The sequence below is a fragment of the Furipterus horrens genome, unplaced genomic scaffold, assembly GCF_987537825.1.
Source record: "Furipterus horrens unplaced genomic scaffold, mFurHor1.1.pri manual_scaffold_2, whole genome shotgun sequence".
NCBI lineage: Eukaryota > Metazoa > Chordata > Mammalia > Chiroptera > Furipteridae > Furipterus > Furipterus horrens.
In genome coordinates, this window is record NW_028327172.1 from 6850596 (window position 1) to 6920504 (window position 69909).

General features: G+C 51.8%; 3 protein-coding genes across 5 annotated transcripts in view; all 3 read left to right on the forward strand.

Annotated features, from left to right (window-relative positions):
- Window positions 1-15807: 15807 nt before the first annotated feature.
- Window positions 15808-36816, forward strand: SLC22A8 (solute carrier family 22 member 8). The gene is made up of 11 exons (XM_090259945.1): window positions 15808-15904; window positions 16621-16980; window positions 30087-30190; window positions 30621-30775; window positions 31226-31394; window positions 33512-33635; window positions 33814-33929; window positions 34871-35085; window positions 35795-35903; window positions 36044-36247; window positions 36336-36816. Exons 2-11 carry the CDS (start codon window positions 16645-16647, stop codon window positions 36433-36435), a joined length of 1632 nt encoding a protein of 543 aa, XP_090116071.1. The 5' UTR covers window positions 15808-15904; window positions 16621-16644; the 3' UTR covers window positions 36436-36816.
- A 6788-nt stretch (window positions 36817-43604) lies between these two features.
- On the forward strand, window positions 43605-50566 carry SLC22A6 (solute carrier family 22 member 6). Of its 3 annotated transcripts, XM_090259975.1 has the most exons (10): window positions 43611-44259; window positions 44583-44686; window positions 44923-45077; window positions 46209-46377; window positions 46851-46974; window positions 47106-47221; window positions 48182-48396; window positions 48532-48640; window positions 49811-50053; window positions 50288-50566. In XM_090259975.1, exons 1-10 carry the CDS (start codon window positions 43891-43893, stop codon window positions 50373-50375), a joined length of 1692 nt encoding a protein of 563 aa, XP_090116101.1. In that variant the 5' UTR covers window positions 43611-43890; the 3' UTR covers window positions 50376-50566. The 3 variants fall into 3 exon arrangements, with proteins under 3 accessions (XP_090116093.1, XP_090116084.1, XP_090116101.1); XM_090259967.1 differs by lacking the exons at window positions 49811-50053; window positions 50288-50566 and adding an exon at window positions 48808-49164 and having other exon boundaries at window positions 43605-44259; XM_090259958.1 differs by lacking the exon at window positions 50288-50566 and having other exon boundaries at window positions 43609-44259; window positions 49811-50241.
- Window positions 50567-56414: 5848 nt separating this feature from the next.
- The window catches only part of LOC150017601 (solute carrier family 22 member 6-like), a 15336-nt gene continuing 1841 nt past the window's right edge, over window positions 56415-69909 (forward strand). Inside the window, 6 exon segments of the mRNA XM_090267226.1 lie at window positions 56415-56781; window positions 62064-62188; window positions 64095-64248; window positions 65391-65559; window positions 65922-66042; window positions 66187-66302. Coding sequence (XP_090123352.1) covers window positions 56415-56781; window positions 62064-62188; window positions 64095-64248; window positions 65391-65559; window positions 65922-66042; window positions 66187-66302 — 1052 coding nt within the window.

Genomic DNA, 69909 nt, shown 5'->3' on the forward strand with positions numbered 1-69909 from the left:
TTTGTCTTGATGCTTTTAAGATTCTCTCTTTATCTTTAGCCTTTGGCATTTTAATTATGATGTGTCTTGGTGTGGTCCTTTTTGGGTCCAACTTGTTTGGGACTTTCTGTGCTTCCTGGATTTGTATGCTTATTTCTTTCACCAAATTTGAGAAGTTTTCTTTCATTATTCTTTCAAATAAGTTTTCAATTTCTTGCTCTTCCTCTTCCTCTGGCATCCCTATGATTCAGATGCTGATGATGACACTTTTGGAGATGTCCCAGAGGCACCTTATAGTATCCTCATTTTTTGTTTTTTGTTTTTAACTCTTTTTTTTCTTCTTACTGTTCTGGTTAAATGCTTATTTCTTCTTTATGTTCCAAATCATTGATTTGAATCCCAGCTTCTTTCCCTTCACTGTTGGTTCCCTGTGGATTTTTCTTTATTTCATTTAGTGTAACCTTCATTTCTTCCTGAGTATTTTTTATGCTGTTGCTGTATTCAGTGAGTTCTTTGAGCATCCTGATCACCAGTGTTTTGAACTCTTCATATGATAGGTTGGCTGTCTCTGTTTTGTTTAGTTCTTTTTCTGGGGTTTTGTTCTGTTCTTTCATCTGGGACATATCTCTTTGCCTCTTCAATTTGGCAGCTTCCCTGTGTTTGTTTCTGTGTATTAGGTAGAGCCGCTTTGACTCCCTGTCTTAGTAGCATGGCCTATTGTAGAAAAAGCATCTGTAAATTGTGTGGGGCAGAGCCTTAGGTAACTTCCAAGGTGGGGCAACCCATTTCACCTCTTTGTGGCTCTCTGTGGGGGGAAATCTAGGAGAGGGGACAATGCCATTGCTTGGCTTCTGGAGGTTTGCCTGGCACTCGCCCTGTTTCCAGTGACTTCACTTATTCCTCATGTACTAGTGGTGCCCTTCCAGCAATTGCCCTGGAACTGAATTCCAGAGGGGCTGGGTCTACATACATTCGCAGGTCCTTTAAGTGGAGTCTCCTGAAAATCTGGCGGTTTCTCCTGCCACCCCAACCCCCACTGGTTTTTACAGCAGAAGTTATGGGGATTTATCTTCCTGGTGCTGAAACCCTGGGCTATGCAGTCTGGCCTGGGGCTGGGATCACTTGCTCCCAGCATATCCCTCCTGATTTTTGTCCACCACACGTGAATGTGGGACTGTCTGTTTTGCCACCATCACCACCTCTGCATGCCACAATGCATCTCCACACCTCTCCGCCCATCTGGATGAATGTGACTTCTTTAAATCCTTGGTTGTCAGGCTTCCATACAGCTGATTTTCTGAGGGTTCTGGGTGTTATTTGTTTTGAGGTCTAGTTATAATTCTTTTTGTGGTTGCATGAGGGGGCGAAAGGTGTTTACTTATTCTTCCATCTTGATTGGAAGTTAAAAATAACTTCTTGAAGCTTTCTTTATTCTAATAATTTAGAGACAGTTTTTTAACTATTATTATTTGCCAAGTTTTTCTATTGTCAAAATGCAAATATTTCAGGCATTATTTTCAAAAAGTTGTATGTCTAGTTCTGGTGCCCTAAAACCTATTTAAATAATAATATAAAATAAAAATAATTGTAAATGATACTAATAATATATATTATATCCCCAGACTATTTTCAGTTTCGTCGTCGTCGTCGGCAGCCATCCGTCTCGAGAGACGATGGCGTAGCTTCCTGAGAGTCTATCTGCACCGCCGAGAATGGCTGTGCAGTCCGATTCGGGAGTGACAGTCCCTGCCACACTTGTTACAGGTGAAGGCAGATGGCCGTTGTTGCTGCTGTTGACGCTGCTTCCGCCTCGATCTTTTCTGGACCGCCTCGTCGTTGCGCGCAGCCACTGCACGTGACGTACCTTGCCTGACCGCGAGCCTCCAGGCTAGGCGGTCGTCTGCTTGAACTTCCCATGTGTTGGGATTGATGGAGCATTGTGTCATGTCCTTTTTGCAGATGTCTTTGAACCGCAGTTTTGGGCGCCCTGTCATCCTCTTGCCTTCTGCTAGCTCGCCGTAGAGGAGGTCTTTGGGGATACGGCCTGCATCCATTCTTTTGACATGGCCGAGCCACCTGAGGCATCTCTCACTAAGAACTGCATGCAAACTGCTCATGTTGGCTCGCTTCAGCACCTCGGTGTTGGGGACCTTATCCTGCCAGGCGACATGCAGGACGCGTCGCAGGCACCTCATGTGGAAGCTGTTGAGTTTCCTTTCGTGCCTTGCGTAGGTGGTCCACGTCTCGCTGCCATAGAGGAGAGTGCTGAGTACGCAGGCTTGGTAGATGCGCAGTCTGGTTTTCTCAGTTTACTTACTGAAAAAAAAATGCACTTTCACACACACACATACACACACACACACATCTGGAAGAAAAAAAAGGACTCCAATGTGTCAGAGTCATTCATAGGAAAAAGGACACAACCCTATTTGAAGAAAGCTGCCTGGCTTACATTACACTTTAAGTGAACAAAACACTTTTTATTAAGTCTCTTGGACTTGAGAGTTATTTGTTAGAACTGCTCAAGTTGACTAACCTGGTAGAGTTTTCCTTCTTTATTTTTTGTTGTTCAGAGAGTTATATTTTTACTTTTAGGCCACTCATGATATGGCAAGCCATAAAATAAGCAGAATACAGTTTATAAAACAAGATTTTATTTTTAAAAGCAAAGTTTTACTGCCAATGAATAATAGGGTTTTCTCTCCTTTAATATCTTTTTTATCAAATTCATTGGGGTGACATTTATTAATTAGGTTATATAGGTTCCAGGCGCACATTTCTATGATACATGATTGGTATATTGCATTGCGTGTCCATCACTCAAAGTCTAATCATCTTCCGTCACCATGTATTTGGCCCCCTTTGTGCCCCCACCTTCCTTCCCTCTGGTAACCGTAACCACCATACTGTGTTCTGTGTCTGAGTTTCTGTTTTATATCACACACGAGTGAGATCATATGTTTCTTAGCTTTTTCTGGCTGACTTATTTCGCAAAGCATGATATTCTCAAGGTCTGCCTGGAAAGAAATCACAAGAAGAACTTGAAAGTATAATGCAAAGAATAACAATAAGAACAAACCATATCAAAATTTGTGGGATGCTGCTAACTAATACCTAGAGAAAAATCTATAGTTATAATTGCTTATGTTATAAAAGAAGAAAGGTTTTAAAATCACTTATCTAAGCTATCGCCTTAAGAAACTAGAAAAAAATAATAATAAATTAAACCTACAGTAAGTAGAAGGAAGGAAACAATGAGTAAAAAACAATAAAATAAAATAGTGTATTGAAAACTATAAGACATTGATGAACAAAACTGAAAAAGACACAAATAAATGGAAAGATAATCCATGCTTATGGATGAAAAGAATTAATATTGTTAAAATGTGCATACTACCCAAAGCAATCTACAGATTCAATGTAATTCCTATCAAAGTTCCAATGGCATTTTTCCCAGAAATAGGACCACAAAAACCCTCAAATAATCAAAGCCATTTCGAGGAAGAAGAACAAAGCTGAGGCATCACAATTTCCGACTTCAAACTATATTACAAAGCTATAGCAATCAAAACAGGAAACTATTGGCCTTAAAAACAGACACAGAGACCTGAAGAACAGAATAGAGGGCCCAGAAATGAACCCACACATAAATGATCAATTGACCTACAACAGAGGAGGCAAGAATATACCATGGGGTAAAGACAGTCACTTCAATAAGTCGTTTTGGGAAAACTAGACAGCCGCTTTCTTACACGACACACAGTGTTTTGGGCTGTCAGTAATTAACGCACATTTTTTCCACCTGTGTAAGTAGAGACAGGTGTAAGCCAAATAACCTTGAAAGGGTAGGAAGTGCATGAAGGACCAATCAGCACTGATGGTCAGTCAGGGAATGAGAGTTTCAACAGTGAGCCAGCCTGGTGGTCACATGAAATGGCTGATTACAGGGCGTGGAGGTCAGAAAGTGTCCCAAAGTGATCAGTTAACCAAAGGTAAAAAGACGAGAGCTGACTCCTCAAGACGTCATCACTTCATTTCCTAGGAGATGAGACCCCCCATATGGCCCTGATACATATAAGATGCTGATGAGCAAACAGAAGTTTTTAATAATGCTAACAGATGAGTTCAGCATAAACACAATGGCAGGACACTGGCCAAAGAGGATTCTCAAAGAACATCACTGGGGAGGATCCAGGTTGTAGAATCCAAAAATCTACTTGATACAACAAATTGAGTTTAACTACAAACAAAGAAGGAAGCTAAGCCTAACGACCAGTGGCTGGGGTCTGAGCCGGCGTGGGAATTCCCTGCCCTGACTAGAAATTGGTCCATTTGTAACCCACATTATTTAACCTCAGCTGCTTTGAGGGTTTGTGGTCGAAATGGCTAACTAACCTCCAATATTCCGTTATCCCTTCTTCCATGATACCAGAATGTTGGCCACCCAGAAGAAAGACTACGTTTTACAGCCTCTCTTCAGAAAAGTGTGGCCATACAAATCCTCAGCAGGAGGTTTATTTGCCCAAAGACGGGATGTGAGCAGACGTTATGTGAACAACCTCTAGGTTGTGGTTTTCAAGGGAAGAGATGCGCCCTTTCCTCTGAACCTAGTCAGCCTGCCTCCAAAAACAACAAAAACAAAAAACCAACACTACTTGCTTCAGCTTGCTCTTCTGCCATCCCTAGGATGTGGCCTTCATCATCACGATCCGAAAGGAGCCATTCCCTCTTGGCATTTTTCTCGCCTGGACAGGAAGAGATGCAAATACAGGAGCTGCCCTCAGAGCCGAAACTCTTCACACCGTGCTCTCCTGCCCTCTAGTGGACGGATCCGGTACTTGGCGTGGTCTGAGTAACTGCACCGGCAAAGCCCTGGGTGAAGGGGGCCCCCAGGGCCCCCAGGGGCAGCGTGCAACACGAACAAGTCCCGGATACGCAAAAGGGTATCAGCAGAACCTGGGAGGAGAGAGATCCTGGTCGTTTTCTCCACCATCTGGCTCGGGACGCTCACCTCTTCTTTAGTGGCAAGCGCCTCAAGTCGGTGTCAGAACTGAGTACTGAACAGCCCTGACTTTCTGTGTATGTCAGTTATCCGCATGGGAAACACATCGACAGGGTGCCAGGCGCGATCCTTCTAGGACCCGGGAAGCTGTGTGGGGAGATGTGCAGACAGAGGCCGCATTGCCTGGGTGTTTATTGAGTGCCTGCTACCTCTACTAAACCCTCTGTCTGCACTTATCCAAGTTCTACATTAATCTTCTTCATCCCCTCCTCCTCCTCATTCTCCTCCATCCCTATTTTTGTCCTTTTTTAAAGAAATGCCGTTTTGGGGCCACGTTCGAATTAAAACACACACCAGATTCCCACACAAACGCCAGCTCTGGTTTGTACCATCTTTTGCAAAAACCTTTTTTTATGGAAATATTCAAACATAGGCTGAGATCACTCAGCTTCAACATTTAACATTTTGCAAACCTTGTTTCACTTATATCTTCCCCTCTTCCCGATTTCCTATCCCTTTTTTGAGACAATTACAAACGTAAGAGGGATATGACCTAAAGATAAAGAACAGTTCTGTAAATTGAAAAGTTTTAAATTAAATGGGGACTTTTAAATGTCTTATCTCATTTCACCACACTCAGGAGCAGACTTCCTCCTGAATCAGCGTTTGAGAACCACTTGTCAATCCCATTGTCCCAATGGTACAGATAGAGACCAAGGCAGCAGAGCCCAGGAGCCGCACCTGCTGCCTCTCACCCCTCCTCCCCTCCGAACCCTGAAGCGGCCAGAAGGCAGCTGCTAGCAGTGGGAAAGGAGGCAGATCAAAGAGAGCGGAAGAGACAGCCACCAAGACCACACACCCGCCAACCCCCTCTGCCTCCACCCTGCAGAAAACCAGGTCAGCCTGAACGGGAGAAGCTTCTATTGGATGGGGGATACGTATTTTTATTTAGATAGGACCAGGCTCATTTTTCAACTTGGCAAAAACAGTTTCTTTTTTGCCCAAGATTTTATAAGAATTTTCAAACACACAGACAAGTTGAAAGAATAGTGCAATAAACACCCATATACTCACCACGCAGATTCAAAAATTGTTGATGTGGTTGTGTGTGTGTGTGTGTGTGTGTGTGTGTGTGCAGGGTTGGGCTGAGCCATTTGAAAGCAAGCTTCAGACATCACCACACTTCTGTCCTAAACCTTTCGGTGCAATCTCCTAAAAGAATCTGACTTTTCAATGCCTGGAGTTGAAGTTGCTCTAATACCTGAAACAAATCGGTAAAGCTATCCTTAACGGACATATATTCAAGAAGCGGGGAATGACAAGCAGCAGAGCAAGTGTTGGGATGGTGGTGGGAGAAAAAATAAAACCATGTATCTCTTGCATCCAGCCAGTTGACTAAACCAGTTAGGTAAAGAAGATAAAACCACTTCAGATCAAGAAGGCTGCTATGAAAAAAGAAAATGGAAGAGGATGGAGGCGATAAAAGTGAACTAGGAGGAGAGGCAACGTTGGAGTGGATGGTAAGGAGTGGAATCCTCTGAAAGAAAAAAAAAACGACATTTGAGCTGAGACCTGAATGAAAGGGAGAAGTCAGCAATACAAGACAATCAAGAATACCATGTTTGCCTTGGCTGGTGTGGCTCAATGGATTGAGTGCCGACCTGCAAACTGAAGGGTCACTGGTTCGATTCCCAGTCAGGGCACATGCCTGGGTTGCAGGCCAGGCCCCCACTTGGGAGTGTGGGAGAGGTAGCCGATTGATGTATCTCTCACACATCAATGTTTCTCTCCCTTTCTCCCTCCCTTCTCCTCTCTCTAAAAATAAATAAATAAACTCTTAAAAAAACAAAAAACAAAAAACTGTGTTCTAGGATGAATAACCAGCAAGGTCAAAGCCCGGAGGCAGAAAGGAACATGGAGTGATAGCTTGGGGAGAAGAAGGGACAGAAAGTACTGAGAGAGGGCAAGAAGTCATGGGCCAGATCCTGCCAGCTAAGGGAAAGAGCTTGGGGAGAATTTTAAGCAGGAGAATAACTTGATCTGACTAGTTTTAGATACTCCAGCTGCTTAGCTGAGAAAGATTTGGGCAGGAAGGGCGAGAGTGAAGCCCAGGAACCTTGGATGAGGCTATGAGCCATCCTCCAGGCAAGAGAGGATGGTGGCTTGGGCCAGGGTGGTGGCAATGAGGTAGGATTATTGCCCCCACTTTACAGATGAGAAAACTGAGGCTCACAGAAGTTAAGTGACCTGAGTTAAGTCATGCAGCCTTTACGTCACATGTCCAGAATTTGTGGGGCACAGAGGTAAAAATATTTTTGTGGCAAAATATACATGACATAAAATTGACCATTTAACCATTTTAAGTGTAGAATTCAGTTAAGTACATTCACAATGTTATACGACCATCACCACTATTTCCAGAAATTTTTTGTCATCATACAGAAACTCTGTACCCATGAAAAAATAGCTCCCCATCCCCTTCCCCCCAAGGCCCCCATAACCTCTATTCTACTTTCCATATACATGAATTTTTCTATTCTAGATACTTCCTATAAATGCAATCTTACAATGTTTGTTGTTTTGTATCTGGCTTATTTCATTTAGAATAATGGTTTTAAGGCTCATCCATGTTGAAGCATGTATCAGAATTTCATATCTTTTAAAGGCTGAATAATATTATGCTGTGTGTGTATATCCCACTGTGTTTATCCAGTCGTCTACGGATGGTGGCTCACCGTTTTTACCAAGATGTCTGATTCCAGCCCAGTTCTGTGCAGTGTCCGCTGTGGCCACCAGAGGGCGCACAGGGAACCCCAGGTGGACGGCTGCACCCACTGGATGGTTTGTGGGAGGAAGAGGAACCTGGAGCCCAGCCTTTTGCGCACGCAATCTTACACCCAAAACATGCGGACGGGAGGGAAGCTAGCTTTGGGGACAGCAACAGGACTGTAGGATCAGCTTCAAATGGAAGAAAGGGGGGAAGGTCAGGGTGGAAGAGGCCCCCTGTCATCCTAGTCCAACGCACACAGACGCCCGCCACCCAGACCACCCCTCCCACTGTCCTCAGGCGTTAATAACCCTGGGCTGGGAGCTCAGTGCCATAGCACCGGGACTGCGTCCAGCGAGACTCCGGCTCCCTGCCCTGTCCTGCCCTTCTCTGGCAGCCGAATGACCGCCAGGCTGTGGCTTGCCATTTTATAGATGAGGAAACTGAGGCTTGAAACTGTGTACTGATTGTCCAGAGCAAGTGGGAGAGGCAAGATCTGAATGCCACCAGGTGGTCCTTGCGACCTTCCATTCTCTAAGCTCGGTGCCTGGTTTTCGTCACCCACACCTCAGGCGGTGTGGTCTTCAGGCCTCCCTCCCCACCTGGTCTTGCTGACTGGTCTCTGCCCACAGGCCCCTCGCAGGGTGGTGAGCGAGGCTGGTCTGACCACCGTGCCGCCCTCATTCTGAGCACTGGCCCTCTAAGTGACGCCACCTGAGTTTGTCCAGGCTGGTTTGGGCAGCCGCCTTCCGCCGACCAAAATTTCCATCAGCTTAAATGCCCCGACTTTTCTCGCATGTGCTGTTTGTTGCTAAGCCATCCCCCCCCTTCCCCACTGCATGCATGTGCAGCTGGGTCTTTGGATCCGAGTCCAGGAACTGACATTTATCCCTGTCAAATTTCATCTTGTTCATTCATCTGGCAAACATTTGTTTGGTGCCCACGCCATACCAGGCACTGAAAGACAAGTCCTCTGTCCTTAAGTAGCTCTCACTGTGGTTGATCAGAGCAGCAGCCGTCAGTGAGCGAGGGCCTACAACGTGCCCAGCACTGGGCTGGGTGCCGTCTCATGAACCCTCATACCATTTCAAGGTGGGTGGCATGGCCTCCATTTTGCAGACTGGAAAACTGACCCTCAAAACATTGATGTGACTTGCTGTAAGGGGCATACCTAGAAAGTGCAGGCTTGGCATTCGACCCTCTGATCACTTTGGATTTGGAGTCTGTCCTCCTACGCAGATGCCCTGTTCTCTGCAAACCCCACCGAAGCTCATCAACAGCACTGATGAAACTAAGATAAGGTCAGAGTCCTGGGGTGGGCCACCAATGTCCCCTACCCCTGTGGGTTCAGCAGATACAAATACACCTGCCTATAAACCACCTGGCCATTCTCCTACCCCCAGCTCCAGCCCCGGGCTCACTCTCCTGTCCAAGCAGCTATGTTTCTGGTTGCTGGCACCTTTGCCATCGAAGGGGGGCCCACGGCCAAGTTCTCTGCATGCAGGAGCCCTTGCCTGCATCACAGCCAACCTTCATCTGCCCATGTTCCTCCCTAGGAGGGAGACCTGAAGCCCAAGGACTAGGAGAGGGCAGTTGAATTGGGATTTCACCCCCCACTCCTCCCCATCTGTGGCTTCTTCTCTCCTGCACCGTCTGCTCCCAGAGGCTTAGCCCATCTTTTACACTCAGCTCTTCTGCCAAGTGGAGGGAGACCAACTGCAGATCAGGTCTGTGCGAAGGCCGTGGGCAGGAAGCAAGGCAGGCAGAATAAATGCACCGCTCATTGCGGGGGGCGGGGGGGGGGTGCGTTGTGAGATGGGCTCCAAGCTCCCACCAGGATCCAGGGGGACACCATACCCCGGGGACAGTTTGGGCTTAACCCCTCACAGGACCACATGCACCCACCCTCCTCACAACTTCCGAGGCTGGGACTATTATCATGACACCCATTTTGCAAATGGGGTCCCGGGCTGACCACTGCCTCTGCTAAGACTGTTTCCCACCAAGAGACCCTGCTGAGCCTGAGCTCAGCGAGCCCAGGGTAAGCCCAGCACCAGCAGCTCTGACAGGGCAGGCCTGCCCTCATGGCCTCACAGTGGCAGCAGGGGAGATAGACAATCAGCAAGTCATGGTTTCAGGCAGTGACAACTGCCACCAAGAGCACAAAGCCAGGGGTTGAGGGGGTAGGGGCTACTCTAATTCACCTGATCACAGAAGACCTGTCAGAGGAAGCGGCATTTGAGGACCTGAGAAGGAGTTGGCCTCGGGAACAGCAAGTATAAAGATGCTCAAAGAGAATCCCACCCCACCATGGACGGACAGTTGCAGACAGGACCCACGTGGCCGATAGGGCTCAGTGGAGAAGCAGGCGGGGCCATGTCCTCAGAGTGCCTGACACGTGGAGCCAGCTCCATGGTTGCCTGCCCCTTTCACTTGCCCTTTAGGGTCCCTGGTCTCCCCAAAGCAGCGCTCTGTCTTCTTCCTTTCCTTCCGTCTTCACACCTTTCTGCACAAGGCCCAGCCCAAAGCAGGTGCTGGATCAAGGTTTCCCAGACGAACAAACTCCTGCAGGCCCTGCTCCCCAAGTCCTGAAGTCCAGTAAGGAGGCAGGGCGAGGAGAAACCCAAGGGAGTTCTACCTTCTCCTACAAGGAATCAGTGGATGTGGTTCATGGCTCCTAGAGGTGGTAGAAGCAGAAAAGACGGAGGGATTCCAGAAGGTGGGAGGAGGGTCGCCTACACAATTGGAAAATTTCACAGAGTCCAGATTTCAAGCTATTTTTAAAATATCTGAAGATCTGGCAACCCCGAGCCTGCCTGTCCCCATGGCAACACCAGCTGGTGCTGAGCGGCCGCTGCCCCCTGCAGACCGGACGTGCGCCTTGCGCCTCTCCAGGGACCCGCCACTCACTGTAGCCCACACCTAGCCCACCCACCCTGCTCTTACACATCACCTGGCCCCGCGAACATCACAGTCGCCCAACCCTGCTCTGAGACATTTGATGGGCAGAAAGCCATGCCGGGGACAGGGGGACAGTGGCATCTGTCTCGTCAGCCTGCAGCTAGGAGAGTCAGACCAGGTTCTCATGGCAGTTGTCCAGAGAGCGGGGGTTCCCGGACCCACGGAAATCTGTTCACTGTGCTGAGCTCAGGTGGCCCAAGGGCTCCAAAACTCGTCCTCTCCGCCCGGGCAAGAGACGCTGTTCCCGACGTGCACCAGCAGGGGGCGACTCTCCCTGCCAGTCCCTCATTGCTGCGTGGGAGCACCGTTCCCCAGGGGCTGGGAGCTGCCCCGCTCCTGTTGCTAAAGCTCAGTCCCTCAGTCGTCCTGGATCCCAGAATGGTCCTTGTGTCCCTTTTCCACTTGGGGTGACAGGTGAGGCTCAATCTGTCCGGCCACGTGATGGGTTCGGCGGTGACCGGCTGCGCCTGGGCATAGCGGAGGAGCCCAAGGACAGCCTCGGAAGCCCGCACAAGCGCCTTGGAGCTCTTCCAGCCTGTGACCCAGGAGCCAAACAGCCCCCCTCCTGCCTGCCCTTCTGCCAGCGCCATTCTCTTCCTTTTCTTCTTTTGGGGCTCCTCAGCCTTCCCCGGGCCTGTGCCCTCAGGGCTGACCCTCCAGTTAAGTACTCTGTGCTTGGCACTGTGTTCAGGACTTTATATACTTTACTTAAAATCCCAGCAACCCTATAAGGTAGGTATTAATCCCCATGTTATAAATGGGGAAACTGAGGCTTAAACAGGCGACATCACCTGTCCAAGGCCACACAACTAGCAAGTGATGGAGTCAAGATTCAAATCCAGGCCTGCAGAACCCTCTTCCCTGGACTGCCTGCTCCCAGGGAGGGAATTGTAGAATCAGCCCAAGGAGTGGGGAGGGGTTGGTTAGGGTTTGAGGGCAAAGGGTAATCTCCTGCTCAGGTGGAGCCTAAAACCGCCCACGGAGGCCACCTATCCTATTGGACCTGCCCAAGGACAAGGGCTGAAACTGGGGTCCCTAACGCAGGGATGAAGGCTTCGGCCTTCAGCATGGCCACCAGGGAAGAAGACCTCCTGGCCATCAGGAGCTTATTGACTGCCTCACCATCCCCACCTGGGACCATGGTCTGAGCAGCAGGACAGGCCCCCACACCTGCTGCCTTGACCCCATAAGAGGGTGGTGAGCAGGTGGGCAGCAGCAGAGATACCTGGAGGGTTCAAATGGCCCACTCGGCTGGATGGGACCTTGATGAGGGTCGAGAGACCCAGACTCTGGGCAAAGTGGGTTCAGGCACCACTGAGCATGACTCAGGAGCTTCCCCACTCGCACCTGCAGGGAAACCTAGAAGCCGGGGTAGTCCCATCCCCTGAGACGTAGGTCACCACTGTGCTGGGAAGAGAAGTCCCCCCCATGCTATATCATCTGATTTACCTCCCATTTTCCCAACATGCCCTGCACTCACTCACACCCCTAGGTCGGCAGGTTCCTCCTCCAGTCCCACCTTTTCATCATCCCCCCAATCATCAGTGCCCAGTGTGTACACCATGGACTCCGATTCGGCTCCTCAAACCCGGTTGTGGCTGGAATGGCTGGAACTGTGTGGAGCTCTCCTGCGGCATTGAGGTCAGCCTCCTTTGTGCTCTAATCGTCTCGGGGCTGCTGTCTTCTCTGAAAAGCAGACCGAAGTAGGGAGGGCAGTCACCGTAGCGCTGAGCCTGAGTCCTTATACATATAAGGCATGAGACTTGTTGGATGGATGGACGGGTGGGTGGATGTAGAGAGATGAACAGATAAAGAGATGAACAGGTGAACAGATGAACAGGTGAACAGATGAGTGGGTAGGAGGGTAGATGGCCCACAGAAAGTTCAGTGTGGTCCCTGTACTTGGTCAGAACACCCAGACTCCCTCTCTGCTCCTGTGAATAAAATTTCCCTATTTCACTTGTCATAGCCCCTCAATGAATTCAAGATTTAGAAAGACTGCACCGTGCACAGGCATTGGGTTGGCCAAAAAGTTCATTTGTTTTTTTTCTGTAAGATGGCTCTAGTAGCACATGGTTGTCTTTAACTTCATTCGAAACAATTTTCTTAGACTGTATTGTGACAGCTGTTAAAAATGGTGAATCTTTGTGTAGCCATTTTAATATTGAAGATGGAAGAAGATACGCAACATTTATAGCATATTATGCTTTATTATTTCAAGAAAGGTAAAAGTGCAACTGAACCACAAAAACATATTTGTACAGGGTGTGGAAAAGGTGCTGTGACTGATGGAACATGTCAAAAATGGTTTGTGAAGTTTCATGCTGGAGGTTTCTCGCTGGACAATGCTCCATGGTCGGGTAGACCAGTTGAGGTTGACAGCAATCAAATGAAGACATTAATTGAGAACAATCAATGTTATACCACGTGGGAGATAGCCAACATACTCAAAATATCCAAATCAATAAAGTTATTGGTGAAAATGAAAAATGTGTCTTTTATTTTACGGAAAAAAACCAAATGGACTACTTGGCCAACCCAATACAAAGGAAGCTGTGAACTAAGGGGACAATTGCTGGAGAGAAGGGGGGTACAGGGTGGAGGGGGGCAAAGGGAGAAAAATTGGGACAATTGTAATAGCATAACCAAGAAAATACACTTAAAAAAACAACAACAACAAAGAACAGGAAGCTGGAAGCCAACTCTGTGTTCCTTCCTTAACTGACTCTAGTCTCCCCGTACATAAGATGAGGATACTGGGCTGGATGATTCCTTGGGCCCTTCAGCTCTCAAAACACGTCTCTTTGGGACCCAGCCAAGAACAGGGGAAACTGACAGAACCCAGGTCAGCTTAAAGGAAACTCTGGAAGAGTTTAGACAAAAGATGAAAGGAAGAGAAGAAAAAAAAGAAAGAAAGGAGGAGGGGGCGGAAGGAAAGGAGGGAGGGAGAAAGAAAATTGATCACCATGTCCCAAATTAAAAATGCATTGAGCACATAACATTTCCCAAATGCATCATTTCTTAAAAAAAAAAAAAAAAAAAAGTTCACTTCATTATATTGAGTTTGGGATCACAGCATGGAGGAAGGGGGGGGCCCTAGTATGATGGAGATGCCGCAGGCAGGGATGGCCTGGGAAGGAAGGTGCCACAGAGAAAGATAAACTGGGGGAGAGGGGGGTGTAGGGTGGGGGGAGGGCACTTGCCTCCACCCCTCCCCCACTTTAGCCAAGCCACCTCCTCTTGCATCTGCTTTATACATTGATCTTAGGAACCCAATATATTGTTTGAATAAAAGATTTCCGGTCGCTTTTTCTTTAAGCCACTTGACTAATGGAGAGAAACAAGAGGCCCAGAGGAGGGGATTGGCCCAAGGTCATACAGCAGGTGTCTGGGCCCGTCCCCATGGGCCCAGTTAATAGAATGCCTCTGTTCAGACATCATGAGTCCAAGCACATCCCCTGGGGGTGGAGGAGGGGGCACTGCCCCTAACTGGGCAGCGTGAATGCCTCCTGCCTGGCTCTCCTCCAGCAGCCTCAGTGGGAAGCCAGCAGGCACCTTTTAAACAACATTCCACTAGGACAGGAACCCACGGAAAACCCGGGCCCAATTAAGTGCCAGAAAACCAGGCAGAGGGCGAATGCCCAGGACAGGGAGTGCTTGGGGCAGCGGCCCGGCTTCCCGCAAGCCTCACAGTCCAATTCCTCCCTAAAACAACCCCTTGGCTGCCTGGGAGCATAATTTAATCTTTCTTTGATGACTCCGGATCTCGGATCTCGCTCTGCCGGGGGCCACTCAGAGGACATTGATCACCGCTGGGCCCAGGTGGGAGCCCGGAGGAGAGGCTGGACCTGGGTGACCAGCGGATCCTGCCCTGGAGTGGGGGTGGAGGGAGCTTGCGAGGAGGCTTTAGGGGAGGAGGAGCCCAGCTGGAACCCCGGGGCGCTGGATGGAGACCGGGGCTGAGGAGGAGAATGTGAAGCCCCTCCCTAACCAGGAAGGATGCCCTAGGTAGGCCCTACCCGGCTCCCAGAGCAGGTGGGATGGGGCAGCTCCTAGGAATCTCTGGAGGTAAGAAGCAGAGAGGTGGCAGGGCTGTTGAAGGCCAGGCTGGGTGACTGCTGAGGGAGAGACAGTACGCGGCGGCCAGATGTCTTAGAAGATGTTGGCTTCAAGGGACAGAAGGGAGCTTAGGGCCACACTACACCTGCCCTGCCACGTCCTGGCTGGGGGACCACGGGCAAGTTACTTGACCTCTCTGGGCCTCATTTCTGAACGTATAAGCTAGAACAGTAACGCCTCTACTGTGAGGCTCCAACGAGCCTCCTGTTGGTGGCTTGTCTCTGACGTGGAGAGGGCGGGAGGAACGTATATCAGAACACTCCAGGGTTGGCTCTGCGTGAGACTGGATGTTTTGTTTTGTTTGGCTTGTTTGTATTCCTATATTTTATGCATGAAACACATCATTATATAATTAAAATAATATTCAGAGAAAAACAAAATAAAACAAAGCAGTGGAGGCTGTGATCTGCCCCCAGCGGGAAGCAGCTGGTCAGGAGAGGAGCCTGTCCGAGGAGGAGGGTGGGCCAGGAAGGGGTGTGGGCTGAGTCTCTGGGATCTGAGACTCAGACAGGGGAGCTCTTGCTGCCCCAGGGACCCAGGGGACGACAGCATTTCTTCCCCAGCATGCCCTACCATTTCCCGGGAGGCAAGTCTCCAGGCCCCTTCTCGAGAGGTCCCGGGCAGGGAAGTCGGGACCCTGGAGAATGCTGTCTGCTCAGGACAACTCGCCTCTCTCTGGCTGTGGCCAGCTCCCTGTCCCCGGAGATGACCCTGGGCCTTCGGGACTCTGTCAGACCCCTCCTTCTGTTGGTGAGCCTGCCTGGGTCAGCCGGCAGCCCCGCCAGGCTCAGCCTCCCTGGCAGCCCAGCCTCTGCAGAGGCAGCCCTTCAAGGAAGGCTAGGCTTGACGGGTCCGCACCACTCTCCCTGCTGGGGAGGGCCGGTAATCCTCAGAGGAAGGTCAAACATTAGCCCTGGGAACGGCTTACGCCTTATATAAGCCCCCCCTGGGGAAGGCACAAACAGCTTGTTGGAGCTGAGCTGCCCAACGATAGCTGCTGCCGGACCCTGGGGCAGAGCAGGACTTCGGCCACCCCGACCACCAGCCCCGCGGAGGGAGCCAGGCCCAGCCACCAGGTGAGGAGGGATGGAGGCCCCCCAGGCCCCGCCCCGCCCCCAGGAATCCCTGGGAGACTCCCAAGGCTAGGCCCTGCCTCTCACTGACTGGCCACCTCCCTTAGGCCCTCTGGGAGGTACCTGGGCCCTTTCTGCTAGCCCAGCAGAGCGGGCCTAACCCCAGGGGACAGTCAGAAGCAAGGAGGCTCTGGGCTTGGGGGGCCTTCCCCAGCAGGCAAGCAGGGCAATCGGGGACCTCCCGGACCCACGCCCCACTATCCGTCCTGTAGGGCCAGGGTTCAAGACTGGGCCCTTAGGTCCCAACTGTGTGACCGGCACTGCCCCATGCATACAGCACGTGTGACCAGCATGGCTGAGCACACACATACTCATGCCTCCAAATCCATACACACACACACACACACACGCACACACGCCCAAGGTCACACAGCTGTGCCCTCAAGCTCCAGCCTAAATATACACATCCCTGTAGACCCCCTGTGGACACACACCTGAGACCCCACATTATACACTCAATTGGGTACATGCTCATGCAGCCACTCGTAAATCTGTGGACACACACACAGCTGAGCCCCCACATCCTTACACACTGATATACATACACTGTCCCACACACGTGCGCAAACACGCACACCTGGGCACACCTTTCCACCTGCATTCCCACATCCATCGCACGCCCACGCATGCCTCTCGCCGGCCTGGTACCTTGCCCGCAGCTCTGGCTCATCTTGCTCAGCGCCATGACCTTCTCCAAGATCGTGGACAGCGTGAACGGCAAGGGCCCCTTCCAGTTCCTCATCATGGTCCTGCTGGGCTTCCCAATCCTTGGCATGGCAAACCACAACCTGCTACAGATCTTCACCGCGGCCACCCCCGCCCACCACTGCCGCCCACCCCCCAACGCCTCCGCAGGGCCCTGGGTGCTCCCCACGGGCCTGAACGGGAAGCCTGAGCCGTGCCTCCGTTTCATACATCGGCCCAACGCCAGCCTGCCCAACGACACCCAGGGGGCCACCGAGCCGTGCCTGGACGGCTGGGCCTATGACGTTGGCATCCAGAACTCCATCGTGACTGAGGTATGCCCAGAGGCAGCTCTGTGCGCCACTTAGAGCAGATGCCCACGCCCATGGACAGGGGGCAGGCCGGGCCCAGAGTCCCTAGGCCATGGGGACAGGGCGCAGGGCAGGCAGAGAGGAAGGACCAGGGTACAGATGTGTACCCACCACGAGGCTGGGTTTTTCACCCTTGGAGCACAAGCGTTTCTCCAACAAGCAGCCCATTCGGCGCCGGGCACAGTGCTAAGCTCTGGGGATCCACAGCAGAGTCGGGGTCCCCACAGAGAAACGTAACATTGCTTATTTCAGAGAACATTGGACCGTGACCTTAGACTACGGACTACCCCTGGGCTGGGAGTGGGGGCAGTGGGGGCAGGGGTCGCACTGAAGGAGGATTCACTGAAGAAGTGACTCTGGATCTGAGATAAGAAGGTCCAGCCCGAGTGAGCTAGGCAGGGCAGGGAAGAAGGAAAATTCTGTCTTGCTGTCTTGCTCGTGCAAAGGTCCCAAGGTGGGAGGTGAAGGGAGGAGACAGTGAACAGAATGGAGGGTGGAAACCCACCTGAGCAGACCCACAAAACGTCTCATCCACCATGCCCCCCGCCCCCGCCCAGGCACTGCTGGGTCTGCCCCCTTCATTCCTGCCTTCATTAGTCACTGGCCCTTCCACCTGCATCTCTGGGGGTTACGGAGTTAAATTAGACTCTCGAATGGACCGGCAGGCCAGTGGCCACGGCAGGAACTGGCCTTTACTGAGGATCTGCTCACTGCCTGGCACATTTTGGTGCCCTGCAAACATCGTCTCCCACTTTGATCCCCACAGGGATATTCTACTGAAGATGATTTATCTCCTGTTACAGGTCAAAAAAACTAAGAGAAGGGAAGGGAAGGAAAGGTCTGGTGCCATGCGGCCAGCCAGTTTCAGGAACTGGAATTTAAAGCTAAAGCCCATTAGAGGCACAAGGCGGGGACAAGTGTCTGGCAGTTCAAAGAAAGAGGAGCCATGGAATGCCAGGGAGACTTCCTAGAGGAGGTGACACCTGAGTAGTGAGCAGAGGCCAATGTTTTCATTTCCCCTAGGGGGACCATGAGCTCCTCAAGGGCAGGATCTTGCTTTTGCCTCATCAGAAGAGGTGTGTCTACTCAGTGCCAGTCCTGAGCTGGGCATGCTGTGGGGTTGGGTTGGGGGTGGGGGCTCCTGGGGTCTCAGGAGATGGCATCTCAGTGAGAAAAGTGTGATTAGTATCTCCAGTTCACAAACCAGGAAACTCAGGCTCAGTCTGCTTCCACAGCTTTCCCAGGATTACACATGGTGAGGACCTGGCAGAGGAAAGATCTGAATCCAGGACTCCCTGTGTTCAGAATGAATCGTTGCTTTTCATTTGTTTCATGACTATTTCTTGGTATATAAAGTATTTACTGTGGGAGAGTGAAGGTCTCAGACCACCGGCGAAGGATGGTCGCCTCTGACCGCAGGGGCGGGGCTTTCAGTCCGGCAGCAGGGAGACCAGTTAGCAGGCTGCCACCGGGCTCTGGGGCAAAGGTGATGGGTAGAAAAGGCCCCAGAGAAATTAGGGAGTAGAACCTATGGCCCTTGGGGCCTGAATAGATTTGGGGGGTGAAGTGCAGGGAGGGAGTCGAAGATGCCTCACTTCCTGTCAAAAAGTTTCCAGATGTTTGGGTGACTAGCTGCACATCAGGTCCCTGGGAAGACAGAGGAATAAAAGCCACCCTCCAGGTCCTCCAAAAACACAGAAAGGACCGAGTCAAAGGAACAAAACTTACGCAACTGTTTAACTGCTTAAAAAATAACAATTAACTAATAGTCATGGCCCCCACTCACACCCGCTTACCCTGTTCCAGGTCGTCCTAAAACTTTGCACACGACTAACCCATTGTGCCCTCACGACAACCCTTCGAGGACAGCCTCTGCGTGATCCTAGTTTTACAGATGAGGAAACCAAGGGACAGGCCCAGGCAGTCAGGTTCCAGAGCCGCCCCACCCCACACCCTGCACGTTAAGATCGCCTAACCCTGACCCCTGATCCGTGAGACTGGCCGCACCTGCAACCCCAAGGAGGCTGTTGTTCTTGGATTACTAGCCAGGGGTCCCCCAGGGCAGAGAAGGTGTCCCTCCCACCCTTCTGTGTCATCACTGGGTTAGGTGCATAGTAAGTGCTCAGTTAACGCTGAATGAAGGCCATGCCCCCCCTCAGAGCCCAGCAGGAGAGAAGCTGTGAAGTGGTTTCCCCTCCAGGTTGCACCTTGGGCTCCAGAGAGCCCAGCCAAGAGCAGAGGTTGCAGGTCTTGGACGCAATCGGGGGTCAATTCACATCCAGGCCAGCCAAGTTCTAGCCGTCCGGGCCGAGTGGATCTGCCTCCCAGGGAATGCAGGGGCTCACGGGTCTCAGGGTCCTTCCTGCACCCTGCTCAGGTCAGGTCTGGGTTGACCTGGCTGGAGGACTCTAAGCCCATAGGAGGGGTCCCTGCCCAGCTGGGGAAGCGGCAGGCGCAGGACCCAGCCAGGCGCTGATACCGGCACAGGAAGGGTGAACCCCCCTGATTTTTCTGTTTGTGGTTCAGTCTGCGGCAAATCCGTGCTCCATTTGCTCAGGTTGGGTGGAGTGGGGTTCCGATCCCCTCTCATGTGGCACAGGCAGAGCAGTGAGTGGGTCTCTAAGGAGGAGGTAGGGCGCTGCCTCTGCCGCCCAGGTGGGGAGGGCGGTAACAAGGGAAACAGCATCTGGCCACCACTCCGTCCTGGTGACCCTGGTTCGTAGGAGCAAGGGGTTGTCCCCCAGAGGGACAGTGTGAGGTTGTGAGGCAGGTCAGGCAGCAGAGTTCACATCCTGACTCTGCCATTTCCTAGGGACATCACAACCCCGGGAGGTCTGTTGGCTCGTCCTTGAAGTGGAGCAGAGAGCAAGTGGCACCCCCAGGGAGGCTCTGCAGGGAAGACAGTAACACGGGCCGGGCCCCAGGGCGCCGGGCGGAGGCCGGTGTTGTTGTCACCTTGTGGTTGTTGTCATTGCTGTTGTCGATATGGCCTGAGAACTGGGCTGCGGGGGCGGGGGTGGCGGGACACCCCCGGCAAAAGAGAATTCAGCTGTCACCGCTCTTCCCAGGCCCCGGGGCTCTGCCTCCTCCTGTGGCCCCTTGTAGCCACCCTGCCCTGGGAACAGCACAGGCCTGGGCGCCAGCTCCCACCGCAGCCCGTGGCCTGGTGAGTCACCTCCCCTCTCCGCTCTCGTCCCCTCGCCTGCAGATGGGATAACAGGGTGAGGGGCCAGGCGGGAGGGGGGAGGGCTGTGCTGGTCGTTTGAGTGTGAGCGGCACCGACTCCCCCCCCCCCCCCGCTCCACCCGGGTCCCCTGAGCTTTCCTGGCAGACGTGACCGCGCATTCCTTCCTCTGGGTTTAGCAGAGACAGGGGTGGAATTTCTCAGAAGGAGCTTTACTAAGACGTTAAGAGGAAATAAAGGCCTTTCTTTTAAGTCTGGAGCGTGTGAGGAGCCCGGGTTGTGAGTGAAGGTCTTGCCCCCTCCGAGCCCGCAGGGCACATGTGACCAATGCCAGCCGTTCAGAAGCGGGTTACCCTCCGGGGTGCGGAGCCTGGCCAGCAGCAGGGGTTGCAGGTCCTTACCCCATCATGCGTCAGTTGAGGTCCTTCCCAGCCTTACCCGGGCTCCCTGCGGGCTCTGGATTCCCTGGAGAGGAGCCATGGCCCACAGCTCCCACCCACCAAACCTCAGCTCTGGGGGTGCCCAGCGGGGTCTGAGCGTCCTGAAACCCAACCTTGCAGCCCTCAGAGGCCTGGGTCTGACCTTGCATGAGCTAGCTGGTCCCCTCTAAATTCCCTGCGATTCTTGTCCTGTCTCCAGGGCCACAAGAATCCTGTCTCCACACAGAGTCCTGGGGCCCCAAGTCACCTGCTGCAGAAGCAGAGAGCCTGCCTGCCCAGTGGATCCCCTGGGAAGCAGGTCTCTACCCTGGGGAGGTTCCCCTGCCAAGTATCTGGCCTTCCTCCATCCTTAGCCCTAAATCTCCGGCTGCCCAACCCCCAGACCACCATCGATCTCCTGTGTCCGGCTCTACTCCAGCTGCGCAGGCCCCCTTGCTCACCTCAACCCTGCCCTGGGTCCTCCCATCATCTCCCTCCCTGGTCTCCAAACTGCCCCCTGGGTAAGGACCGACAGCCCCACCTCAGCCATGTCCTGGCCCAGCCTGAGCCCAGCTATAACCAGCACCTAGAAAGCCTTGATCATGTCTTCAGAGGGGCCTGGGGCTGTCCTCTGGGTCCTCAAAGGTCAGGAACTCACTCTGTGAGCACCTACTGTGTGCGCTGCCCTGAGTTGGTATTTTGCACCATCCTGCGAATCAGGCATTGAAAATATTGTCCTCGTTTTACACCGGGCTCAGACCCAGAAGGTGGCCCTCTCAGCCATGACGGTGAAGTCAAACTTCACTAGGAGGAGGGGCAGTGGCCCTGACTCCCAAATCCATGCCCTTTCTCCTGCCTCTCACGTATATCCCTGAGGGCACAGGCCTTAACATACACATGACAACAATAATAAAACAGCCATCATGGAGCAATGCTGATTGTTTGCCAGGTGTAGTGCTGGGTGCTTTTGATTCCTTATGCTTACAATCCTGAGAAGAAGGTACTACTATTACCCCCAGGGTACAGATGAGGAGACTGAGTCACAGAGAGGTTAAGAACCAGCCCAGGAACACACCACTACTAAGTGGCAGAGTTGGAAATGCATGTGCTACTGACTCCCCTCAGGTACCTGGCCTGTCCTCGCCGGCCCTTGTGCCCCAGCACGGGCTCCAGCAGGAGTCTGAGAGTTGTCAGGGGCTACTGCCCAAGGTCTGACGTGGTTCGAAAAGGCCCCAAAGCAGCCCTGGCCAGGTAGCTCAGTTGGTTAGAGCATTGTCCAGATACACCAAGGTTACAGGTTCAATCCCTGGTCAGGGTACACACAAGAATCAACCAATGAGTGCATCAGTAAGTGGAACCACAGATCAGTCTCTTTCTCTCTCTCCCTTCTTCCCTGTCTAAAATCAATAAATTAAAAAAAGAAAATAATTAAAAGAATCCAAAACTAGAGAAGGTTGTTTCCCTTGTCCGTGATCTGGGACACATGGGCCATGTATGGGGTCTCCTAGCAGAGTCAGCCCCCCACCACACAGAGCAGGGCCCATCCTGCTGATCATGGTCTTGATCATGAATGTCTCACCCTGACCTTTTCATAAAACATTTTTTAAATTTTTCTGTTCATTGATTTTAGGGAGAAAGGGGAAGGGGAGGATTGATTTGTTGTTTCACTTAGTGATGCACTCATTAGTTTCTTCTTGTATGACCCCCAACCTTGGCATATCAGGACGACGCTCTAACCAACTGAGCCACTCAGCCAGGGCTCATCTTGACCTTTGATGCCTGCCTTCTGCTTTCCCTCTGAGGGGCCTCCCGGCCTCTTATCTGGCTGAGCTCCAGCTCCTAAGTCTGTCCCTCACCCTCTGCGCCCAATAGCAGACCAGCCCATCTGGCTCTGACCCCAGCTGCCTCCTCAACCACGATTCCAGCCCATCCTGGGCTGCGCATCTGACAGTGGCTCACGGCAACAGCTCTCACATCCTGAGCCTTCCCTCCTGCAGCCCGGAGCTCAGAGCTGAGCGTAAGTGAGGCCTCAGGAAGCCGTGGTCAAGGGCAGTCGTTGGGGAACCCGCTGACCTGTGCTTGAGTCTCTGCCTTGAAATGAACCAAGCTATGCCTAGGCAGCTTATTCACTCTCTGAGCCTCAGTTTCTTTGCCTGACAATGGGGGTAGCAGTAATGCCTACTTCATAAGGTTATTAGAGCATCATTGGCAAAGCTTGCTCCTGAGCGTCATAGACCCTCCCTTCCTCTCCGGCCCCTTCCTGGTGCAGCAGCTCACTCAGGAAGCTATGGCAGGGGGCTTCCTCTCCTTCCCTTCTAGAACCAGCTTCCTAGGGGCTCAGTAAACACTCCAAGAAAGGAAAGGGAAGGCCAAGAATATTGGACTAGGATATTGGGAGCAAGAGCTTTATGTGGACCAAAAGTCAATGTGGAAGAGGTCAGCCCAGGCTATGCCAGAGGCGACATGGAAGTACCAGGAAGCTCCCTCCAACCAGCAAGTTAATTTTTCCTCCCTGGGCATCGTCAGGAAAATATGAATAGAATAGTAACCCTGGACCTGTTCACTCATTAATTATTCATTGAACAAACATTAACATTGACCATGTCCCAACCATTCTGTCAGCTGTTAGGGAGAAAGAGTCAAGGAGACATCTCTGCCCTCAGAGAGGTTCCAGAATCCCAGAGAGAGACAAGTAACTCAGCAGCTAGAATGCTACGTGTCCTCTTGGAGGTAAGAAGAGGGCACTGACGGTGACAGGAGCGATGGGGAGTGACATGATCTCGGCCACTTATCCATTTCACAAATATTCACCGACCCCCTGCTTGTGCCAGGCACCCGGGAAAGGTAATCCTGGCGCTCAGCACAGATCACCTTGGTGTGAGTTTGGGAGGGCTGGCCACGCTACTAGAATAAGGAAATGATGACAAGCGCAGCAGCCAAGAGAAGTGTCATGGTGTGAGGCTTTCCTACCATCCCTAGTTTAGCCTGATTAACCCAATTAAAAGCACACGCCCATGTGGCTCCGCCTGCGCATGCAGCCAAAGGGAGCAGATCACACCATCAACACCTGGAACAATCGTTGAGCCTTCAGCTACAGGTTTTGTTACCAGGGCCTTCTTAAGACTTTTACACAGCTAACCACGTTGAAAGCACGCCAAAAAATTCTTTGGATATCTTTCCCTCCCCACCCCTGCCCAGAATTGAAGGATGCCTTTTAAAATCTCTCCAGTTCTCTCTGTATCATGTTCCCTCATTGCCACATTCCTCTACTCCCGATTCCTTCCGTCACCACCTACCAAGGCAGCAGGTACCGTATTCCCTCACTTATTGCAGGCATTAAGGTCCAGACTGCCCCCCACCCACCGCGAAGTAGGAACCTTACATTTATTCTACACTCTTAAACCTACGTAACTTTAACAACATACATAGACAGTACTGCAAAATCCCACAATATAGGGAAAAATCCACGGTAAATAATTAAATACAATATTTTTTAAAATCCCACGATACAGCGAGGCCGCAATAAGTGAACCGTGATACAGCAAGGGACCACTGCATTTCAAACATTCAGGAACTGCACAGTGTGTTGGTTTCCTAGGGCTTCTATTACAAAGCACCATGAACTGGGTGGCTTTTAACAACACATATATTTACTCACTGCCCTGGAGGCCAGAAGCCCAGCATCAAGGTGTAGGCCCGCTCTCTCACGGGCTCTCGGGAAACATCCTTGCTTCCCTCTCCCAGGTTCCGGCGGTGGTTTGCGACGCTCGGCGTCCTTGGCTTACAGATACATCCCTCCGGCCTCTGCCTCCGTTGTCACGTGGGGTTCTCCCCCGGTGTCTGCCTCTTCTCGTCTTACAAGAACACCAGTCATGTTAGATTAGGGGTCCATACCTACCCCAGTGTGATCTCATCTTAGCTAATTGCATCCGCAACAACCCTATTTTCAACTAAGGCCGCATTCTGAGGTACTGGGAGTTAGGACTTCAACCTGTCTTCTGGGGCACACACTGCAGCCCATCACATCCAGGCGTGAGCCCCATGGATCTGTGTTGATCTGGGCAACTGTGCCATATTTTTACCATCAGCCTGATGAGCTTCATTAACCGTGAAGTCTCTTAAAAGCGACTCAGAGTGCAATGAATGCCAAGACTCTTAATATTGAGCCACAAAGTATTCCATCTGAGCTTCAAAACCTCATTTTATCATTCCCAGTAGACAATGTTCTATAGAAATTGTTCGCATCTGATTCGAGGTTTCTCCAGTTCTTCTTGCTCACGTGTGGTGATGAATTTTTTTTAAATAATTTATTTATTTGTTTGTTTGTTTATTTACTTTTAGAGAGAGGGGAAAGGATAAAGAGAGGGAGAGAAACATCACTGTGTGGTTGCCTCTCACTCATGCCCCCAACTGGGGACCTGATGTGCAACCTAGTCATGTGCCCTGACTGGGAATCGAACCAGCGACACTTGGCTTGCAGGTCGATGCTCAATCCATTGAGCCACAGCAGCCGGGGCTGTGGTGATGAATTTGACATAATAGCCCACACACTCTCCATCCTGACACACACCCATCCTGGTGACACGAGGCAGCCCTCCCCAAAGCACTTAGAGTGTGGACCCTGTGATCTCTCGGTTAGACATCAGCACACCTCCAGACCTCTAAAGGCTTCCCATCCCTCTGTTCTTTCTGGGGAATCTTCACTCATTCAAGTGCACACGTATGTATTGAGTGGCTACTAGGTGCTGGGCACTGTTCTAGGCAATAGAAGTCCCAGAGTGAACAAAACAGACCAAAAGCCTCGCCTTCATCCAGATAACATTCTTGGGAGGAAAATTGTAAACGCTGAAGACTCTGCAATATGTCTGATAGTGCAGGTGCTGTTGAGGAAGTAAAGTAGGGTAGAGGGGAATACACTGCTGGGGGGTTACCATGTTCAGTGGGGTGGTCAAGGGAGTTCTCATTGAGAATCACATTTGAGCGAAGATTTAAAGGAGGTGAAGGAGCAAGCCAAGTGGCCATCTAGGGGAAGAACATTCCAGGCCAAGAGGCTACCACACGCCAAGACTCTGGGGTGCCTGACATGTTTAAGGAAACCAATGCACCGGAGGAGGGTATGTGGGAGACAGAAGTAGAAGTGGGAGCAGAGAGGTAAGGAGGGTAATGGCTTGAGCAGATTCTGCAGGGACTTGTAAGGGTTGTGGCATGTTTTAAACATGATTTGAATCCCAACCAAGACTTCCCAATTGTATGGAAGAAACTGGCTTGCAACAGGTATTCTAAAGCCTGTAGCCTCACCAGTGCCATGGTAGAAACCAAGGCTAGTAGATCTGGTCTCTGACAGTGGAGCAGGACAACAGCCTAAACTGATTCAAGCATGCCTGCCCTTGACCTTCTCATGATCCAAACAGACTGATTCCTTAAGGCACTAAATAACATGGGAGGTAGGGGGAATCAAATTTCCATTTGCATATTTCCATCTTGTGGGGTGTATCAGGATAGGCTAGGTTGCTATAACAGAACAATTCAGTGGCTGAAGGGATATAGAAGTGTTTCTCTTTCTCGTGCAGTAGATCTAAGATGAGCATTTCAGATTAATGGGTGACTCTGCTCCACAAGGTCATTTGGGGGCCCAGAGTGACAGCTGTTCTGCCATCTTCAGCACATAACTTCCAGAGTTGCTCTAGCTGTCCCTGTTCCCACCAATAGGAAAGGAGGAAGCCTGCTCTACCCAGAATTCCACAAAGTGCCAGCAGTTTCTCTAGACACACACTGGCGCACTTTTCTTATACCCCCTCCCTTCCTCACCTTCCTTCCTCCCCGATCCCACACACGTAGCACTCAGGTACCCTTTCCAGCCAGAAGAGCCTAGTGGGCTCGCTGGCCACACTGGGCCACTCTGAGACGGCCGGCGGACCTGGCGTCTTATCCACGTGTCCCCATCATTCCTGACTTCCATCAGAGGAAAGTATGGTTCTCCCCCTACACTGTCTGACTTCCAAAACATTCCTGCAAGGCACTGCTAGTGAGTAAAATTCTCCACTTCATTACACAAGTAATTCAGGGTAGCTGGACAAAGGGTGATGTTGAGGATTAGCAGGAGATTAGGCCAGACAGGTAGGCAGGGGCCAGAGCATGAGGGCTGTAGAAATCTGTGTTAACAGAGCTTTCTCTTTACCCAAAGGGACAAGAGGAAGCCAGTGAGTACATGAGGCAAGACAGGAAGCCAACCTGAGAGGTGTTTTAGAAAGTCATTGAGATTACCCAGGAGAGAATGGGTAGGAGGGACAGAGATGAAAGGCTGGGAGACCTGTCAGGAGACAATTGTGATAATCGTCTCAGCATCTGTTTCCTCATCTGCAAATTGGGGTGATAGTGCCCCATCCTAAAGTTGTTGCGAGGATTGAAGGGGTGGAGGTCTGGAAAGTGCCCCATGTGTAGTAAACCCTCAATAAATATCAACTGTTCTTTTTTTTTAATATGCTTTATTGATTATGCTGTTACAGTTGTCCCAATTTCTTTCCCCCTGCTCCCCTACTCCCAGTGACCCCCCCTCCCTCCAGTTGCCCCCCACTTAGTCCATGCCCATTGGTTGTACATATAGTTCTTCTCAACCTCTTCCTGTCTATTCCACCCTCTCCTACTTTGCTTCCTAATTCCTGTACCATCTCCCTCCCTTTCCTCCCTCCCCCCTTCCCACTGACCTCCCCCCATAATGTTCCCCATACCTATAATTCCTTTCCCACTCTCGTTGCCTACTTAGTTTGCCTTTGTTTCAATTCCCTAGCTTCTGTTGTTGGTTCTTGTGATACAGTTTTTATTCTAATGTTCACAGTTTTGATCCTCCTTCTCCTAAACAAGTCCCTTTTACATTTCATATAACAGTGGTTTGGATCTGATGAGCTCCTTCAGTTTTACTTTGTCCTGGAAGCACTTTCTCTGCCCTTCTATTCTGAATGACAGCTTCGCTGGATAGAGTATTCGTGGCTGTAGGTTTCTGCTTTTCATTACTTTGAATATTTCTTGCCAGTCCCTTCTTGCCTGTAGAGTCTCCTTTGAGAAATAAGCTGATAGTCTATTGGGACCCCTCTGTACATAATTATCTTATTCTCTCTTGCTGCTTTTAAGATTCTCTCTTTATCTTTAATTTTTGACATTTTGATTATAATGTGTCTTGGTGTGGTTCTCCCTGGGTCCAGCCTATCCGGAACTCTCTGTGCTTCCTGGACCTGTAAGTCTATTTCCTTCCCAAGTTAGGGAAGTTCTGCTTCATTATTTTTTCACATAATTTTTCAATTTCTAGTTCTTCTTCTTCACCTTCTGACAACCCTATGATTTGGACAATGGCCCGCTTATAGCTGTCCCAGAGGTTTCTGAGCCTCTCCTCATTTTCCTCACTTCTCGTTTCCTCTTTCTGCAGATTGATGGTTTGTTCCTTCCCTATGTTCCGATTTGTTGATTTGATCCCTGGTTTTCCTTCCCTCACCACTTGTTTCATATGTGTTTTTGTTCATTTCAGCAGGACTAGCCTTCATTCCTTCCCCATCTTAAGTCCTACTGTTACTTCTGTAAGCTGTCTTATAACTATAGCTCTGAATTGAGCCTCAGAACGGTTATCTATCTGTTTGTCCATTAATTCATGTATTTGCTTTCTGGTAAGCTGTGTGATTGGGATCTCTATCATTATCCCTGCCATCATGGCAGTTTTTTGCCTCCTGGGTGGGGCTGTCACACCTCCTATGCTATAGGGGGCAGAGCCCCATGCACTCATCACTACCGGGTGACCCGTCTCACCACACTGTGGCCTTTTCTGCGGGGCTGGGGGTTCAAGATGGATTCCTGCCATTCACTCTCCGCTGAGAGACCGGGAGCCTCCTCCTCTGTCCCCACACCCTCCGGGCCTCACAGTCCGAGGCAATGGGGGTCTGCCTTCCCTGGCGTTGGAATTGTAAACTGACGGGTCTGATCTACAGCCAGGGGTGCTCCCCAGGTGCTTCTCACCTCCCCTTAAACACGGGTGTCTGTGCTTACCGCCATCCCACCGCCGTTCGCCGCCACCAGTACAGCCTGACCTCTCCGCCCCGGCTTCGTCCCTCCTACCCGTCCGGATGAGCACCACTTGCTTATAACTTCATAGTTGGACTTCCATGTAGCTTTATTTTCTGGAACTTCGGGTTATTTCTGGTTTTGCAGTAGCTGTATTCCTTCTTAGTTGTGGAGGGAGACTGAGCGTGTCAGTCTAGGCCTCCATCTTGGCCGGAAGTCCTCAACTGTAGTTCTTAATCCAAGTGCAAGGCAGTGGGACCCACACTAAGATAGCAGTCAAGGAAGTAGAAAAAAAAATGCAGATTCTAGAAATGTTAAGAAGTTAGAAACTGGAGAGTTGAGTGATTGTAAAGCGGGCAAAGAAGGAATGAAAAGAGAGCCACCAGTCACTGAGACTCTGAGACCCTCAGGCAGGGGCGTGACAGGCGGACTCAGAGAGGCCTGCAGGGCTCGCATCGCCCGGGTGGAAATGTCAAGCTGGCAGCTGAGTCTCCTGGTCTCAAGGCCAGAAGGAAGGCTGGGCTGAAGGTATGGATTTGGAGTCGTCATCATAAAAAAGTCATTGAAGCCCCAGAAGCCAACGGCGTTTCCTGGGGTGTGGGGGTGGGGTGGGGGGAGTGGATAAAAAGAGAAGACGATCCAAGAAGAGCCTGGGGAGACCCCCTCGGAGCCCACAGAGGAAAAGGGGAGAAGGCAGGCAGAGGGAGAGGTCAGCAGTGTCACGGGCAGGTCAGGACACAGGCAGTGCCGTTGATTTGGGGGGAAAGACATTGGCTTTGGGGAACACAGTTTCTGTGGAGTGGCAACGGCAGAGCTGAGGAAGAAGTGGGGGTGAGGATGGGGTGACAGCAAGTGTAGCGCCTCTTAGAAGACATGTGGCCTTAAAGGGAAGGGGGAACTGGCCCGAACGTGGAGGGCAAAGAGGGGGCAAGCGGGAGAGATGTGAGCACATGCAGATGCTGATGAGGAGGGGTCAGGATAGAGTGAGAGAGTGTGTGAGCGTGTGGGATGGAGTGAGGGGGCCTCAGTGGGGGCCTGTCCCCATGGGGGAGAGAGGGTGAGGTCAAGGGGACAACAGAGGGGCCGACCTTGGACGTGCGAGGTGACAAGCGGGGAGCTACGGGGATGCAGACAAGCTCGGAGGGGTGGAGGGCAGACCTGGGTGGGACAGCTGAGCAGACTCAGAGTCATACGACAGGCCACACATGCTAGAGGGACATTGTCATCACAAAGCCACAGGCCAGGGACCCAAAGAGCCACAGGAGTCCGGGGCCAGGCTGAAAAGGGGACATGGTGCCTGGGAGGCTGGGGGCCAAGTGGGGGTGATGGAGAGGGAGCATGCACGTGGGGGCGCAGACCAAGCACGGCAGAGAGGGCTGGTCTGCACTGAGCCCCGCTGGTGTCCCCTTTCTCTCGTGCAGTGGGACCTCGTATGCAACTCTAACAAACTGAAGGAGATGGCCCAGTCTATGTTCATGGCGGGCACCCTGGTCGGGGGCATCCTGCTGGGAGGCCTGTCTGACAGGTGAGACGCTGGGGCCTCCCAAGAGGGGGCACAACCCGTGGCGACAACCCTGCCCCTCTTCCAGCCTCCCCAGACCCGGTGGGAAAAGCCTCCAGGGTTCGGACACAGCGCAGTGGCTGGGTGGCACGGCGGGCAGGGTGGGTGAACAGCTTCAAGATGGGTTGCCCCTTGGACCCCTGCTCAGGCCACTAACCTGGAGGTGGAGGAGGTGACTCGTTAACTATAAAACCTCTAACTGCAAACTTGTCCAAAAAGAAAAAAGAAAAAAAAATGCAATTACAAGCAAGACTCTGTCTGCAGAGGAAGTTACATGTCCTGCCTGGCACTCGGGGCAGCGGGAGGTCCAGCCCTTTGCTCCAGGCCTGCAGAGTCGCTGGCCTTGGCTGGCCCACTCTGGCTAACCCGGCCCCTCCTGTCCTTTGCGCTGCAGGTTTGGCCGGAAGCCCATCCTGTCCGGCAGCTACCTGCTGTTGGCGGCCAGCGGCTCAGGTGCGGCCTTCAGCCCCACCCTTCCCGTCTACATGGCCTTGCGCTTCCTGTGTGGCTTCAGCATCGCAGGTGTTACCCTGAGCACCGTGATCTTGAGTGAGCCACAGGGGGAAGGGGCAGGGGAGCCCCAGCCTGAAGCCAAGAGAGTCGGGTCTGGGCCTGGCTCACCCACGGGCCCGCTGTGGCCTTGGCGACAACACGTAGAAGAGCAGCAACTGTCTTTCGATACTGAACCCTTACCTCTGCTAGGTGCATGACCTCGTTCAGTCTGCACACATCAGTAGGTGATACTCCTGTCCCCATTCTACAGATAAGGAAACTGAGGCAAAACAAGGGAAGTCACCGGCCGCTTGGGAGCCAGACAGACCTAAGTTTGAGTCCTACCTTCTTGAGCCTCAGTCACAGCATCTGTAAAGTGGGGTCAATGCACCCTTGGGATCAGAGTCAGATCAAGCAGCCAGTGGGGGGCAGGAGCTGATGCCCCTTCACAGGGAGGTGCCCAGGGTTCAGAAGGACCCTAATCTGGTCCGGGGGCCTCTCCTGCAGACGTGGAGTGGATGTCCACCCGGCTGCGAGCCATCATGACCGTCGGGATCGGCTACTTCTACACCGCAGGCCAGTTCATCCTGCCCGGCCTGGCCTACATCATCCCCCAGTGGCGCTGGCTGCAGTTAACTGTGTCCGTCCCCTTCTTCGCCTTCTTCCTGCTGTCCTGGTAGGTGGCTCTCCCTTTCGCCTCCCTCCTTAGGTCCAGCAGAGCCAAACGGAAAGTCCAGGCCTGGCCACGTTGGCCAGCTCTGTCTGTCCTGGGACTTCCCTGTCCCAGAATCAGGAAGGGGACTCCAGGGAGAAGGAATTACCTACACAAAGGCAAGGTGCAGGGTGGAGCAGGGATTTGGGGTGCCCTATGGGGCTGCTTGCAGCAGCAGAAGAGCTGATTTGAGACAGACAGGAAGGAGACAGGCTGTGGGGAGCACAGAGAAGCCAGGAGGCCTGAGCTTTGTGTGGAGGGCCGGGGTCCAGCCCAGAGGTGTCTGTGGTACTGAGAAGCCTGGCCAAGCTTCCATTTGTGAAATAATAACCCTGAAAGACAGACTCAAGAGCGAGGAAACAGAGAGAGAAGGGAGGTAACTTTATGGGCAGGAGGATCAGGGGACAAATGTGAGAGGCGTTTTGAAGGAAAATTCCACACCATTTGGGGAGTTCTGGATTTAAGGTATGAAGGAAAATAAAGCTCAAAGCCTAAGAGCCTGGCAAATGTAGGTGCCTGGGTCAGAGGTCCCCAATAGATCAAGGGTTCATTATTAACAAGTCAAACCTGAGGGCACATTGAGGACAAGAAATGAATCTCCAGAAGGCAGTTGGAGCCAATGAACTAAGTAATAAAGGAACTCAGGAAAAGAAACAGTCTTGGAGTGACCCTTTACTGAGAACTTACTATGTGCAAGATCCTGTTCTGGGCATCGCCCTAGATTGTCTCCAATCTTCACAGCATCTCTGTGCAAAGGGGGCATGGTTGTTCCCATTTCACAGATGAGGAAACCGAGGCCCCGAGAAGTGAAGCAATACCCCAAGGTTACACAAAAAGATTCAGAACGGGGATGAGAGCTCCCATTTGGAAATGAGAAATAGAATCTTCTAGAAGGGATGGGTAGTCTTGGGGTGAGAGAGGGGGCCAGAGGGTTCAGGATGGAGCCAGAAAATGTCTGCAGCCTGGGATGGGAGCAGAGAAAGAGCAGTGTTGAAATAGTAGCAGGACCAATAGGGTACCATCAAGAGCCCAGGGCCCCTTCCTTATGTGACCTGGGTGGAACAAGCCCCAGCCACTCCAATCCTCAAGGCTTTTCTAAGCAACATGAAGATAATAATGTATGTCACCCCCACATACATGTGCCTGGCCCACAGGGAGGCTCACTAATTGAAGTCATTGTTAACATTATTCTCAGAGAGAGGAAGATGGAGTTCAGGCCCTGAGGGTGGTGCCTGGGGGTCACTGATAATCTTTGTGCGAGCAGGCTGACAAAACTTTCTGGGCAGAAACAGACACCAAAAGGCCAGGACCGGGGGTAGCAATGGGCCCTGGAAGCCACCACTATCCGCTGAGCCCAGCGGTCTGAGGCCAGGAGACCAACACCCACGGCCCCAAGGGCCTTGCTGGAGCCAAGGTCACAGCTGGAGTTGATTTCAACTCAGACCAGACTTTTTCAAACATCACTCCTTTCTCCCCACACCTAGTGACCCTCAGGAACTGCTCAGGATGAACCGACCCCAAAAGTACAGCCGGGGGTGAGGGAGAGTGAGGTTGGCTACCTACATGCCCCCACCCCAGCAGGGGTGGTCCTTTGTAGGGAGAATCCGAGGATCTTCAACCCCATTCCCTAGACCGCAACCCTCCCCTTAGCCTCCTTTCCAAGTTGTCCCTTCATCCAGGACCTGGAATGCAGCCCAGGGAAGGCTGGGGAGGTGAGCGTGCGCACCCCTCCAGCTGCCCAGCCCCAAACACGCCATCCCCTCCCCAGGCCCCACCTGCCTTGGCCTAGGGCCCAAGGGTCCTAGCTAAGAAAGACACCCAATGATAACAAGCAGCCCAGGGAGGGGGCAGAGAGAAGGCTCTTGTGGAAGGGGAAGAAGAGAAGACTGGAATTTGGGCTGGCTGCAGGCAGCCAAGGTGCAAATCTTGGCCAACTTTCAATTCCATGAAACCTGCAGTAAGGCAGCTCGGGTTTCTGGGCCTCCTACCCCCTGGCCTGGGTTGTACACCTTCTTCTTCCAGCCTCTCAAAGGGGCTTCCGGCAGGGGGGCGAGCCACTGTGATTTGATTCTGGCCCCCAGGTGGATACCAGAGTCCATCCGCTGGATGGTCCTGTCTGGAAAGTCTTTGAAGGCCCTGAAGATCCTCCAGTGGGTAGCCGCCTTCAATGGCAGGAAGGAGGAGGCAGAAAAAATCAGCCTGGAGGTAGGGGCCGAGGGACTGTCGTCTGGGCCAGGGAACTGGACTCTGCTCCTGGGCTGTGCCCTCTGCTTGCCTGTTCCCCTGCCCGCAAGCCCGCCTCCCATCTGACACCAAGCACCTTCCTGCCTTCCTCCTGCCTGCCAGCTACTGCTAACGCCCCCTCCCCTTCCTCTGCCCCAAGGAGCTAAGACGCAACCTGCAGAAGGAGATCTCCTTGGCCAAGGCCAAGCACAGCATAGCGGACCTGTTCCGGACACCCATCCTGCGCCGGGTGACCTTCTGCCTTTCCCTGGCCTGGTAACCCCCGACCCCTCCCTGTCCACTCCCTAGCAGTTCTGCCAAGGCAGGGTGATGAACAAGGCCTCCAGCAGGTGAGCAAAGCCCAGAGCACCTGCAAGGGGAGTCAAGAGATCCCCTCCCCTGGGCTGCCCCAGCCCAGCCCTAACCACAGACAACCCCCCATGTCCCTGCCCCACGCCCAGGTCCGGCCGTCAGGGTCTGCTTTCCACTGGGGTCACACCCCTCCCCCCACCCACAGGACAAATGTTCCAAACCCCCTCACCGGCTCACGTCCCAGCCACAGCCCTTTCCCCACGCTGTGCTTCCCTGGGACTGTTCCCCGCTGGTCTGGCTCTGCCCTCTGAGACCCCCCTGAGTGCGGCCAGCCTTCAGGGCTTCAGACTCAGGGACAGAAGCCATGTTTGCCCTGCGTCTTCCTTTCTGTCTGCCAGTCCACCGCACCTTCAAAGCCCTGCCTGTGGCCTGGTCCTGAGGCCCTTCTCCATGCTGGCCACCCCTAAACGAGATCCGATTTGTTCAGGAACCCTTCAAAAGCGACCCCACACTTGTAGGAAGGGAAGGGGAGGCCCCTGGCCCATGTGCACAGCTCGGCTTTCACCTTCCCATTCTGGATGTTAAACTATGACCCACCCAAGAGAGACCACTTACTGCCCGCTTTGGTCTCCAAGAGTCCCTCCAGCCCTGATATTCTCCAGAGTCAGTTATGTAGCATCTTTGTCACCACACCCTAGGCCATGCCTGTGTTTGACATAACCAATCGATCCAGCACTTTCTCACTGAGCGTAGACACAACCTCAGAGACCTCTAGTGGCCCTCAAGCAGCCCTCCCGATCAGTTGCTGTTGGGACAAAAAATGAAACTGGTCATCATCCTGGTGACCCAGGGACCAGCATGGGCTGGGGTAGCAGGTGCTAACTGACCCGTCCCCCGCCCCTCAGGTTTTCCACCGGTTTTGCCTACTACAGTTTGGCTATGGGTGTGGAAGAATTTGGGGTCAACCTCTACCTCCTCCAGCTCATCTTCGGTGGGGTCGACATCCCAGCCAAGCTCCTTGCCATCCTCTCCATGAGCTATCTGGGCCGGCACACCACCGAGGTCATAGCCCTGCTCCTGGCAGGCGGCGCCATCCTGGCTCTCATCTTCGTGCCCGCAGGTGAGCAGCCGGCACTGCCCGGAACCCTCTGAAAGAGGCCAGTGCATCCGTGGGCATTGCGGGCTGCCACCCACCTGGGAAGTGGGTGCCACGGACTCCAGTTCTGCTGGTTCTGTCACTGATTCACTGTGTCACCTGGAGTAGCTACGTTCCTGTGCTCACTGGGGCTCAGTCTCTCATTCAGAAAATAACTTCATCGGGCTGGATGATTCCAAAGGCCCTTTCCAGATCTCACTCTGGAAAGTATGGTGCTGTTTAGAGGGTGTGCAGAAGTTCTCAAGGGTTGGGCATGCCCTGGGGGGCATCGTGGGAGAAAACGAGCTGGGATGGAGGCACAACAGAGCCCAGTGCTCATGGAAGACCCCAAGACCTACTCCACCATGACCTTGGAAAACCCGGTTTTATATTGTGTAGATGTTTGTGTGCTGATGTACCTCTATCCTTCCAAAGGAACTTGAGATATTTTAGGACAAGAACACATACAACATAATATAAATGAGAATAGGGAATCAGAGCCAGGGAAAAACACAAATACAGCAGGACACAGATCCATCAAGCCTTAGGAGTAGCAGAGTGGCTATTACTCAGCTTTAGGTTTGGGTCTGAGCTTCCCGGCAGCCAAAGCAAAAAGGGAGACAAGGTCTGCTGAAGAATAAGAATATCCGGTGCAACTGACCTCAAGGCTCACCACCCAGTCTCCCCTCTACAGACTTGCAGATCCTGAGGACTGTGCTGGCTGTGTTTGGGAAGGGGTGCCTGTCCAGCTCCTTTAGCTGCCTCTTCCTCTACACGAGCGAGCTGTACCCCACGGTCATCCGGTAGGTGCTCGGCCTGGGGCTGGCCCAGCCGAAGGACACAGGCCCAGGTGGCAGCCCCCTGCACCCTGCCCGGGGGTCCCGGGGCTGTCCTTTAAGAACCCCACATACAGGTGGCCAATCCCTGCTCTGAACTCCCGCAGGCAAACAGGGATGGGCGTAAGTAACCTGTTGACTCGCATGGGAAGCATGACGGCCCCGCTGGTGAAAATCACGGCGGAGTTGCATCCCTTCGTCCCCAACATCATTTTCGGGACCATCGCCCTCCTGGGAGGCGGTGCTTCCCTCTTCCTGCCTGAGACCCTCAATCAACCCTTGCCAGAGACTCTCGAAGACGTGGAGAAATGGTCAGTCCCCCGCCTCCGGCCTTACCAGTGCAGCCCCTCGGGGCAGCAGGCCTAGGCCCAGGGCTTTCCCTCAGCTCTCTTTCCCCAGGTCCTCACTGGCAAAGGAGCCAAAGCAGGAGCCAGAAGCAAAGAAAGAGTCCCAGAGGATCCCTCTGCAGTCTTGCCGACCGGACCTGGACCCCAGTTGAGGGCAACAGATCCGCCTTTCCCTGCCTCCAGAGACGAGTCCCAGCCTGGTCCCTGTCTGCCCCTGGGGTTCACGGGCATCTTACGTGGGGCAGGGGGGCTGGGTGAGTCTATGCTCTTAGAACAAAGTCTTCCAAGAGCTTAGTGACACCATCTCCACCACCACCCTGTCTCCCAGCCCCGACCAGTTCAAAGATTCAACCACTGGCCTTCCCATGCCTCCCTGCAACTCAGGCCCTGCCACTTTCCCTACTGTCCCAGCTCCCTGTCCCCAACGCCCCCTGGAGCCTCTGGCTCAATCTTAACTAAGACAGCCTCCCTCACCTGCTCGCCCTCCACCCCCTTCTTTAATGGGAGGTTCCAATAAATGACGATGAAAAGCTCCTGCTGCTCAGAAAGGGGGAAGGAGAGGGCACATGCATCATCTGCACTTGCATGTTACAGGAAGGTATGGGCACACAGGTACATGCAAGCTGGACTGGTGGAACACATACATGCATGTGTGAGTACGCTGAGGTACATACACGCCAAGCCTTACCTATTAGTCTGCTCGAGCTACTATCACAACATGCCACAGACCGGGTCCCTTAAACCACAACCATTGCTTTCTCACAGTTCTGGAAGCCGGCAGGTCCAAGATCAAGGTGCTGGCAGCCTCAGTTCCTGGGTAGCGCTCTCTGCCAGGTTTGCAGCTGGCCACCTTCTCACTGTATCCTCACAGGGAGGAGGGAGAGAGGAAGCAAGTTTCCTGGTGTCTCTTCTAGAAGGACACTAACCCCATCATGAGGGCCCCACCCTCGTGACCTCATCTGACCCTAATTATCTCCCAAAGGCCCGCCATCAACTACCAATGCATTAGAGGTTAGGGCTTCCCATGGGCAGGGGCACAAGGTAGTCTGTCCATAGTAAGTCCTGCGCCCCGCAGTGCATGTGAGCTGGAGACGGGTCATATCCCGAGTGGCCACAGACAAACGGGGCTCCTCCGATCCCGATCTTCCTGCCCCGCTTGCCCCAAGCCTCTGAGACATGTCCCAGACCCATGCCCCCACACAGCTTTGGCTCCTGTGTAACTGAGGAAGTTTTAGCCAAAGCTGATGGCCTTCCATGTCTGCTGCCATGTTTCCTGAGTTCCCTTCTCAGTCCTCCCTGGGGGTCCTGCACCCAGCCTCTCCCACCAGCAACTACCTGCTCCCCGCCTTAGGTCTCCTCTCCACCCATTCCCTCCCTCCGAGTTCCCTCTCTCACCAGTTACCCTCAAGCCTCTCCTGGCTTAACAGAAACCAAACACACCAGCAAGCCTCCTCGGGGGCCCTACCTCCTTCCAGAGACCACGCTGTCTCTTTCCCCGGTTCACAGTCAAACTTTCTAGAAGAGCCGGTTTCCCCCACTGTCGAACCTCATCCATCTCCGCACTGCACACGGGCTCCCACCCCTTCCCTGAAACTGTTTGCACCAAGGACACGCATTGCTGCCGTGCTGAACTCACAGGTCACTTCCGTCCCTTGTCTTACGAGGACTCTTGGCAGACTTGGCTTTGTTGGCTGTGCCCGGTTCCCTTGGTTAGCGAGAGGCCAAGTGCTTGCAGCGCCCTCCCGCACTCCGGCTGCTCCTTCTCAGGCTCTTCCGGGGTTTCCCCAAGGGTCTGTGTTCCAGAACCTGCTAACTAAGCAGTGACATGACCCGCCCTACACCTCCGGTCATGACGGAGGGGACCAGGGGCCACTGCGGATCCAAATCTCATTAGTCACGTGTTCCATCCTGGGCTGGGATCTGAGCGTGAAGAGTCTAGTCCATCTCTCGGCCCTTGTCCTGGGAGAACACGTTGTCATGAGGGTGGGCCGGCCTGGGGGCAAGTCGAGTGGAGAAAGGACAAAGGGGCACAGAGAAAAGGAGGACGAGAGACGACTGGGCCCAGGTGACGGAGCTGGTGAGGCCATGTGCACTGATTCCTCACGGGCTCCAGGTCCCAGAGCCTGATGGGCCCTGGATGCCCTTTATGACCCTGGGATCTGGTAAATACCCCTGAATTCTCCAAATAAATTCCCCTTTTCGTTTAAGCGAAGCTCGAGGATTTCCAGTCCTACACCTCTGCACCTCTTCAACGCTCTCACTCCTCAGAGCCCTTTCCTGGGACTTGCCCTGTAACAGGCTTCTCGGCACAGCCCAGTGGGAACAGAGCATGAGCCACCTGTGCAATTAAAAGTTCCTGGTAGCGACTTCTTTAAAGTTAAAAAAGTGAAATCAGTTTTAATAGGAGTCTATTAGATATAATAACAGTACATTGTGCTTAACCCCTGGCTGGTTTGGCTCAGTGGATTGAGCGTCGGCCTGCGAGCTAAGTGTCGCTGGTTCGATCTTCCAGTCAGGGCACATCAGAGAAGGAAAACTCTGACTCCAAAAAACCTCCGCTGCCTTGCGGCATACCTCTTCAGGGGAAAGGCTAAGGGAGTAAACCCCGACAGAAAATCCGGAGCCGGAGTCCCTAAGGCGGTTTGACGTTGTAGTCAACACCGGCAACTCCTGCGGCGCACCTGAAGCCAAGCTGTATTGACTCCGTCTTTCCCTTGGACCCTTCAGCTGCGAAGAGAGGGGGGGTCTGCTGCATGGGCAACAGCAGACCCTCCATATCACCCTGCCCAGGCTCTGTAGCTTTAGCTCCACTGGAGAGGACACTCCAGCGTCATCGCAAGATGTCGATTCAACACGGGAGGAGACAGATACCGTGTCACTCCCAAGTCGGACTGCACAGCCATTCTCGGCGGTGCAGATAGACCCTTAAGAAGCTACACCATCGTCTCTCGAGACAGACGGCTGCCGACAACATTGTGCTTAGCCCAGTTTATCCATCATTACCATTTCTATGCGTAACCAATATCAAAGTTATCAATGAGATATTTTATAGCCTTTCATTCATACTAAGTCTTCGGAATCTGGTGTGTGTTTTCTCATAACGGTTGGAGCGCAAATGTCAGACCAGCTCAACTCAGGCACTCAGTAGTGGCTAGTGGCTGCGATATTGGACCACGCAGACACATTCCACAGAGCTGATTACTCTCGAATTTATATTGAAATATTTGAGAGAGAGCTTACTAAGCATGAAAGAGACCATATTGCCCCCCTGCTTCCACCTTCCTGTGACTTCCCTTTGGGAAGAAGTTTCAACTCCGTTACAGGGCCTATCATGATCAGGCCCCACCCTGCTCCAGCACCCTGGACCTTGCCCCCTGAAATCCAGCCTCATCCTACTTCCTTCAGCTCCTTCCCTTAGCCTCGCCCTTCATACAAGCCCAGCACGTCGCTTCTCCGCATCGCAGCCCCACCGCATTTGGCTTGGGATCAGATGACAAAGGGGCCACCAAGGCCTCCCCTTGGCTAGACTGGGTCGCAACCTGGAGGGAGAATAATGGGCTCAAGGAGAAACACCAGCCACCTCCCTCTACTGCCACCTTTTAGCTGTCAGAATTCAGGGTGGCTCCCAGGGTCCCCTGGCCATGGCCATCCTCATCCTGTTTCAGGCTGTTGATTGCAAACACACAGGAAAGGAAAGGACATGCCCAGGAAAACACTTCCCTATCACATGATCAGGACTCTTGGTGACCTGGGATGCTCATCAGGATGCACTCACCCGTTCTTCTTGCCATTCCCACTCTGGGTGCCACCTCTCCGGCTCAGCTTCTTCCTGCCTCCCCTACTCCCTCCTCTCTGCTCCCGAGCTGGGCCTCCAAATGGCTCAGGGAATTGCCAATGAACATGGAGCGCCTCTCTGAGGCAGAGTCCTCACACTGAGCCACCTCACCGATTGCTGGCCCCATGTCCAGCCTTTAAATGGCAGTCTTTGCATGAACTTTTAATTTCTGCAGCATCCACCGGCCAGGGCAGCCAGGCCATGGGCATAAAGCTCCCAGTTCGGCTCCTTGCTCAGAAGGTTACTATGGGCCTGGCAGACACTCCAAGCCTGCCAGACTTCTCTCCAGGCCGTGCCTTTGCAAACTCACACTTGGTGCATGTGATATGAGCAAGTGTGTTTTCTTTGATCTGTAAATTACTTACTTGAAAGGTGTCACAAGATAATCAAAATCAAAATCACATGTAGTCACACTTCTTAAATCCCATTTATTTAACAGAATAAGTTATACGAAATCCAGATGTCTCAGAAAATCCGGGGTATGGAATGGCTGCTAGCATGATAGAAAGCAGTGGAATCAAGAGGCCTGCTCGCCGTGTGATCAGGAACAAACCCTTTGCATGCCCTGAGCCTCCACCTCCTGACCTGCTCAATGGGATATTTTCACCTGTGTGGTGGGATCCATCTTGGATGGCCTGTGGTTCTGTGGCTCTTGGCCAGTCAGAAGTCCCCAGATTTGACCGCTTTGTCCCTAGAGGATAGCCCCTGGCCCTGAAAATCATTTGCTATGTGACCATTTCCATCTAGAAGCTCCCCATGAGCTGGGAGGCAGGTGGGGAATCCCTTGCTAACCAAATGCTCCCAGGAGCCAACCACAGTTCAGTCCCTGGCGTCTCCAGTTGCGCTTTTTCCAAACCCAACCTGGCTGGAAGCTGGTCAGGCACTAGGGAGGGACCTCTTCTCCAAGGCGGGGTTAGGCATAGCTTCAGAGAGGGAGGGACCCACATCTCCCCCACTGCCCTCAGCCCTCCGCCCACTCCCCCATGAAGACACCAAGCTCTGGCAGGAGACTGGCCCCAGAGCCCCCATCTGTTTGTCCAGCTGTCCTCACATCCCCAGGGCACACAGCTCTTGTTTATATACCTTGGCCTGGAGAATGTAGTCAGGCATCTGGACACCCACTGGGTCCCACCTCCGAACCAACACTGGGCAGAAGGAGGGAGGCTGGGTTGAACCACATCCCTCTCTGGGCCTCCCCTCTTCTCTCTGGACAAATGAGACTGAGTGATGTCTGAGACCACGTTAGCTGGGCAGTCCACACCTCTAGTGCAGCAGTTAAGAACCTGGCCTTGAAGTTAAAGAGAATAGATTTGAACCCATCTAAGACCTTGTGTATCCCAGGGCCTTGATAGACAATAAGCACCCTCACAGCTTAATACCCAAAAGTGCAGTCTGCGTAAATGCACAATGACAACAGGGCATCTTGATTCCTTACCAGAGAAGCTGGAAACCAAACTGCTTCTTCTCAGCAACAAGAGGGAGATCTGTGCCCGAAGAACTGAGAAGTCCTTCTTCCCTTCACAATCCTTTGCATCAGCTCATTTGCACAGGGTCTGGTGTGCCTCCTGGGAAATCAATTGAACCCTAACCCGCCATCGCGTTCAGACACATGCCAATACACGGGATGAAGAGCGGGGAGGGCCAGTCGACACGAACCAGGTGGCAGAGAGGGAGAGCCAGAGACCCCCAGTGGAAACCCACCAGGCAAAGGGTAGTCCCACCTGACAATGGAATCGGAGCGCGGCGGGGAAGAATGTGGGACACACACAGGAAGATCAGGGTCCCAGTTTGGCCCCTCCAGGGAAGGCCTGGCCAGGGAAAGAGAGAGGGCACTTGGGAGCCCAGGCTATTCTGCAGTTTCAAGCAAAACACGGAGGTGAATTCTTTTCCTCGTCCTGCAAACAGGTTTCCCACTCAAATGAGAGTGTGGGCGAACTTAGAAATACCTGGGTAGGAGTCCTCTGTATGACTGGAATACCCTTAGCAAAGCAGGTACGGGATCGATTACCTTTCAGCCTGGGGTCTCTCAGCCTCAGCACTATTGACATTTTGGGTCCAGACAATTCCTGGTTGTGTGGGGGCTGTCCCATGCATTGCAGGGCATCCAGCAGCGTCCCTGGATGTTACCTGCTAGCAGCCAGTAGCACCACCAACCACAGGGTAACAACCAAAAATGTCTCCAGACATGGCCAAATGTCCCCTGGGGGCAGGGAGCAAAATCGCCCTCCACGGAGAATCACCGTTCTTGGGATAAGATGTCCTTAGGCATATTTTCTCTCTAAAATCAATGTGATCTTCTTTTTTTTTTTTTTCCCACCAGGAATAAACAATAAATACAGCTTGTAATCACTGAGCTATGAGGCAGGGGCTCCTTTAAGGTCTTTACCCCCTACTGGCTCATTTAACCCGCTAACAACACAGGAGGCCGGCACGCAGGACTGTCCTCTCCACCTTGCAAACAAGAACACTGAGGCACAGACGGGTTCAACAGCTTGTCCTGGCTACACAGCCAGGGAATGCGGAATGAGGATTTGGATCCGAGTAGGCTGACTCCAGAGTCCATGTTTTACAATATATCACATGCAAATTAAAAGCAAGAAGATGTAACCTGCTTTCTTGGCATATCCAACCCTTGATCCAACCAATCGGATCCCAACCAATCACAGCTCAGCACTGCCCTGATCATGAGTGATCAGAACTCAGGAGCCAAGTGTTGGAGGAAATCAAGTGACCGTCTTAGAATTTTGGCTAAAAATAAACTAAGTTTAGGCTCATTGCAAAAAAAAAAAAAAAAAGAGGGGCGGTTTAAATCAGGATAAGCTAGAAGGCTAAAGCTGAGGCCCTGGAAGAATCGACATACATCATGTATGATGCCAGTCCCAGGCCCCACTCCTTCAAAAGCAGCCTCTGACCTCTGTGGTTGAACAAAGCCATGGTCCTTCCTATAAGATGTGAGCTGCCCCCAGAAGACCAAAGAGCAGGGTTGCCTATTTTAGCAAATGAGAAAACAGGGTGCTCAGTTAAATTTGAATTTCAGATCAATGAATAATTTTTTAGTATAAGTATGTCCCATGTGACTTTAGAGACATGGTTACAAAGTTAAAATTATGTGTTGCTCTACAATTCAGATTAACTGGGTGTCCTGTATTCTGGCAACTCTTCCCAAAGACAGAGTGTTTGGAGCCTGTCAACAGAAAACAAGAGGTCCTCAAGAGGCCAACGCACTTCGCAGAACCCCGTGTTCTCACTAAAAGGAAGACAAAAAGGTCCTGGACTGTCCCCTCTTGCCCCCAGCTTCCCAGATGGGCCCCCCCCCCCCCAGTCCATGACCTCCCACCACCCCTGCCTCAGGCCACCCTCTCCTGTCCTTTATACCCACGTGGAGAAATTCCACTGACCCCAGAATACTTGGAGGGTTAATCCTTCTGAAACTAAGTCACACTTTAACTCCATCCCTCCAGGCCAAGAAGTAAATGCTGCCCTGTAGGGGTCAGGACTACAGCAGACCCTGAAAGCCGAGCCCCCACCAAGTGAGAGGAGGCTGCAAGGGAAAGGGAGGGACAGACCAGGGAGAGAGCAGGAAGGAGGGGCACTGACCAGGCTGCTGTCCCCCCCACCGGGCCAGCTCCGATTCAGCTCTCGGAGCAACTGGGCTGCGGAAGCCACGGCAGCCCCTCTCCTCCAGCCAAGGACAGCGGCAGACAGACGCGCAGACGGAGGCCCTGGGACTGGAAGTCCTCAGCCCTCAGCCACCTGGCTGGGCCTGTCCCCCATGGCCTTCAATGACCTCCTGAAGCAGCTGGGGGGTGTTGGCCGCTTCCAGCAGATCCAGGTCACTCTGGTGGTCCTCCCCCTGCTCCTGCTGTCTTCCCACAACACCCTCCAGAACTTCACCGCCGCCGTCCCCACCCACTACTGCCGCCCGCCTGCCAGCGCCAACCTCAGCAAGGACGGGGAGCTGGAGGCCTGGCTGCCCCGGGACAGGCAGGGGCGGCCCGCATCCTGCCTCCGCTTCACCTCCCCGCAGCGGGGACCGTCCTTGCCCAACGGCACAGAGGCCAACGGCAGCGCAGCCACGGAGCCCTGCGCCGATGGCTGGATCTACGACAACAGCACCTTCCCTTCCACCATCGTGACCGAGGTGAGCAGGCCTGGGCCCCCCTGCGCACCATGCAGACTGCGCCTTCCCCTCTGAAACAGACAGACGGACAGAAACACGCACATGCACATACACAGACTGTCTCAACGGGAAGACAGAGAAAGTTCAGGATGCAGCCCTTTGTAGACGAGGTGGCTGTGGGAGTCAAGGACATCTCAGCTCCTGGGATCAGAGGGACAAACAGCGAAGAGAAGTGTCAGGAGGAGAGGGTGACAGACTTCAAAGATCCAGCCGCCGGGAGAGAGGGACTGCCACCCTGCAGCTCGGGCTCACCTCTGCCTGACCCTTGTCCCCTCTCCCCACAGTGGGACCTCGTGTGCTCTCACAGGGCCTTACGCCATCTGGCTCAGTCCCTGTACATGGTAGGGGTGCTTCTCGGAGCCATGGTGTTCGGGTACCTGGCAGACAGGTCAGTCCTGGGCAGGACCAAGGGGCCGGGCTGGGACTGGGGGCTCCTCGGCTGGGCTTTGGGCCCTCAGTGGGAGGTTGGCATTCCTAGCTGAGGCTGCTTTGAGGAGCAGCAGCTTCATGACACTTCACAGGTCCTCCCCCAAGGACCTCCCCGAGGGCAGGCACTCCTCTCCCTGCCCAGCCCGGCCCCCTTGGTCCTCAGGACCCCTGCCACAGGTCCTCCCTTCCCCACAGGCTGGGACGCCGGAAGGTGCTGATCTTGAACCACCTGCAGACAGCTGTGTCAGCAACCTGTGCAGCCTTTGCTCCCAACTACCCCGTCTACTGTGCCTTCCGGCTCCTCTCGGGCATGTCACTGGCCGGCATCGCCCTCAACAGCATGACCCTGAGTGAGGGATGCCAGGAAGGCAGGGCGGGTCCCTACCCACTTTCCTCTCACCGCGCAGCCCAGCACCCGCCTTCCAGCCTCCCCTCCCAGCCTGTCTCTCCTGAGCTCTGCCTGCCTTTGGCCTGTCCCTTGGGTCTGTCCTTCCAACCAAAAGAACAGCCTTTTGGGGGAGCTTACACCATCCTGACCCCTCATTTAGATATGGGCTTGCAAACAACATTGTTAGAGACAATGGGGCCCCATAAATGACTGAAGCAGACCAGGTACAAGAGGCACTGGGGGCGGGGAGAACTGTACCAGAGGGGCTCTAGCCAGGTCTCAGGGGTGACAGGTCTCCCCCCTTCCTTATTAGTAACGTAAACCATCCCAGTTTCTTAATGTTGGTGATTCACTGTAATATTTTTAACACAGGGCAAGCTGGCATCATGGAAATGGAACACACATGGCCTGAGCGTGGCTTGTCCATAAGCTGTTTCCCATTCCCCGAGTTTCCCAGATGAGAAACCTGAGGCTAGGGAGAAGGGAAGGGATTTATCCAAGGTCATCCCTCAATCCCAGAAGGGAATCTAAGGATTTGGGGTTCTCTGAACTAATGGAATTGACCCGGCCCAGGCTGGGGCTGGGGCAGGACACCCAGGGAACGCTGCCTCAAAGCCCAGTCTAAGCTTCCAAGTCACTGCCCCAGGGGCCACCAGGAACGGGGCTGGGCCTCTTCAGATCACGGCAGAGAGGTGCCGCCCCCCTGACCTCCACTGTCCAGGATGGGGGAAAGCTGAAGCCTCCTTGAAGCTGCTCTGGCCAGAGGGTGAAATCCAGCCTCGGCTGAGGAAAACCAGAGGGGCGGCTGCTGCTGAGGACGGACTGAGGAGTCAGAGACACGCTGCAGGGAAAGGCCAGGAGTAGCGCAGGGAGGAGCAAGCACGCAGCAGAGGAGCAGAGGGGACGATTCCTGGGGATCCCACACCCACCTCCCCTTTCCCTGCCTGGCACACACCCTCACTCTCTGTATCTCCCTCCGAGCCTTGGGACAGACCGAGGGCTGGATGCACGGAGGGGCCTTTGCCTGCCCCAGGGCCCCCACCCACCTGGCAGTCCAGGAGGTTGCACCGCTCTGTTCTAACCCTCTTTCCAGATGTGGAGTGGATGCCCATCCACACGCGGGCTTTCGTGGGCACCCTCATGGGCTATGTCTACAGCCTGGGCCAGTTTCTGCAGGCCGGCATGGCCTACGCCCTGCCCCACTGGCGCCACCTGCAGCTGCTGGTCTCTGTGCCTTTTTTCGTCTTCTTCATCTACTCCTGGTTCGTGGGGCCCAGGGTGGGCAGGGGTGCCACAAAAGCCCAGGGGGCTGCAAGGGACAAGACATCCCCCCAGTTCTTGCCAAACGCCCCACCCACTGAATCAGAGAAGGTCAATGCCAGAAGGTCAAACCCAGGCCACTGCCTCAGTCTGACAGAGGGGGACACAGGCTGTGGGGGGAAGGATTTTCCCCAAGGGGTCCAGTCCTCTGGCTTTCCCCAGCTTCCCCCAGGCCTCCAGCCTGCCTGTCCTGCGCCCTTTGTCCAGCCCCCGAGGGCTGAGTTCCTGGGTTGCACAATGAGATGTCCCCAAGCTAGGCACTGCCTTGTGGTCCTAGAGAGACAGATTTGACAAAGCCCCTGGGTTCCTACACTTAAGTGAAATCCCACTGCAGGCCCCTAGAAAGCCCACCCCTCCCCCCCGCCCAGCGGACTGGAACCGAAGCCATGCCGACACCCGCCCCCACCCACTCCAGCTTCTTCGTGGAGTCTGCCCGCTGGTACTCCACCTCCGGGAGGCTGGACCTCACCCTGAGGGCCCTGCAGAAAGTGGCCCGCATCAACGGGAAGCGGGACGAGGGGGCCAAGCTGAGTATGGAGGTGAGAGCCCCAACGCTTGCCATGACACCCCCAGGGCTCTCAGGACCCAGACGGGCCTTCCCTGCGTAAGGGGCCAGGCTGAGAGGAGCTCCTGGGGGAGCCCAGGCCCTGAGCCCTGCGCATCCCGGCAGGTCCTCCGGTCCAGCCTGCAGAAGGAGCTGACCATGGGCAAAGGCCAGGCCTCGGCCTTGGAGCTGCTGCGCTGCCCCGCCCTGCGCCACCTCTTCCTCTGCCTCTCCATGCTGTGGTAGGCCCAGGCAGGCAGACCAAGGGGCAGAGAGTGCACGTACTGGTGGTGGGGGGTCAGGTGGGAGAGAGGAAAGGAGCAGATCTGCCATGAGGGCGGAAGTCCTGCACCAGGCAGAGTGTTGAAGGACCAGATAACCTCCATCCTCAGTTCAGCTCAAGTCCAGACTGGGCATCGATGTCTCCCTCTTCTCCTTTTATCAACTCTGTTCCAATACACAACAGGAAAACGTCATTAGGATCAGTGGCCCCCGGAGTCAACAGAATGACATCAAGGCAGAGACCAGTCAGGCTTGCAAAACATTCGGGGACTTCCCTGGCCTTGGCCAGAAGCGTAGGCACAGGCAATAAGAAGCCTGAAGCTTATCTCCAGATGCACATTTTGGCCAAGGCTGATCGGAGCCAAATGTCTTGCTTTCCCATTGCCACCCACCCAGTTACCCTTCTTACGGCGACCTTCACGAACCCCTCGCCGCAGCGGTCCCGTGACTGTCAAGGGAAGCACGGTCAAAAGGAACGATCCCACCAATGAATGCTTTGTTTCCAGTTCTGGATCTACCCTCGGTTGTGGGTTTCATCCAACAACCTGAGCTTCATTGCGTGGGCTTTTGACACCCGCCCAGCACCACGGACAGGTCCTGGGAGGCTATTGCTGCCCCCAGCACCTTGGCCCTAACAACAGGGCTTGGATATCCACCTATCTTTCCTCAGCCCCGTTTCAATAGATAAGAGAAGGACTAAAACTATGTAAATCCTACATAGCAACCCAGTGACAAAATTATAGGTATAGCAGGACTACCCCAATATTTAAACTGGATACTAATAATGTACGATTAGCCCCGGAGGTAGATTCCAGCCCTTTATTAAACAGGGTGCTCAGCACGGCTCACTCCTGTTTTAAATGAACATCTACCTTTTATGCCTTCCTAACAACTGCATGCCTTTCATCTCTCCCCACGAGGTTTGCCACTAGCTTTGCCTACTATGGGCTGGCCATGGACCTGCAAGGCTTTGGGGTCAGCATCTACCTGATCCAGATCATCTTTGGAGCTGTGGACCTGCCTGCCAAGCTCGTGTGCTTCCTCGTCATCAACTCCCTGGGCCGCCGACCTGCCCAGATGGCCTCCCTGCTTCTGGCCGGCATCTGCATCCTGGTCAATGGGGTGGTACCCCAGGGTGAGCACGCGCAAGCACGCTGGTCCTTCCTTGTCCTCATCCCCAGACGTGACTCCACTTCTCACAAGGGAGAGGGGCCAATTCCTCCCAGTCCGCACTCCCAAGATCCTGCATACACCCCTCCTTTCTCTCTAGATCAGTCCATTGTTCGAACCTCCCTCGCTGTGCTGGGGAAGGGCTGTCTGGCTGCCTCCTTCAACTGCATCTTTCTGTACACTGGGGAGCTGTACCCCACAATGATCCGGTGAGTGGGAGCCTCATGAGGAGTCTTGGGGTAGAACATTCCTCCAACACAGGTCAGACCCCAGAGAGTGGCCCAGGATGCCCCAACCCAAAGCCCCTTCCCAGCACCCAGCAGGACAAGGTACACTGCAGCCACTCAATACACACTTGGTGGCTTGGTTAACACAGGTGTGACTACAAACTAAGACCTTTCCTGACCCTAGAAGAAGACCTGAGAAGGTGGCGCAACTGAGACAGAGTAGGGAGCCAAGAGGACACATCTCAGAAGCAACAAATTGAAATTCCCCCTTGATCTGACACCAAATCTAAATGCCACCTATAAACCAAATGGTATGTCTGAAACCAAAGGCCACAAACATGGAAGTACTTTCCCATCACTTGATGGCAGGACTTGATGGTACGCCAGCAGTGTGAATAAACCCAGCAGTGCTTTTCTGAGTGTCAAGATTTGGCAGAGGGAGGGTTTTTGAGTTAAGAAACAGGAAACATGTCTGTATTAAGAATGGGGTATAAAATTAACATGAGACATCCAAGAACTGCCCTGAGCCACTTGGCATGAGAACCCTGAGGGGTCATGGTTATTGTACTGGGCCCTCATGAGATGTCAGGGGATCAGGTAGGTGTTAGGATAATTCCCATTTTACAAATGAAAAAAACTGAGCCACAGAGAAGTTAAGTGACTTACCCAAGGTCACACAGCTTACAAGTGAAAAAGCTTGGATTTGAATCCAAGCAGTCTGTCTCCTGAGTCAGTGTTTTTAACCTCTGCCCTCGTAGAGAATGTTCTTAACTTATTCTTAACTTGCACACCCCAGACCCTTCCCCTGGGGATTCTAATGCAGTAGGCCTGTCTGTGTGGGGCTGGGGCAACTGTAACTCAAAAATCCCCCAGGTGATCTGAGAACAATTGGCCTAACTCAGCTGTTTGAACTGACTGCAAAGGAAACTTAGGCCCAGAAGGGAAAAGGGACGTGCCTGAGGTCTCACAGCAAGTTAAGGGCAGAGGCAAGATGTCTCCTGATTCTCTGGCCAGAGACCTCCCCAACCTGTGTTGTTCTCCCCCTCCTCCTCCTTCTTCTTCTGTTAATCTCTAAAACAAATGCCAAATTGGTTTGCTAATCAAATGGGGAACAGAACACTAACCAGCACCTACCCCCTGTGGGCCCCACAGACAGACAGGCCTGGGGATGGGCAGCACCATGGCCCGAGTGGGCAGCATCGTGAGCCCACTGGTGAGCATGACGGCCGAGTTCTACCGCCCCATGCCTCTTTTTATCTACGGCACCGTCCCCGTGGTTGCCAGCGCTGTCACTGCCTTCCTGCCGGAGACCCTGGGCCATCCGCTGCCGGACACAGTGCAAGATGTGGAAAACAGGTGGGCCCCCACCCAGAGAGGAGCAGGGACTTACCCCAGGTCACCCATCCTGGCTGTGGTGTCATTGGGACTCAACCCCAGGCCTCCTTCTCCAGGCCAGGGCTCTTTGTCCCTGATCCCCCAATTGGCCGAGCCTCCTAGAGTCCATCCAGGGGTTCCCTGCTCCAGGGAGGGGTAGGTGTTTGAAGCAGAGAGCCTGCCCGAAGGCTGCTCACCTAAGGCACCACTCTCCCTCCTGCCCGCCCCTGCCCCCCACCCCTCCACCACCAGGAGGAGAGGGAAACCTCAGCCGCGGCAGCAAGAGCAACAAAAGCAGATGGTCCCACTCCAGGCCTCGGCACAAGAGAAGAGCGGCCTCTGAGCACTGAGAACGGGCCTTACAGAGCCCTAAGGGGAGCCCGGGTCCTACAGGTCCTGGGCGACCCACACAAGCAGGGAGAAGGGGAATGGCTGCCCACGTGTCAGGGGCTATGGTTTCGGGATGCACCTCCCCAGGGGTTGTCCTCTCTGAATAGATTCCACCAAGACCACGGCATTAAACGGTGCAGCGTCTGTCTGTCTGTCTTGTCTCAAAGGTAACAGCCACTCCACATCAACCCAGCCCCTGCCCTCAGCCCCCAGGGCGTTACAAACCACCCCAGACCTCACCCCCACCCTCCCCTGCCCCTCCCTCTTCCCTCGGGCCTTCTCTAACCTATTCAAGCGTCTCTGCGAGTTTTAGAAACCTTACGCCCCGCCCCGTCCCTGCCAGAATGGAAACTGAACAGGGACCGAAATGAAAGCAGCCAATCAGAGGCTCTGTTTCAGGCTCCGCCCCCTCTGTGAGAGCAGACGGGACCTCTGGCGGCCCAGGGGGAGCAAAAGGACCACAGCCGCTGGGACATCAGCGTGCGGGCCCCTGCTCCTCTGGACTCCCGCAGGGTCGGGACTCAAAACCGGTTTGCCACTTCCAGTTCTGCGGCTGGAGCGTCAGCCCGCTCTCCACCCTAATCCTTCCACCAAGCCTGCTGGCCTTCTTCACCACTCTGCCTCCGCTGGGCCCCGGGCCGGTGATAGGCAGAAGAGAGGGAGAGAGGAGGGTGGAACCCAGCCAGAGAGCCAGCACTGAGTGCTGATTGGGTGTCAGGCCCTGTCCTACACTCCTTGCATATACCGCCTCCTTTAGTCCTCCCAGGAACTTTCTAGAAATAGGTGCTATTAGTATCGCCCATTTTACAGGTCAGGAAAGCAAGGCACAGACGGTTAAATCACTTGCCCAGGTTCACACAGCTGGCGAATTGTGGCGTCAGGATTAGAAGGCAGACATCTGGCCAACTCTGCGTGCCTGACCCTCCACTGCCCAGGGCTGGGAGGCGCTGAGACTTTGGCCTCTTCCACCCTCAAGATCTGGCTCCTTCTGCTCTTCTCTCCTGGGCTGAAGAGAGGGAGAGAGAAGGTTGAGGGGGGGGAGAGAAGGGATCATGGCAGAACCATACAGAAGGAGATATGGAAGGCAGGTTGGTGGTCACAGTCAGGAAAAGAAAGGGACATCCAATCACCTGTGTGAGCAAGGGAGCTTCCTCCAGGGCCGCTGACCTGGTACCCCAGCCCCTTACCCTCAGGGAGAGCCCACACCCCTCCAGCTGTACGTACCACCTTCCAAGTGGGACCCTGGGGAGGGAAGGAGGCCCTGCACTGCCCTGCAGAAACCACAAAGTCCTTGGGGCAGGACAGCCTGGGCAGACCTAAAATTAGCATAACCCACCCCTCCTCCTGTGACATCAGGAGCCCTGGTGTCCCCTATGGTCTGACACTCCCCGTGCCCCCCAAGAATTTCTTGGCCCTCATGGGGCCCAATAGATACTTGAAGGCCACCCGCCCCACCTTTGCTGCTGTTTCACAGGCAGCACTGCCCTTGTAGCTGACAAGGGGCCTCGAGGATGGCGTCTTCCGCAGCCTGGAGCAGGGAGACAGGACGGGGACAGGAGGTGGGACACCGAGATCTAGCCCTGCTTCTGTAGATCTGGGGGTCTTGGGAACAGTGGCCCGCCCGACCCCTGCCTCAAAAACCTGCCAGCAGCTCTGAAACACCCAGACCGCTGTGGGTCCCTCCCTGCTGTGCTTAGATCACCTGGTGCCTGTAGCTGCCTCAACCAGAGCCAGCCCCGGCCTGTCCTAGTGGCACGCGCGCCCTGCTGGTCTGCTGCTGACTCAGGCAGCTCACGCCGTCCTCTGCAGGGAATCCACCTCCCCAGTTCCTGGCCTGGGACTTGGGGCCCTCCTCTCATGCCCTTGAGCCAATGGAACCTCACCTTCCTCACACTTTGAAGTCATGAGCAGGTGACTTTTTTTAACCAAGGTTAATTCACTTTATTTTTCTTGTATTAAATTATGGGGTGGCCACAGCTGGAATCCAGGTCCTCTGCAGAGAATTTCTGATAGGGAGGCTTGGTGAACACAGTCTCTTTGCAGAGGTCGGGGGTGGGGGGGATGACCGTAGGTCTTAGAGATGGCATCGAAGGTGGCCTTGGTGAGGTGGCCTAGGGTGGCAGTGCAGCCCCTGACTGCAGTGTAGCAGTCGTCGATACTGTCATCAGCAGCAGCTTCTTGGGCACAGGGGATGAGACGATGCCAGTGCCCCTGGGGATAGGGACGAGGCTCACCAGCACAGAGCCACAGTGGCCAACCACCGTGTAAGGGACAGTGTGGGGCTTGCTTATCTTGTTCCCTCAGTAGCTTCACTGCACAGGGACAACTGAGAGCTTGGCCAGGATGATGGCCTCATGGATGGCAGTGGCTACTTCCTTTGAGCATTTAACACCCAGACCAACATGTCCATGGTAGTCCCCAGTGGTGACAAATGCCTTGAACCGGGTCCTCTGGCCTGCACGTGTCTGTTACACCCCCATCTTACTTTCATATGTTTTTTAAGTTATGAGAATTTTTTATCATAGGTATAGGGAGCAAAAGAAAAGCACTAGGTGGACCCCATGGCCCATTGTTCCTCTTCGTCCAAGAAAACCATCAAATGATGTTGCTTCAGCTGCGTTTCACGCTGCAGCCATAGAACAGTAGCTGCCTCCGTTGCCAGAAGCTGGAGTAATAAGCTAGAGGAACTTGAGACTCAGTTTCCCTGACCAGCTCAAATGAAGTCTGCTGCTGGTTCTCCTAAACTCCTCCCCCAAGAGAAGCCCACACCCAAGTAACAAGTTCCTCGTGAGGTACATCCAGAGAAGAAACCAGGCAGCCTGTGAGGGCCTGAATTGGTCAGGGTCTTTTTGTTTGTTTTTATTTTTTGTTTTTTGTTTTTGTTTTTTCTGGTTCTGCAAACTGTTTTCTTTTTAACTTTATAATGCACCATAAACATTATTCACGCAACAGATGAAAACCTGCTATAAAACACAGAGGGGCTGCCACTGGATAATGACAGTGACAACCAAAGCAAAGCATTAGCACCCTGACTGGTGTGGCTCAGAGGGTTGGGCGTCATCCCACAAACCAAAAGGTCACCAGGCCTGGGTTGCGGACCAGGTGCTCAGTTGGGAGCGTGCAAGAGGCACTGATCGATCGATGTTTCTCTCCCTCTCTTTCTCCCTCCCTTCCCCTCTCTCTAAAAATAATGAAATAACATTTTTAAAAATAAATAAAGTAAAGTATTAGCATAAGGTGTAAGCCTGGGCCTGGCAGGCACCTGCCAGGGGCACTACACAAAAGGCTGTCTTCAAAGCCCTTGTCTGGGGCCTAACAGCTACCCCTGAGTTCCCTTGGGCCCCTCGGATGGAAAGGGTCCTGTAAACATTTTTGCATCCACATAAACCACAACACCCCCCTCCCCGATTTTTGTCTGGTTTTCTCCACTCATCCTCTATGCCTAGCCGTCTCGTCAAATTCTCTTACCATCTCCCCTTGCTCAAGGGCACATCGTGGCTGCCTCTCTGGGATCCTCTCTGGAATGCTTTTATTTCTTTTACTTACATGGTTATACTGCTTAGACCCTCCAATATAATGTTGAATAAAAGCGGTGAGAGTGAGTATCCTTGTTTCATTCCTGAACTTAAGGAAGAAAGCATTTACATCTTTCACAAGTAAGTATAATGTAGCTATTATTCTCCCATAGATGTTTCTTTTAATTTGAAAAAGTTCCCTTTTATTCTTCATTTGCTGAGAAATTTTGTGATAGATATTATAGATGCTGAATTTTGTCAAATCCTTTTTCTGCAGCTATTGGGATGATTATATAATTTTTCTTTTTTAGTCTATTACTACGGTAAATTACATTAATTGGTTTTTAATGTTAAATCAATCTTATATTCCTGGGATAGATGCATTAAACTTTTTATATATTGTTGGCTTAAATTTGATTAAATTATGTCAAGAATTTTGCACTTATGTTTATAAGGGATATTGGTCTCTAGTTTTCTTTTACTATCATGTTTTTGTCTAGTTTTAGTAGCAGAGTGTTATGGACTGAAAGTTTTTGTGTCTATGTTGAAATCCAGGCCCCAATGTGATGATACGTGGAAGTAGGGCCCCTGTGAGGTACTTAAGTCACAGAGTGGAGCCCCCATGAATGGGATCAGTGCCCTTATAAGAAGAGGGCAGAGAGCTAGCTCTCTCTTTCCCATATATGAGGATATAATGAGAAGTTAGCCTAGCCCTCTGGCCCCGGCCGGGTAGCTCAGCTGGTTAGAGCATCATCCAGATACACCAAGGTTGCATGTTCAGTACCCAGTCAGGGCACATACAAGAATCAATGAATGCCTACATAAGTGGAACAATAAATCTCTGTCTGTCTGTCTCTCTCTCTCTCTCTTTCAAATAAATAAGTAAATAAATAGAAGTTGGCCATCTGTAACCAGAAGAAGGCTCTCCCCAGACCTTGATCATGCTGGCACCATGATCTCAGACTTCTAGGCTCCAGAACTGTGAGAAATACATTTCTGTTATTGCTAAGACACCCCGCTTATGGTATTTTGTTATAGCAACCTGAGCTTACTGAGGCACAAGGTAATATTGTCAAAAAAATTTTTACAGACTTCTATGTCTCAGGCACCCAACATCATCATGAATCTAGATTCCTTCCAACCTCCTCCCCTCCCATCCTCAGCAAGTCAACTACCTCCCTGCCCCAGATGGCAAAAAGGTCACAGGTATTACCTCCTCACACAGCAGCACCCAAAGGCAGAAAAGGGCAGTTACTCTTCACACATCTCTTTGAAAAGCAAGACTACTTTTCCCAAAAGTCTCCTCTCCCACAATGGGCCCTCTGCCATATTTCTTGCTGGAATTGTGTCACAGGATAGATATAAGTGACACCCTTCGGGACCATATTAGTTTACTTGAACCACCATATAAAAACATGACAGACTGGTGGCTTACACAACAGACATTTCTGGAGGCCGAAGCCCACAATCACAGCATTGGCAGGTGTGGTTTTTCATGAGTCCTTGCTCCTTGTCTTGCAGACGGCCGCCTTCTCACTATGTCCTCACATGGTCTCTCTCTGAGCACACACATCTCTGGTGTCCCCTTGTGTGTCTAAATGTCCTCTTCTTCTAAAGACAGCAGACATATTGGATTAGACCCCTACCCTTATGACAGCCCTTAACATTCATTAACCTCCCTAAAGACCCTATTTCCAAATGCAGTCACATTGTGGGTTAAGGCTTCAACAAATGAATTTGGGGGCACACAATTCAGTATATAATGGGGACCAAGCTGTCAGAACACCTGGATTTGCCTGGACTCCACTGATGGTGTAAGCCCCCACACACTCAGACTCCTAACGAAGAACGTGAAAGCCAGATGGCTGCTTATTGTGACCTGCATGCCATTGCCATTCTGGGAAGGAGAGGAACAGGGAGCAAATATTATCATGAGAAAAGAGCCCCAGGCTCTGGGATTCATGCGGATGCAGTGCTCACAGGCTAGAGGATGCTACAGTGGCATTTTGGGGTGGGCCCTTCACAGTCCTTCCCCAACTCTGAGTGTCACTGAGAAAAGGGAGCTCAGCCCAGGCTTCATGCTCACACCCGCTGGGGCCTCCCTTCCTGACCTTAGCATTTTCTCTTCTTCTCCAAGGAGGAGGTCACCTGTTCTGGCCTAGTGAGGAGACTCAAACTACCAAACCATGGGGCATCAGGCATGACCCTCCTTCAACTTGACCTGCCCTTTAGGTCCCCTTGAACAAACCATTAACCCGGCGAGTCTTAATAATTGAATGTCTTACTATCAAGTCATAGTTTAACTTGATTCCTTTAAAAATATATATATTTATAAAAACTACTGCTGGCCATCAGGAGGCCCAGGGCTACAGCAGACCAGGAACTGAAGGGCAGTCCTTCGCTTCTCCTCACCCCAGCACCCAGAGACAGAAACAGTTTGTGGGAGCAGGTGGCCTCGGCTCCCGCGGTCCTGCCCCATGGCCTTCAGTGACCTCCTGCAGCAGTCGGCGGGCATCGGTGGCTTCCAGCAGACCCAGGTGACTTTGCTGTTCCTCCCCCTGCTCCTGCTGTCTTCCCACAACACCCTCCAGAACTTCACCGCTGCCGTCCCCACCCACCACTGCCGCGCGACTTCCAGCGCCAACCTCAGCAAGGACGGGGAGCTGGAGGCCTGGCTGTTCCGGGACAGGCAGGGGCGGCCCGCGTCCTGACTCCGCTTCACCTCCCCGCAGCAGGGACCGTCCTCGCCCAACGGCACAGAGGCCAACGGCACCGCAGCCACGGAGCCCTGCGCCGATGGCTGGATCCATGACAACAGCACCTTCCCTTCCACCTTCCACCATCGTTACCAAAGTGGGAGGCCTGGGCCTCCTGCCCTGCCCGCTTCCGGTCCCTCCCTCCCCCACTTACCATCCCCAAACACAGACCAGACCCTGGCCTGCGTTTGTCTGAATGTGGGAAGACCCTGGATCTGCGATGAGCTTTGCCCGGAATATAACAAAACAGTGGCTGGAGTTTGGAGGCTCCTGGCAGAAGAGAAGTGGAAGTCCTTGCAGAAAGGTGCCCTCTGCCCTTTGGCCCCCACCAGAGAGAGACACTGTTCCAGGAGTTTAATATTGACCTTTGGTTTCCCTGGGGTAGGGGGAGAGGAGACGCGCAGGTGACTGGGAGTTACAGGGGTATTCCTGAGCAGGGGATTCTGGGCTCAGTGTCCTGGAGAAAAAAACGGTCTTCTGACTTCATCTAGAAATAGCTCTCAGCAGCTGGGGCCAGGAGATGGCGCGCAGCCAAGGGGGAAAAAAAACGGGAAGGAGAACAGGGGGTCCTTTCATCTCTAGTGATTGAACACTCCTTCCCCAAAACACATACACACACACACGCACATTTTGTAGAGTCACGCCGGCCTGCCAGAGTGGTTCATCCAGCTGAATTCTGCACTTTGTAGCTGTCACATTAATCATGTTCTTAGCATCTGTTAACTGTCTTTTGGTTGCAAGAAAAAGAAGCTCTCTCTAATCAGCTCATGGGAAAAGGGGGTGTTACTGCAAGGCTACAGAGTTTCAGGGAATCCAAGGACAGGAAATGGAGTGTGTCCAGGCCTCATGGAAGCTGGAACCAGAAACTGAAGCACAAGAGGCATCTCTATGCACTTACTCCGTTCCTGTCCCCTCTCAGCCCATCTCATCTGTGTGCTCACCTTGCCAGAGGACCACTGGCCCAGCTCTGATCCATTAGCTCTCCTATTTAGGGTCCGCCAACGACCAGAACGTTTCTGTGTATCGTAAATCAAATTCTTAGAGTAAGTCTCAGACTGGCACAGCACCACCCACTGATGGGCTCAGCCCCTCCCGCAACTGGCTCAGATGTCCACGCCTCATGTACCCATCATGCCAAGGGGCAGTAGAGCGGGATCATGTGGCCGCCTTGCCCTTTAGTCAGGGCTGTACAGAGAAGATGCCCCGAGTAGGGGCTGTGGTCAGGCACCGCCCCAAAACTTGCCTGATGCAGCATCTGTCTGAAACTGATCAAAGTCAAGCCATCTCCCCAGCAGAGACACCCAAGGTGGAAGCAGAAGGTGACTCAATACGGTTAGTCCTCCTCCTTCAGAGGCATGCACCTACCAAATGCTACCCCTTCCATGCCTTGCGGGGGAACTTTCCTCATTACTCTCCAGCCTCAACTCAACTTCTGAGACATCCACATCCACACATCTGAACTTGGATCTTATCAGTCCTTCCAAATCTGCATCCCTGTTTCCCTTCTTAAAATTTTACACTCTGCTTTCCAAGGTCATTAGCATTCCAGGACATATCAGCCTGGGTGTTGCTCTTCTGTTCAATAGCAGGCAGTTTGACCCAAAAGGTCAGATTTCTTGCCATCTAGAGCAAAGAATCTGGGTAAGCAAACACCTTGGATTTTCTTATAAATAAAGCCTTGGTAGTACACTCCTCCTCACTTCTGGTTTCAATCACTGACCAGGCCACATTCACAATTAGGCCATCCTTTGAGCTGTATGGAGATGCCAAGAATAACCCAAACTTCTAGTAGGCACCGTGGATGCGACTGTCATCCACCGCCACACACGGGCACGGGACACTAGAAGGCCTGTTTTGTAAGCACAGCCAGGGCACCTCTTCCTTGGACCAGTAATGCCAAAGTCTACAGCCGCTCTCGAGAACATTGCATCAGGGTAGCAGGCAGCCTATCTGCACACCCCAATGTGAGGCCGGACCTTCTGAGTTGTGGAGCAAGTGACACAGCTCACAAGTTAACAGGGGCTGCTTAAGCAAGACACTTAATCACAATGAAGACACTCCACCCAGGCACAAAAGCTCAGGTCACCTGAGAAAGAAAAGTCCCAGCTTACCCCTTGGAAGGAAAATGGCCCAATAGCCGACAGGATTACTTCAGCACTCCGATTGCAAAGGAAAACATCAATAAATATAACAAGACAAAGAGGCTGGCTGTGGGTTATAATAAAAACCCTGGCTGAGCGCTTCTTATTTTTTTCTGAATTAAAATAGCCTGAGCAACAAAGCTAGCAGCTCCCATCTGTACTATATTAGTCAGGACTCTTATTGGCTTGTGACTCAAGCTAATTTGAGCATCAGAAGAGTGTATAAAGGCTTCCATATCCAAACCATAAGATGGGCAGAGGCAGCAATGGCTCTAGGGACAGTGGGAACCAGGGCCGTGGCTGTCATCGGGACCCTTGCTGGGTCTCGTCTCTGCTTTTCTTTGTGCGCTAAGCATGGCTACCACACACACAATCCTTCACGAGGTGCCACTGACCATTCTGGGCTTACTCCCAATAATTCCCTCACCAGAAAGAAAGGTTTCTGCCGCCCATCTCCAAATTTGAAAAATTCTAGGAAAGACTGATTGGCCGGCTTGGGTCACATGCCAACCCATCAGTCCAATGACTACAGGGCAGGGTGGGCATGGGTTATTATGAACGACCCAGACTGAGTCTCCTTCCTTCCTGTTCTGCAGATGAATAAGAGCTACCATTTCACCTCTCTGCTTTCTGTGCTTTTTTTCTTTTTCTTTCCCCTGAGGCTGGTCTCATGACATCTGTCATTTATCGTCGCCTTCATCAAATTAGCTGTGCAGAGCTGTCTTAGGCAGTGATTCTCTGAGTCTCTCTCAAGTCCTATTCCTACGCTTTGCTTCCTGTTAGTAATAAAGTAATTCTCTATGCAAGAGGCCCAGGAGCACCCTGGCCAGTGTGACTCAGTTGGTTGGAGCATTGTCCCATAACCAAAAGGTTGTGGGTTTGATTCCTGGTCAGGAAATCATACGTAGGCTGCGGGTTCAGTCCCCAGCCTGGGTGCGTACAGGAGGCAATAAAGCAATGCCTCTCCCACGTCTGTGTTCCTCTCTCTCCCTTCCTCTCTCTCTAAAAAGCAATGAAAGAATGTCCCCAGGTAAGGATTTTTTAAAAAAGAGGCCGAGGAGCACACAGAAACAGTGGATCCTCGGGGGTTTCAGATGCACATGAAGAGAACACAGATGGTGCTAGAAGCCCCGTGCAACCTTTGCTTCGCGGATGATAGGACCTTAAAGCAGGCCACAGGCAGAGAGACTCTGAGTGTTCTGTACTCACTGATCAATTTCTTTTTTTTTTTAAGACTACCTTTCTGGCATCGACCTGCGAGCCAAGTGTCGCTGGTTCGATTCCCAGTCAGGGCACATGACTAGGTTGCACGTTAGGTCTCCAGTTGGGGGCGCGAGTGAGAGGCAACCACACAGCAATGTTTCTCTCCCTCTCTTTCTCCTTTCCCCTCTCTCTAAAAATAAACAAAGAAATAAACAAAACTAAGTAAATAAATTATTTTTTTAAAAGATTACCTTTCTGTATGTGTGTGTGTTTTTTAAGATTTTATTTATTTATTTTTAGAGAGAAGGGAAGGGAGGGAGAAAGAGAGGAAGAGATACATCAATGTGTGGTTACCTCTCCCACACCCCCAAACTGGGGACCTGGCCCTCAACCCAGGCATGTGCCCTGACTGGGAATCGAACCAGCAACCTTTCGGTTCCCTGAGCCACACCACTTAGGGCTGTATTCATTGATCAATTTCTAATCTGGACTACATACAGATTTCACCACGAGATTGCACAGACTGTGTTCTCTTTGCACCCCTCTGACTTCTTACCTCTTTCCCACATCCTCTTGCTTCGTACCTTTTCATTTCTTCATTCCTGTTTGCAAGATCCCTAACCCACTCACCACAGTTTCCCACATACATCCCCACATTCCCTTCCCATGTTTCCATCAAAGTACTATGAACATTAACTCTCAGTCTGACACAGCCCCAGAACCGTTTCCAAATAAAAGCTGTACTAGACAGCACGTAGGATTACAGAAGAACAGCTATTTCAGTAAAACAGCAAAAAAGGTCCATCGCTCTTTGGAAAAAAGTGTTCAAATGCCAACATCCCAAATTTTACACCGTGTGGTACATGCATCCACAGGGCATTAAAAGTCCTACAGTAATAAGTTTATTCAAAACTAAGGATTTCTGTCCAACCAAATCAAGACCATCAAGTAACTACATTGAAAGATGAATTAATTCACGTGGGTGTATATTAACACATGTCGGGGGCAGTCCCTAGTCACCTTGGTCATTACAGCCCCTTTGTCTTTCTGTGATTAACAAAAGAAATGACAGTTTAAAAATCTACTCGAACATATAAAAATATTGCTCGTAACTGTAAAGGAAATGCCATATCTATTTATCGTTCTGACCTCATGGCACGTCCGTCAGCAGTGTGGCTTTCCTACAGGCGGTGGAGCTATTTTACACCATCTAGACAGAAAGTACTTTCAAAATAACAGGACTATTTTTTTTCTTATATTAATTATAAGAGGAACAAAATATAAACTATTAGTTATACTAACCAATTGCTGCTTATTTCAAAGTTGCAAATAACCACAACACTCAAATTTGCTTATGGAAAGTTAATGGAAGGGTGGAAGAGTATTTCACAGAATCCAAGGTCAAGAACTTGGGCCCAGCCTCATGAGGGTCAGGGATCAAGTAGCTGAAGGGGACGGCAGGCCGAACTCTCCATCTCTCCTTCTCTGGTGCTGATCACTGAGCCCTCACCCTGACTCCTCTCTGACTGGATTACTTCCTTCTTCCTCCTCCTCCTCCCCCCTCTTTCTCCCATGTTTCTCGTTCTCTAGCTCTGTCTCTGCCTCTACCTCTTTCTCTCATGTTTTCTCAGCTCCACTTCTATACTTTTCCAAAGCTTGCCCATCCCATCCCAACTTTAGGTGTCCTGACAAACCCTGCTTCTCTGAGTCACATTTCCAAATGTATAATAAAAAGATTCTGGTCAGCACAAGCCAGCTCCAAAGTTGGGTTTCTTCAGGTGTGCCAGAGAGGGGTGGCTTCGGGAGCCCTGAAGGAGGGAGAGGGGTTAGTGCTCAGAGAAGGAGGAATAGTGTAAGCCTGTACCGCGAAAGGCACTGCTTATATGTTTTGAAATAACCTGATGAGAAAGGTGGTCTGGCAGGGGGAGAGAGGCACTCCTTACATGCTGGTCTCAAATCAAGACCCTCAGCCCCACAGGGAGAGAGGGAGCTTGCCGGGCACCAGCCAAGCTCTTCTTGACCCCAGCCCTTTCTTCCTCACAGTGGGACCTCATGTGCACACACTCTAACTTGCCCCAGCTGAGTCCATTCATTTTCATGGCAGGGATGCTATGTGGGGGCTTGATAATTGGGAACTTGACAGACAGGCCAGTGGTGGACAACGCTGGATCAAAGAGCAAAGGCATGGGCCCTCCAGGCTGGGCACAGAGGGGAGACTGGCCTCCATGAAAATCCAGGGAGGGACACAGGACTGATCCACTCGAGCCTGAGCACATCTGGAAAGTCTAGAGGAGTCAAGCAACCGTCCATCTGCACTCTCCACACCTCACTTCCTTCCAAAGACTCCTCGCAACACCCTTGTGAAGCCGGCGTGGGTGCTACTACCCGCATTGTACCAGTAAGGACACTGAGGCTGAAGGGCGTTAGATGACTTGCCCAAATTGTCTAGAAAGATCCAAAATAAAAAGAGTTGTCAGTTGTCAATTCTGAAGTGTGGAATTAGAAAGAAGAGAACTTGTCACTTTGCCTTATTATATGTTTCAACTTTTATAATAATTTATTGCCTTTATCATTTTAAAAAGTAAACAATGTTTTTAAAAAGTAAAACCACACAATTAATAAGTGGCAAACGCAGAGAGGAGAGTTGCACCACCCCTATCTGACTGATTTTCCTTCCGTAAAATGGGGGTGATGATCCTAACCCCATAGAGTTATGGTGAAGGTTAAATTAGTTCCTGGAACTCAGTAGTGACTACTCTAACCTTGATGATCTTGCAGGCCAAAGACCACAAACACATCATAGGGTGGATAATAGAAGGCCATTTTCTAGAGAATAAAATTTGCAAATATTAGAAACGTCATAGCAGATCAAAGGTACACAAAATCAGCTTTATTCTTCATAAAATGTAAGCCACGGTCCTTATCCATTTTGCAAAAGCATCAACTTTGCATAGGTTTCTCAAAGCAAATCTATACACCAAACTCACAGATACAGAGAACAGATAGGCAGTTGCCAGCGGCAGGGGGCTGAGGGCAGACAAAATGGGTGAAGGGGTCAAAAGGTACAAACTCCCAGTTATAGACTGAACAGGTCATGAGACGTAGTGAACAGCATGGTGACTACAGTTATTAATGCCATATTGCATATTTGAAAGTTGCTAACAAAGTCGATCTTAAAAGGTCCCTTATCACAAGAAAAAAATGTGTGACTATGCAAGGTAACAGATATCAAGTACACCTATTGTGGTGATCATTTCTCAATGTATACAATTATTGAATCACTATGGTGTACACCTGAAAATAATATAAGATTACATATCAATTATGCCTCAATTTTTTAAAAATTACAAAAGACTGTCTCCTAGGAGAGGTCTGTCAGGAATCATCATCAACCAACCGTCAAAGAATCAACCACATCCCAGAGCAGCAGTTCCCAAATCTTAGGAGCTTGTAAATAGTCATGTTCTAGCCCTGGCTGGTGTGGCTCAGTGGGTTGTGCGCCGGACTGCGAACTGGAGGATCACCAGTTCGATTCCTGGTTGGGGCACATGCCTGGGTTGCGAGCCAGGTCCCCGGTGCAGGGGGGGTTGGTGAGAGGCAACTACACATTGATGTTTCTCTCTCTCTTCTCTCTCCCTTCCCCTTGCTCTACAGGTAAGTAAAGAAATAAAAAAAAATTTTTTAAAATCATGTTCTAGCTTACCTTCCAGATAGTCAACAGGCCTTGAGTAGGATTCTGGCATCGGAGTTGTTTCAACACACCCCTGTGATTCTGATGAGAGTGCTTGGGTCTCTCCACCAGCGTGCTGATGCGTCAGGACCCTGGACAGCGGCAACCCCACGGCTGTGTCACCAAGGGCCCCCAGATGCCAGCCCTGACCGTATTATTCCCCACTTCCCATCTCAGCACCTACCTCATGGTCACACATGAGCAGTGCGCAGCCTTGCAAAAAAAACTATTACATTGCCTGGGGCACTAAGGGCAAGGCAGCCAAGGACACTGGGCAGGGAGGAAGCCATATGCTGTATGAACCCAGGTTTCCCCTCTCCCCACAAGGTCGACCTCTGGAAGGTGTTGATCCAGAGCTACTTGAAGTTAATGGTGTCAGGACCTGGCACGTCCTTCACACCCAACTTCACAGCCTACTGCATTTGCTGCTTCCTTTCAAGCATGGCTATGAGTGGCATCATCCCCAACTCCCTGACATTTAGTGAGAGGGGTCCTGGGAGGGCGGGGATCATGGGGCCTCCAGAGTCACAGGGGCTCAGTGGGCCAGCGGACCAGACACATTCAGACTTCAGCTCCTTCTCTGAATGCAAAGCTGGGTCCACCGATCCCAGCATCTCTACTTATCGAGGCCTCCCTTGGGGTAGGCAGTGCCCAAGGCAGAAAGAAATGGAGATGATGACCTCTTTGGTGGCTCTGATCATCTGAGGCTGGACTGCCTTGCAGATATTTAGGGACCACTGAAAGAGTGAACTGAGTAAAGACTTGATAGAGATTACGTGGGCTTACATAGAGAGGTCAATCAAACGGTGAGCCTTTAATTCATCATTCATTGGTTTAACATAATTTTAAGAGGTACCTAGTTTGTGTTGGCCCCTGCATGGGGATACAGAAGGGAACAAGTGGATGCTACCTATGAACTCTGAGTTAGCAGCCTACTGGGGAAGGCTGTCAAGGAGTTACAGATTGATGTTCTCAAGGCCGGGATGGGAGCCTAGATGATGTGGGAGTTCAGAAGTGGGGTGTTCAACTGGGACTTGAGGAGCCAGGACATCTCCCCAGAAGTGACATCTAAGCTCAGAAATTAATGATAAGTGAGGCAGAGGGGGTGAAAGCTCTGGGGTAGAGTTCTTGACGAAAAGAATGGACCTGCTGGAAGCAATGAAAGTGGTGCAAGATAGCCTGAGGGCAGGAATCATGACTCTTTATTCCCCAGGCCAAGCAAAGGGCATGGCACAGAGTTGCCATGCCAACCCTACATGTTTGTTGAATTAAAATGAGTGGGAAGTGCAGGTGGAGTGGCTGAAGGCATAGCAAAGGATGTTTGAGAGAAGCCAGGCCATATGAACGTTGGGGTTGGATTCTGGGAAATGGGAGTATACCTGGGAATTCAGAGCCTTCCAGCCTACTTCTTGCTCCACATACACACTGGACATTGCTAGTGAACAAATCACCCTTGCCTTACCCTCTGAGGGGCGTAGAGATGCAGAGAAGGACTGAGCTTGAAAGAGGAGCCCTTCTGCTCTGACAAGAGGGTCCTTGTCCACCTGGAAATGACTACTAACCGTCACATACGCATCTCTTCACACACCCCTGACTTTGACCTGAGCTCTGCTTTCTCCCCAGGCTTGGAGTGGCTGCCCATACATACCTGGCCAGTTCTGAGCCTCTTATTTGGGTCACTCTTCAGCCTCTGCCAGTTCTCCCTGGCCGACACGGCTTATTCTGTGTTCTGCTGGTGCCACCTGCAGCTGTTGGTCTCTCTGCCCTTCTTCGTTGCCTTCATCTACTCCAGGTGTGTGAAGCCTGAGGGTAGAGCAGAGGGATCACAGTAAGTCACAGGTGGGCAGAGCATCTTCTAGACCACCCCCTACTGTCCCTCCTAGTATCCAAAGCAGGTCAAAGCAAAGAGGGCCAAGGCCCAATTTGGTATATGGGAAATACCATAGCCCAGAGAAGGGCAGGACTTGTCATCCCAGGTCTCCCATGAAGACAACATCAGTCCTTGGAGTAGAACCCAGGAGTCCCAACTCCCAGCCCAGAATTCTTTCCATCCCTCCAAGGTGTCTTCCTTCCCTGGTCTGTGCCCTTCTTGGGCAGCCACAACTCTATCAACCCAGGCTGAAGTCACCCCCTTCCCCTCCCCTCCACCCACAGGTCCTTTATTGAGTCTGCCCTCTGGTACTCCTCGGGGAGGCTGGACCTCACCTTGAAGGCCCTGCAGAGAGTGGCCCGGAACGACGGGAAGCAGGAAGAGGGAGCCAAGCTGAGTATGGAGGTGAGAGTCCTGGGACCTTGTATGACACGCTCCCCACAGGGCTCTGCCTGCCCTGACCCTCCCCCTAGAGCCTGTGCTTCCCAGGGAGGGGGTTGGGAGGAGTTGCTAGGGAAACCCAGGCCTAAGCCCTATGTAGCCAAGCAGCTGAGTCAGATGCATCTGCAGAAACACCTGTCCGTGAACCTGGCCCAGCCCTCCATGTTGCAGCTGCTACGCGCCCCTGCTATTCGCCACCTCCTCCTCTGCCTCGTGCCACTGTGGTAGGTCCATCTTCACTCAGGTAGGGGACAAACTGACCGAGAGAAGCAGACTGGGAAGATAAGAGGCTGAGGGAGGACCCACAGCAATTGGCAAAACACACAGGCGCTCTGGAGGCTGAGGGCTGTCCACCTCTCTGGGGAAAACCCAGCTGTCCCCTAAACAGCCAAGTTCTCCCCTCCCCTCCCAAGAGTCCTGAGCTCCGCTACCCCAGGAGCCCCGAGCTTCTGGCCCCAGAACTGTATCACAGGTGTCTCCTATTGCCATGTAACACACGACTGCATCTTTAGCAGCTTACAACAGCACACGTTTATTATCTCAGTTGCTGTTGGTCACGAGTCCAGCAGAGCTCACAGGAGTCCTCTATTTAGGGCCTCATCAGGCTGAAGCCAAAGTGTCAGATGAGCTACATTTGAAGGCTTGACTTGAAAAGAATCCACTTCTAAACTCAGCCAGGTTGTTGCCTGAATTCACTTCCTTGTGGATGTAGGAGTGAGGGCCCTGGCTTCCCTCTGGCTGTCAGCGGGAGGTTGCCCTCAGCTTCTAAACACTGTCTGTCCTGAGTTCCTCATGTGGGCTTTCCCAGTGGCTGGTTAGTTCACTGTGCAAGCAAAGAAAGTCTTTTGAGTGGGTCTGCTAGCAGGGGGCCTATCCTGGAGTCTGGCTGCCACAATGTCTTCCCAAATACTGCGCAATGTGTCCCTGGCAACGGGGTCATTGGCAGCTGACAAAGATACAGCCATGGTCTCACTTCATTTGCATATTTCTATAATACCTCCGTGGGAAAACTTACAGGTAACCCATGTGGATAAAGTAATTAGGCAGGAGGAATAAAAACAAAAAACATGAGTGACTTTCTAATGCCACATTTCAGAAATAATAACCATTAACATACCGGTACTGGTTCATTCATACTTTTACTGTTTTCACACACCTGAAACACACAAACACACAGTAACTAACATGGCACATAGTTGCAAAACTGCAGCAGAACTAACAGCCATTTGTTCTTAGTGTATTTCATGATCATCATTCCATATCAATAAACGCGGACCTCCATGGTTGACCCTGGATCCCCGTGATTCATGCCCTCCAAGGAATGCAGGGATGATCGAGGGGAAGGAGGCTCAGGCGCCAGGGCGAGCTGAAAGGTGAATAACCCTGAGGCCTCCTTACCCCAGAGGCCGGGCTAAACCACGGGGGGGAGGGTTAATGGTCGTTTGCGAATAACCCACAGCCTCTGCACATTCCAGAGTCCACCCAGGGGGAATTGGGAGGCGGTTAAGGGTTCAAGGGCATTAGTTTTAAAATAGAGTCAGCGACTCTCCAGTAAAGAAATATGTTACACCTGGCTGGTGTGGCTCAGTGGATTGAGCATCAGCCTGTGAACCAAGTGTCGCTGGTTCAATTCTCAGCTAGGGCACAGGCCTGGGTTGTGGGCCAGGTCCCCAGCCTGGGGGCATGTAAGAGGCAACCACACATTGATGTTTCTCTCCCTCTCTTTCTCCTTTCCCCTCTCTCTAAAAACAAATAAATAAAATAAAATAATAAAAATATTTTTTAAAAAAAGAATGCTCATTTGAGTTCCCAGAGAAACCCATACTTACTCCCATCATAAAAAAAAAAAAAAGAAAGAAAATAAAGAATAACAAAAGCAGCCCTGGCCGGGTGGCCCAGATGGTTACAGCGTCATCCCTCTCTCTCAAATCAATAGACGTGTCCTCGGGTGAGGATTTTAAAAATTAGCTTAAAAAAATAACAAATAACAGAAATAGGACTAGAAAGGAAAAATCAAACTGTCATTATTTACAGAGGATATAATTAGCTATATAAAAATCTAAAATCATTATAAATAATAAACTTTTCAAAGTGGTTGGATACAAGACCAATAAATAAAAAATCAATTGCATTTTTTACTCTGGTAAAAATTAGGAAGTTTAACTTTTTAAATATTCCTGTATCAAGACAATATTTTAATTATATTGAAAGATATTAAAGAAAACTTAAATGTACTATGTACATGGATAGGAAATCTCATAATATGTCAACTCATAATTAACCTAAGATGATATACAAATGTCAATGATTCCAATATGGATTTATAAATTCAATTCCATTCTGATCAAAATCTCAATGAATATTTTCAAAAATCTGTTGAGCAAATTCTAAAATGTATATGAAAGTGCTATGGGCCAAGAATAACTAAGGTACTTTTTTTGCCAAGAACAAGGTAGAAGGATTTGCCCTACCAGAAATCAAGACATAATATAAACTCACATTATAAAAAATACTATAATTATAGAATTATACTAATTAAGACAGTGGATGATGGAGCAGGAAAGAAACACATTTGCCAGTGGGAAAGAATAGCAAGCCTGGAAATACACCCACACACAGGAGAACCCTGCAGAGGGAGCATCTGACTGGATAAAAAATGGACTAGTCAAGAAATAGTACCAGGACTTCTACTCACTCATATGGGAAATAAATAAAATGCAATTGATATTTCAACCTTAAACAAAAATTAATTGCTGCTGAGGAGGGGGTGATTTCTGAAGACAGAAAAAGAGTTAACCGAAAAAGGAACATTGATAAATTTCTCTACTTCGAATTTTTTTTAATCCTGGCCATCTGTTTCACTATAAATAAGGTGAAAGAAGTAAAAGAAGATAATTTCAAGGATTTGTATCCAGCATTTATTTTAAAAACTTCTTGAAATCAAATAGAAAAAGAACTTCTATGTCCATGAAAATAACAAAATAACACTGAAAATAACTCCCAAAAGTATAAAGTTGTGGGAGACCGGTATGTATGATACAGAGGGCTGTAGCCGCTGTGTGGAGCGGGAACCAAAACACTGGCCCATAAGCCTTAACCAGCCGGCAAACGTGCCCCACATACCATGCTGCCGGTCCCACCCTCGGGGGGTGGGGGGTGTGGTTAGAAGTAGAATAGATATGCAATGTACTCTTTGAAGCTAATGAAACCTGCTTAGTCTGTGTAGCCCCAAAATCTCATCAGTAGAATGTGAAAACAAAATGCTTAAGGAAAAAGAGACATCTGGAGTTCTGTGATATGCCTGGCCGCCTCACGGTCCCGCCACCTATCTCCCTGCACTGATTTATGTTTCCCTTTGTTGTTCCTCCCAACCATTTGGTGGAGGCCTTCTGTCCTCAGACAATTCGTTTCTGAGTCCGTTCTTTCATCCGCGCTGAGGGACTTATGGACAGGGAACCTCGCATAAAGTATTTTTAAATATCCTTTAAAACACCAAAGAGCCCTGGCTGGTGCGGATCAGTGGATTGAATGCTGGCCTGAGAACCGAAAGGTCGCCAGTTCGATTCCCAGTCAGGGCACACGCATGGGTTGCAGGCCAGGTCCCCAGTTGGGGACGTGTGAGAGGCAACTAATTGCTGTATCTCTCACACATTGATGTTTCTTTCCCTCTCCTTCTCCCTCCCTTCCCCTTGCTCTAAAAATAAATTTAAAAAATATTTTTTAAAAACACCAAAGACCTGGAATAAGAGTAAAGAAAACAAGGCTAACCCATCTAAGGGAAATCGGGAACCCAGAGAGTCAGGCAGAGCACCTGAGCATCAAAGCAAATGC

Excerpts from the sequence above, each read along its gene's own strand:
- SLC22A8 (XM_090259945.1), top strand. The coding sequence starts at position 16,645 with ATGACCTTCTCCAAGATCGTGGACAGCGTGAACGGCAAGGGCCCCTTC. Across the intron at positions 16,981-30,086 it reads AGAACTCCATCGTGACTGAG|TGGGACCTCGTATGCAACTC; the intron begins GTATGCCCAGAG and ends TCTCTCGTGCAG. Across the intron at positions 36,248-36,335 it reads CTCGAAGACGTGGAGAAATG|GTCCTCACTGGCAAAGGAGC; the intron begins GTCAGTCCCCCG and ends CTCTTTCCCCAG.
- SLC22A6 (XM_090259958.1), top strand. The coding sequence starts at position 43,891 with ATGGCCTTCAATGACCTCCTGAAGCAGCTGGGGGGTGTTGGCCGCTTC. Across the intron at positions 44,687-44,922 it reads TTCGGGTACCTGGCAGACAG|GCTGGGACGCCGGAAGGTGC; the intron begins GTCAGTCCTGGG and ends CCTTCCCCACAG. Across the intron at positions 48,641-49,810 it reads CTGTACCCCACAATGATCCG|ACAGACAGGCCTGGGGATGG; the intron begins GTGAGTGGGAGC and ends TGGGCCCCACAG.